We start from the raw sequence: 70,262 nt of genomic DNA, 5'->3' as shown, positions 1-70,262 counted from the left end.
TTTTTTCCCCAGTGTGCCCTGAAAACCACCTGAACAATGTCTTTATGTTCCATACACTGTCAGAGGGGCTGTGCTAATTGAAAGAAATAAAGCAGGTGGGTCATTGTGAGCAGAACTTTTAAAACATCCCCCTCATAGTGAAGCAATCAGGATTTGAGATATACAGTTCCAAATGCCCCTGTCCGGTGTCGCATAATAATATCCACATGGTGACTGGAGCCATCCAAGCACTTGTGGTAATAAAACATTTCTGTTTCTCTGAAAAGCGTTAAGAGTACAGCACAACTGCAATATAGACATTAGCCTTTTATGGGGTTTGCCAAATCAACCCCATTTCATTAGACCAATCAGTATTTTAATGCTACAAACTAACTTGGAGAACACAGATGTAAGATAGACATAGCCAAGAAGCTAGGTCAGGAACATTCAAGAATGCCCACATCCAGGATGCAGAAATAAAACCTCAAAACATCAAAAGCAGTTGCTAGACTCTCACTCAGCTCGGTTTGCAAGGCTTAATGCGGGCACGGTGCTGAAGGTATGAGGGCAGATCGCACCATGCTTAGTAACAGCTGGGGTGCATGACTTCAGCCATCAGGAAGTTAGTACCAGGAGGGAAAGCAGAATTCTAGGAGGTAGTGTTGACTCAAAAGCAAAAAGAAAAAAACCCCATGTGTCCCCCATGAAGCAACCTTATTGACATTTCCATGGATTCTAGGAAATGGTTCTGCCTTGAGCTCCACCACCGTTGGTATGGGCACTGTGGCCAGCGGTTGCTGCTCACTTTATGAGGGAGGGCAGGCACAACCCAGGAGACGCAGCACTTACAGAGGGAACTCCAGAGCTTCCAAAGGACCATCTTTCTTGAGCAAGGATCACTCCAGGGCTCCCCTCAGGGACATGGAGCTCATTTGGTTTTCCAGGGCAAAGATCCGTGCTAATTTCCTCCAACCATTTATTTAGCCTTTGGGGTTCAACAATGTGCTCTAGAGGTGTTTAGCTGTCCCCTAACTGTAATGCTCTGGTTGATCAGTTGTTTTCTCATGTCAAATTCAAGCTGGAGTAAACAAGTGGTGGGTTCTGAGAGGTTTAATGCTCTGGTCTACCGCAGAATAACCCTAAACATCTCTCTCTTTTTTTCTCTACCTTCAGCACCTAGAACAGAGCTTGGCATTCAATAACTATTTGTTGAATGAATTCATTTTGTTGAAAACCTATGAGAGAGCTTTAAGAGATACCCAATGAGGTTTCCTTCCTGGCTGACCACCTTGAATCTGCCGCCACAACACCCACAGGGGAGAACTACTTGTACCTACTGCAGATTAGTGCAGGAAAACTGCGCTGGAGTGGTGGTTCCAGCTGCTTGAAGTCTGTTTTCAGCATGTGTTCTCAGCTAAAGCTCATAGCATCCACCCTTGGGCTTGCAGACTTGGGAACCATCACTGGTCTGTGGGACCCTTCCTAAGGAAGATGCTTATATGTCCATGAGGTAATTAGATTGAAACTGCATGGTGGGGGGGGGGGGTTGGGAAACTTCTCAAATTAGTCACTATAACAGATCTGCCAAAGGTGGTTTCATGATTAATGACTGCCTGAGGTTACCATCCTCAAACTATTAAACCCTTGGAAAATACCCAGGGTTGGATCATTAATACTCACGTGCAGATCCTCATTTCCCCTGAATGACTGCAATCTGCAGTTTGGTTGAGCTGCGTCCGGGTTTGTTCATTTTTAAGGATAACAATGGAGAAGCTGGGGAGGGGGTATAGACCCCATTGGTAATCGATGCCCAGCTGCCGAAGTACTCTAACCTGTGGCTAGCTGGCTGGCTCGTTCGTTCCTTCCTTCCTTGGCACCCACCAGGTACCCCCGCCTCTCGCTTCGCTCAAATCCTTTCAAACAAGGTTCCCTCCTGCCACCTGCCGGCCCACTAGGGTCTGCGCCACAGACTTGGTGCCGCGCGCAGCTCGCCGGGAGGCGCCCCCGCCTCCTTACTGCACATGCCCGGCAGAAGTCCTGGCGCGCAACTTTGCAGAACCTCTCCACCCGTCTCTTCTAGCCTCAGTCTCCTCTCTCCTCTCTCAAGCGAGAGGACCAGCGGAGGCACCTCTCCCGAGTCTTAGACTGCAGAGTCTAAGACTTCGAGAGAGGAGCCCGGGAGGAGATAGACTTTCCCTTCCCTTTCGCCATCCCTTCTTTTTGCTCAGAGGCAAGCAGAGGCGCGGAGCTTTAGAAAGTTGAGTGGTCAGAAAGGTAGGTGCTTCCCTTTTTGGCCTTACACTGAGGTGGGGCTGGGACCGCCGGACCCAGCTTCTTGCCTCGTAAGGTGCACCTTTTTCGGCTCTAGCAGCCAATGCGCACCGGAGCCGTTCTCTGCAGAGCCAGAGGGCGGGTCGGCTTCTCGGTGTGCGCCTAAGAGAATGGATCGCAGGTCCCGGGCTCAGCAGTGGCGCCGAGCTCGCCACAACTACAACGATCTGTGCCCACCCATTGGCCGCCGGGCAGCTACCGCGCTCCTCTGGCTCTCCTGCTCCATCGCGCTCCTCCGCGCTCTTGCCACCTCCAACGCCCGCGCCCAGCAGCGCGCGGCTGCCCAGCAGCGCCGGAGCTTTCTTAACGCCCATCACCGCTCCGCCGCCCAGGTGTTCCCCGAGCCCTCCGACTCTGACAGTGAGCACGAGGAGACAGACCAAGAGCTGTCCCTCCCCGAGTGCCTAGAGTACGAGGAAGAGTTTGACTACGAATCCGAGACCGAGTCTGAAATAGAGTCCGACTTTGACACCGAGACCGAGACCGCCCCTACCACTGAGCCTGAGACCGAGCCCGAGGACGAGCGCGGCCCGGTGGTGCCCCGGCAGACCACCTTTGGCCAATCTCTCACCGAGCGTCTCCACGCTCTGAGGCTGCGGAGCCCCGACGCCTCCCCAAGTCGTGCGCAGTCCAGCACTCAAGAGCCCCGCAGACCCAGAGAGGGGGAGGAGCCTGAGGACAGGGATCCGAGGGACCCCGAAGAGTCCGAGGAGCCAAAAAAGGAGAAGAAGCTGCAGCGCCGCTGCAAGCCCAGGAAGCCCACCCGCCGCGACCCATCCCCGGAGTCCCCTTCCAAAAGGGGACCCATCCCCATCCGGCGCCACTAATGGAGGACTCGGTCCAGATTCTCCTGGTTTTCTTTGATTCAGGTTGGTTGCTCACCGCGAAACTAGGGAGCCTGGGGTCGGTGTGGGAGCCGCGGGAGGATGGGAGGGAATAGGAAAGGCAGGTTAGGAGGAAGGTGGGAAGAGAGCGGGTTCAGCTAGCCAGCTGGGGAGGGAGGCCAGGGCAAGCTGGGAAGGGCTCCCCAAATCTCTACAGGGCGCCGGAGGGCATCCGGATGGCCAAAGGCTTGTTGGACGGCGGGGCGCTTCTCGCACCCCGCTGGAGACAGCCGGAGGTCTCCGAGATGGTGTCCAGGACGCACGGCTGAATCCCGGGCGCGCCCGAGATTTCTAACTGTACACCCAAAAGGCACGGGTAAGTCACTTGTTTTCTACGCTTTTTTCCCTCCTAGAGAGCCGAGTCGCAAACCATTTGGCTTTAGCGGGTGCCCAAAATGTGGTTAGGAGGTGCACGCGCCAACTTTCACAAAGCCAGAGGAACCAGGCTGTAGCGACAGTTGCAAAGCGCGAAAAGTAATCAGACCAGGTTTGGGCAAAATTGCGCGCGGCGCTTAAGACACTCGGAGCCCGGCTCCCAAGTCCCGGTGTTGCCAATTTGGAGCCTTGGGATCCTCTGTGCCAGTGCCCCTGGCGGCTTTGTGCCAGTCCTGGCGGCCACGACCCCGTCTCCGGGCGCTCGCGGTGCCGGAGACCGCGGCAAAGAGCGTGCGCACCTGCCCGCGCGCCCTAGAACCGACCTCTCAGAGCGGCAGGCGGTTCCTCAAGATTACCGGTACATGGAAGGGCAGACAGAGGAGGTATGGAAGCCTTGAAAGGTGCCTCTACGGCTACCAGGGTTGGTGGCGAGGGCTTGGTCACGTCGGGTATCGCCAACCTTTTGGCGCAGCTGTTCTAGCGGCGAAGTTGGTTGTAGTTTGGCTGGAGAGATCCGGGCTGTTTGCGCAAGGTCCTGGGGGTGGAAGAGAGGGCTGAGAGACCCGCGAGGTGTTCACTTAAGGAAAGGTAAAGCGGAACAAGGAACAGTGCTGTAGAGGGGGTCGCGTCGATCACCGGGACACTCTACAAAGCCTCCCGAAAGAGCGCGGCGCTCGCCAAGCTGGGGAAAGGTTTTGGATACCATGCAAGTCTTTGGGCGATCGGTCGAGAGTGGGTAGGAGCCGGTGGCTTCGACAATCTCTGGGCGGGGAGAGGGGGTGCTCATCGGCCATTTTCATCTCGGGTGAAGCCAAGTTTGGAATCTAACCTGGAGGTGAAACTGCTCTGGTATCGGAGCACAAAACTGGCCGCGGTCCGGTAACACACGGTCGGTGGAAGTGTGCCATTCTCGCCAGTCCTGGGGGAAAGACCGATAAGTGAAATGTATTTACAAAACCTTCCCGATTTGTAAATTGATCTTTGTGCGCGCGGCTCGTTTTTTTTGTTTGTTTTTCTTTTCTTCTTCTTCCCTCGCTGGTTTGAACTATTCTGATGAGAATGTTTTGGGGAAAAGGTGAAACGTTTTGAGTCGCGTTCTTAGAATCCTAAGAAAAGGATGCGGCCAGAGGAACACACTTTAAATGGTCTTCCGTCCAGGTCTTTCCCCAGGGAAGGCAGCACACCGGGACTTAGTTGGACTTAGTTGTGCACGGCTGCGGCGGGCTCGGGCTAATGACTGCTGGCTGCCTGAATGCGGTAGTGGTTTTCACTAGTAAATACCCTGCGGGCAATTTGTTAGCAAGGGGTTTCCCCAGGCAGCGTGAAGTGCCAGAAGTCTGGAGGCTGCCGGGCTTGTAGGAGGGTCAGGCGTGCCCTGCCTTGCTGGTGACTTGAAATTGTGAAATTGCCTAAGTGAAGTGATACTCCCCAAATTTGAAATTCCTGCTTAAACAGTGATGCTGTGTTCCTTTCTCTGGCACGAAGTGACCTGTTTTTCCTTTGGTAACGTCTTAGCTGCCTGAGTTTACCAAGTTAAAGGTGTCTAGTGACTAGGCAAAAGCAACCAGCGTTCCAGTTGGCTTTTGAAGCATGCTCTCCAGTGTGGGGGGTAGTTTTACAGATTGGGTCATCGGGGGGAACGGTTTTTCTGCACCGCGAAAGTTTTCTCTGGAGCAAGTTAGCATGTTGCCTTGTTACAGAATGAATAAACAAGTTTCCAAAACTGTCCTCAGTGCCTAGCCCGTACCTCTCACCCTAGTCTTGGTCTCTTTTTCAAACAGAAGCCTGCATATGAGGAGGTTGGCTTCTTAACTGTAAGCAATATACAAGTTCTTTATTGGGGGGGGTCCCCATCTAGGAACACACAAATAGTTTGCCATCTTTCAAACACTCTGCCACAAACCACCCGATTGTGAGAACCTGTTACCCACCCCCATACCCCCTTCACTCCTCCCCCTTCCCCCAACTTCCTCCTTCCAGCCTGGCTGCAGAGTGGAAAAGCCATTAGGGATTACACAAAACTGAGGAATATGCCAAACCTCTAGGAAAGCGCCCAGGACCACCTGAGGACAGGATTTTGCTACATAGACAGTCCAAACCCTTTCTACTGAGGAACTTGTGTTCAGCTGACTGCCTTCTTTTCCAGAGACATTTCTGGCAAGTTCTCCAAGCATTCCGAGCTCACTAGTCTCCCAAGGGGTCCTTTGTCTCACCTAGCTAAACTGGAGTTAGCATTTGAATGGGCTCACTTGCCCTTTCAACTTAGGTGGGGACGGGTGAGGAAATTTTCCAAAAAAGCAAGACTTTAGAGTTGACTACATAAGTGACTTACCAGCCACTCATATTTCAAATGGAGGCAGAGAGAGAGGAAAAGGAGGAGAATAAAGTTAGTTAAATGTGATGCTATGCTCTAATATTTAGGATCTTTCCCGTCACTACATCAATCATTTGCTTAACAGAAATTTGCTTTTTCTTGGACAAAGATAAAGATACTCTTAGAACTGAACTTTCTGAGCAATGTTCAAATACTGTATGGTATCAACAATCTGTTGTGGGTTTACTTCTCAAGTTTGGCAAACTTTATGTTTATCAGAATTCAAGAGTTGGGAATTTTCAAGTTTGAAATTGTCTAAGGTAATGTTTCTTTAATGAACTAGAAGTTCCACCCCCCTGAATTGCTTGCAGCCCTTTACTCTTTAGCCCTCAAATTTTAGCAGCTGTGATAAGAGATTTAATGAAGAAGCTAAAACTTAAGTGTTGGTAAGAATGAGGTCTTTTAAAAAAAGAACCTGCGTGGATTTTACTGAATGTGTTTGTATTATCACTGCTCTTCACGCAGAGGGAAGGTATCGAGAGGAAACTGAGCAGAAACCATGCCCCCCATGGTGGGACAAGTATGTCTCTTAACAGAAAGGGAGCTTCCAGAGGCAGGTGATGTCATAGCCCAGCAAAGGGAATGAATCTCAAATTACATCTGTAATCCCCAGGCTCCGGATTGAGGGATGGAATTCCTAATCCTACTCTGCAGGGTTTTGACACTGACTCTTTTCTAAATCTTGATGCCCAGAGATGGGCAGTGCAAGATCTAAGGCAGCGGTTCTCAACCTGTGGGTCACGACCCCGGCGGGGCTCGAACGACCAAAACACAGGGGTCCCCTAAAGCCAAAAATATGTATTTCCGATGGCTTTAGGCGACCCCTGTGTTTTGGTCGTTCGATCCCCGCCGGGGTCGCGACCCACAGGTTGAGAACCACTGATCTAAGGTCTAAGGCCCTCCTAGTCCCAGTCTGTTCAGTGGCCTTAGATCAGACCCAGCACCCCTCTGCCTCAGCCTCTTCACGTGAAAAACGAAGTTGCTGAATGAGATGTTCCCAGCATCTCTTTCAGCTCCACATGCCTGCAGGTCAATTCATTTAAGCCCAGGGTTGCCCTGTTTGACTCTTTCAATAATTTTAACACTAATGGAGCCAAAATTCTTTTCATAGTTTGATCAAATCAAAAGCATCAGTTGTGAAGAAATCTGTTTTGTCTTGATCTAATCTGAGTTTGTCAAATCTGTTTTTGAATTGGTGGCAAACTGACTTAAGGAGGCAAGTTAGAGAATTGCAGTGTCCTGTGACTGGCCTATGAGAAAAATGGACAGATATTTAGTGTTGGTCTCATGTATGCTTGTCTCCCCTACCTGCTCTCCCTACTTAGTGTCTGGGAACAAGCTTTTCAGGGTAGGGGCGGGCAGCACACACCAGCAGACAGACAGCAACGCTGATCAGCTGACAACCAGTAGTAACTGACCACAAGTGTTGGATATGTTCTTCCATAACACCTCTAAGTGTCCTGATTAGGGCAAGGCCTGAACACACTGCTCAGAAGCTGCAGCTAGTTGGGATAAACCAATTTTCTCAACCTTTTTTTTTTTCATTATCACTCCTTCCCAGGAGCTTTTTCAGACAATTTTTTCTTAATCAAGCCTCTCCCATGAAATCTGAATACACATATACATTCCATACATATGCCCCCAAAACCAATTCTGCAAATGCATGGGATAAGCAAAGCAAATGTTTTAAAAGCAAAACTGGTTTATGTCAAATTAAGTGACTTAACATCTCATTCTTGTTTTATATTAACCTTTTTTCTTTTTTGCCACATATTACAGGGCTATATAGGTGAATTTTATTGGTTTGTTTTCCATTTTAAAATCTGTTTTGTTTTTGTTTTTCCCCCAAAACTCCTGGTTCTAGTGTCTAGTTAATTCATAAAGGCAGAGGAGTTTATCAAACAGCCTAGTGACCTAAGAGTCTGCAGGGCAGGGCCACTGTCACCTGTAGCTAGCACTCGGCCCTACAGGCAAGGCACGGTAGGACTCAAGGCCCCTGCACCAGCCCACCAGCTCTCTATCCCAGGGTAGGCTCAGGAAGGCTGCTTTCCTGGCTGTGTGTGTGGACATGGCCAGTTTTTACTCCACAGGCTTATTTTAGGGTCAGCATGTTACAAGTAACAGGTGGGCATGGCTATCAGGAAGGCCAGAGTAAAGAAGGCCAGACTGCATGGACAGAGGGTAGGTGGCAGCTGTAATGTGGGGGTAGACCTGAGAATTGCAAAAGTAAAAGGCTTTAGCTTTGGGGGGATTACAGGAAAAAACTGGAGGATGCAGAGAGACAAGGACACCGGGGAATAAACAGGAGATTTGGAGATGGCAGGCACAGAGCCCATCAGTGTTAGGGGCTATACAGAGTAGTCTGAAGAAATAAGAGAGTGTGGGAGAAAAGGGTTAGGGGACACTCCACGGCAGTCTTCAGCCAGGGCAACGTCAGCATGTGTGAGAGCGTTCTAACAGCCAAGGGTGGCCGTGGAGGACCACTGAGGAGAGATCTCAGATGTGCTCCCCTTGACCTTGCTTTCCCCAAGTCTCTTACAGACCTGGTCTAGAAATTTCAATTCTATAGGTGCAGTAGAGTTTCCATATATATGTAGCTCAAATGCTTCAACCAAACAGAAAGATTTAAACTCTAGGAAATCTTGCTTTATAGTTCAAACCCTAAATCTTGGATTTCAGTTCAGGGAGAGGCCCCGACTCTCAAACCTGAGGGGTCTGAGGGGTGTAGGGCTAAGGACTGCTAGCCAGGTGAAGAAGACAAGATTCTCACAAAAGCTGGTTTGTGAGTGCCCTGGCTTATGTCGCTGTCTCAGTTAGACTGCATTAGGAAAATTCACTCTGAGTAATTGGGGTTCTCTGCGAAGGTGAAATATACCATTCCCCTTAAGTGCAAATTACATTGCCCAGAGCCCTCAGGGTGCCTGGAATTTCCACCAGGAATTACTGAAATTTTAAACAGATCTTCCACTAAAGCCAAATTTATCTTCCGCGATTCCCCCTCTCCTCCCCAGCCCCCACTTCACAGCTCTCCTTCCTGTGGCACTGTTCTTCTCTTCTGGAATGGCTCCTTCTCCCTCAAAAATCTCTGCTGCATCACCAGCGAGTCTGGAGAAGGAGTCCACAGACTGGAGAGTGTCCGGACCCACTATACGAGCAGTGGTAGGATGACAGCCTCTAGCCTGGCTGCAGCAGAACTGTGGAGCCCTTCCAAGAGGAGAGGAGCACAGCCAGCGTGCCACAAAGGCTTCTGAATTCGTGGTGGGGACCCCGGCCCCTGGGCTCCAGCATGGGGCTTTTGAATCTGAGCAGATCAACTATTCTCACTCTAATCACAGCGCTGCATCCCACTCTATTATCAGCGCTGCATCTGCTCCTAACTCTCATCCATTTGAGGCATTTTTCCCCTCAGCTGGCATTTGCCTGAAACAGCCTGGTCACGCAGACCCTCCTGCAGACAGCAGTAGACTGCTGCTGCCTCCACCGGCCAAGGCTGGCAGAGGAGATGCCGGAGGTAGGAGGGATGCAGCGCATCGTAACGGAACAGTAATTAATTGAACAGCTTCAAGTCATATTGCTACTCAGTCAACACTCAGAAAGCATTTGTCACTGGAGGCTGAGGAATGTCAGAGTTATCTGAATTTTCTTTCCTGTGTTCTATCCTTTTGCCATTTCCTCACAACCAGAGAAAAGATTCTCCTTTTCCTTATTTGAAAGAAACCCACTGACAAATGATGACATGACTGGGCTACAGACGCTCTTCTGCAATGACACCCCCAACCCGCCACACCCACCAATGCCACAGCCAAAAAGGATGATTTTTCCTGGTTTCTGCTCCCTTCCCCCCCTTGCCCACCTCCACACCCTCTCAAAGGACCCTTGTCTATGTTGCTTTGTCTTTCCTGGATACAGGGATGAATTATGAAAGAAGGTTGACAGGCAGCTGCTTAAAATTTGCATGTGCCTACTGCATTTCACAGCAAGAATCCTCAAATGTGTGTTAAAAATTGTTTGCTGATTGTATGTGCTGGCGTGGAGCTGTCAATATATTGGTAAGACTGAGTTTGGGAAGTCCAGGGTGCCATGTGGGGACCACATCCCTGTAGGTGACAATGGTGCTGTTCAGAGTCAGCAGTGAAGGAATACTTTCTTTGAATTTAAAGTCAGTTATTTACAAAAAGCCAGCTTGCTACCTGTGGCACCTGAGTAATTTGGTCTGAACAGGCTTCCTCTCCCGAGAAATGCAGTTTAACTGAGACATACTGGCGTTTCTCATCTGTTCTTGGTTCATCGGGTGTAGAAAACTGCTTCATTTTCAGCAGCTGGAACTCAGAGAACCCTCACCTGGATTCTGACAGCCAGTCCTGTCCTCTACCAACACAGTGTCTCACTGTAGCCCTTCACAGTCACACACTTCCTGTAGGTGCAGGGTTCAAACCCTAGCACGCAGCTTTGGTCCTTCACCCCAGTTCAGCCTGCTTTCAAGAACCCTGACTAATCAGTCTTGCCATCCAGCTCCTAAGCTGCATGAACCCATTGACTGACTTTTCTTCCTCGTTCCTTCTCATTCCTATGAAATATTTACCTCTTTCCCTAATAAAAAACCCAAATTAGAAATCTATGCTTCGGATCATTTACTATTGTAAAATTACAATGGCAGATCCTAAAAACTATGCCCCTGGTGGGATTAGGCCTGGACTAGGCTACCCATTACTACTCATCACTGGTCACCTCCATTCAAAACAAGGTCACATTTCTGTTTTAAGTCAACAAAATCACCAGCCTTGAGATGGCTCACCAGATAGTCCCACCGGTCTACCCACCAGCTGATCACCCCAGCTCTTACCATACCAGGTTCCTCAGGTCCCTGTGGCCAGGCCACACTTAGGGGTTCTCTGGAGTCCCACTGCTGATCTATATTGGAGTTTCAGCTTTGAACCCCACTCACTCAAGTGATTTGGGATTTTTAGATTCTGGTGGCCAGACACTACAGAAAAATAAAAAGTGGACGAAAAGAGACACATCAGTGTTAAATACTGGAATTTTTTTCTTCCTAGACCTAATTTACGTTTAGAGTAAGATGGTTTCCACTCAAGGTTAAGGGTCCTTTCTTGGCATATAGCAATAGTTTCAATTGGGGGGCAGTTTTGCCCTCCAGAGGACATTTGGCAAAGTCTAGAGACATTTTTCATTCCTACAACTGAGGGGATGCTACTGGCATCTAGTGGGTAGAGGCCAGGGATGCTGCTAAGCATCCTACAGTGCATAGTCACCACAACAAAGTACCTGGCCCCAAATGTCAACAGTGCCGAGACTAAGAAAACTCCATCTAGATGAAATAAACCAACCCGTTCTTATTCTCCCCGTGGGGTGCGCCACCAGGCCTTCCCAGCAGCACCTTCTCTCCTGTGGTGGCTGCCTTCCCCTCCACAAGTTTTAAGATTCTGTCATCAAATATATTTCTCCCCTTAAGGGAGAGATCCAGCAACTTCATATCCTAATAAGGATGACTGTCACTTTGAATTTGGGATCCTCACCCGCCTTCTAAACTTCAGACCCATCCTCCTAAATAGGCTGTAAAAACCTCCACCAAACTGCCCATCCTTCCTTCGCCTCTGCCCTGTCTAAAACCAAGTTTGCTCTGCCACCATGCCAGCTACTCCCCGGATCTTCCTTTTCCTACTCATGTCCATCACCCAGGTGTCAAACATTGGCAGTGCCGCCTTTTGTGCCATTCTAGCACATAAGTTGCTAGAGGGTTCTTTGGGATTGCTTGAGTCCTTTTTTTCTTTCTTCACCAGTATGGGTCTCCCTCCCTTAAAGGTCATGTGGTCATGACCCACAGCCCCTTGTATTTTCTTCTTCCAGACCATTCTCCACACTGCTTCAACCTTTCCTGAAACTAGCCTCAAATCCTCACTTCCATGACAAAAAAACCCATCAACACTGCCAACACCTCCATTTCCAATCAAAATAGCCTCAAAAGTGCTTGTCATGATACTTCATGGTATCCTTGGAGAGACTCCATCTAATTTTTCCTGCTTTCTATCCCACTGCTCCTCCGAGAGCCCACACGGTGGCCTGCTTTCTCTCCCCAACCCTGTATCATGTTTCCTACCACTCTTGTTCATGGTCCGCCAACACCTCCCATCCACCACCTTTGTTGACCGTCCGCCAACACCTCCCATCCCCCACCTTCTATTCATAGTCAAGCCCTCTGTCCCTCTATGGAAGCCCATTAGAAGCGCCATTATCTCCATCAAGACATTCAAGGTCTCCCCAACTGAAGGTATTTTCTTTCATTTCTGTGCTGCTATCCCTTAGAATGGAGGACTGCTCATCTGCCCAACCCTTATCCCCTCAAAGCATGCGTTCTCCTGCTAAAGAACCAAGATCGCAGAAAGAGCGTGGAACAAAGGAATTCCACAGCGCCACAGGGGTGTCGAACAAAGAGACCCCATGCCCGTTCCTTCATGAATAGTGCTTTATAAAAGAGCGATGACGGGCGAAAGCAACCGTCCCTTTGGGGCCCCCATCGCAGCCTCCCTGGGGCTCCAACCGCAACATCTACTAACCTTACACCTTGGCAGAGCTCAGCATCCCCGGGGCCTCAACTCCATATCCATCTAGGGCTGCTCATCTGCACCAGGGCAGTCAGCCCTCTCTTTCCTCAGGGTCCTGGACCTCTACCTCCAGGCTCTGGAAATCTTCGTCCTCTCCCCTCCGGCGGTCCCCCGTGTTGGGTGTGTTTGCCCACCGCCATCAGTGAAACCAAGGGCTGGCCCCTGAGAGCCCCCCGACCTCCCCTTCCAGCCTCGTGAGTTTTGTTGTTAGAAAGAGTGACCCCAAGGTGCCAGATGGCCTCGTGGTGGCCCAGGCCTGACCGCCATACGCCGCTTCCAACCACCCCAACAGCACAACCTCTTCGGGCGTTCCAATGCCGCGCCCCTTGTTGGACCTCCCACTCATATCCGGTTTCCGGTCCGTTGCCCCCTGCTTATTCGCCAGGCGGCCTTGATTGGCGTGACCCCAGCCCAATGGCTAACCTAGCTCTGGGGTTTGGATGGGTGTGAGTTGACTGTTGGAACCCATTGGGCACTTTGAGTAGATGCTCAAATGGTTGAGACATTGCGCATGGGTGTAGTTGGCCAAAGTTTGAACCAAAGTTAAGTGTTGTCATTTGGAACTGTGTAGATCCACACAACTGAGATGATACACCTTTGGGGGTCCCCAAATGTTACTCAGGATCGGACTTTGTCAGTTTGCCTCCGCGCAGCGCGGCAACACCCACCGATGGCAGATGCGGGGGCAGTGTTGCACTGTGGCTGTGGTCTTCTCGTTCTAAAAAAGAAGTGTTAGATTTAATGAGATTTGATGATATGTGGTTCTCCCTCCTGGGACTCGCCGATACAGCGATCCAGGCGGCGTGCCTCGCTTGCCGCAGCCCACCCTGTATTACACTCATCCCGCCATCTTTCCCTACCCGCGGGCCAGGTGACCACCTGTCCACTGCCTTGCACCTAAAGGCGGCTTGCAAGCCCGTGTTACCCACTAGCAAGATAGATCTGATGCCCATGTCCCAGGTTTTACGTGATCCTCAAGCAGCAAATTTTTCCTGGGAATCAAATCCCCCTTCAGACCTCAGAGCCAGAGTAGTAGTAAACACACATGTGCGGGTCCCACCCAAGCAGTGTGGGCATTTACCCCCGCCGTCTCTGAGCCCACCACGCACCACGGAAACGGGAGCGGAGACAGGAGCCCAGCCGGCAACCGCTGGGTTTGTGAGCAGGGTTAGTGCCGCCTTGGCAGGCTCTAGCAGTTGCAAAGTAAGCGGCAACCTGGAGTTAACCATAGCGAGAGGAGAGGGGCTGGAAGGGAGCTGGGGAGAGACTGGAATGGGGCTGGAGAGGGGCCAGAAGAAGGACCTGACTGACGGACCCTGCAGCCGGTGCCCAAGGCAGAAAGCAGCGCATCGCGGCAGCTGTTGCCGGCACCGCTCAGCTCGGCACGGCACGGCACGGCACGGCACGATGTGTCTTTGGGTTCAGTGAGCATAGGGTTGATTACACTCTGAAATCACCCTAAATTGGTCATAAATCCCAGCTGGGACCCCCTTTAACCCTCCTGTAGACTAGTAGGGTCCCCAGAACTCTGAGGCCTGTACTCTGTGGGGTCCCCATGCGCATCCGCCCCCCGCCCCGATCCATGTGCCGCGGCTACCACTGAAAGGGTCTCCATGGTACGTGCCCGAGACCCTTTTACTCCTTGAATTATTTGTCCACACAAACGGGGAAAGAACCCAGCCTTCGCCACCCTCAGCTACTGCAGAGACCCCCCACTTCCTCTCGAGAGCGTGGTGGGGACGGGGGACAGTGAAGTCCTTTATAGGAGCCAGCCGCGGCAACCCGACAAACAAAATCTGCAAAAGCAGTAGAAAGTACCCCAAGGCGTTTTAGAAACTTTGAGCACAAATTCGACACCCCCTCCTCCCCTCGCCTCCTGTTCTCTCTCTCGGTGGGCTCACGACCACCTGTCGCATCCTCGTGCGCGCCCTCGCCCCCTTCCCGTGCGCCCAAACCCTCGCGCTGCGGACTTAGGACTCGGGATTGAAGGCTCTCCAGGGCTGGGGGCTGCGACTCTTGGATTTAGGGGTATTTTGAGGTGATGAAACCTCTATGTAGCCCCCGCACCCCCACAGGAGTGTCCGTTGTGTCTGGGAGGGAGGGATTCAGTTACTGCGCTCAAGCAGCCGGGGCCCACGTCTTGCGTCACGTGTCCCGCAACGCAGGAGAGCTCTCTCTCTCTCTGGCCAGGGGAGAGGAGAGGAGCAAGACTTCAAATCAGTCAGAGAGAGGAGTGGAAGGAGCCAAAACATCCCTGCGCTCATCGCCCCCATACCCAAAGTCCGGGGCTCCCGGCGACAGAAGCCAGCTTCCGCAGCCACCTGGGCACCCGGCCGGCGTCCCCTGGTGGCAAAGAGAGAGCACTACGAGCGATTTTCGGACCGAATCGACACGCTCCTCACATCCAAGCGGGCGGGCTGGCCTGGAAGACAAGAGAGAGACAGAGACAGAGAGACAGAGGAGGGGACAAGGGCAGGCCAAGGGGGGCGTCAAGGTCACGCCTGAGGGGATAAAATGTGGCCAAGAAGGAGCTAAGACTCCACTAGCAACAATAGAGTTGCTTCCACCACAGTCTAGGGTTTGAGGCCCTGAACCCCCTGACCTCACAAGGGTTGGCAAGTGAGGTTGGAGAACTTTCTAGGTGATACTTTGATTTTTCTTAAATATTTTTTTTTCACCCTAGTTTGGTTGGGTGCTCCGTCTTACGGGGCCCCAAGTTTATTTTAAGAGTCCGCCACCGTGTTATGGGCGTGCGCAACTGCCTCGACGGCAATAATATGTCAGGACAACGCGATATCCCCCTTGAACTCGGGGAGCAGCCCGAGCAACCATCTTTGGAGGCCTCAGGGGCAGCTGCCCCCAGTGCTGGGCCTAGCGCAGCCGAAGAGATGGAGACCCAACCGCCTCCCAGCGAGTCCATCCCCCACGAGATTGAAGGTGAGGTCTGTGGGCCCCCAGAGGTCTCCAGGCCCAACTTCCAGGACCTCAGCGAGGCCCTTGAGGAAGGCAGAGCCCATGGAGACTACAACCCACCTCCTGAGGAAGCCATGCCCTTCGAGGTCGAGCAACCCAACTTGGGAGCCTTCTGGCCTGCCCTGCAGCAGCCTGGAGACACCAGTGGAGCCCATGCAGGCCTCCAGACCTTCAGCCCGGCGCTCGTGGAGCCCAGAGTCCTCGACGAGGCCAGACCAGGCCTGGGAAGCTACAGCCCTCCACCTGAAGAAGCCATGCCCTATGAGTTTGAGCAGCCTGCCCAGGCAGATGGCAGCCAACCTCCCCTGCAGGTCTCAGACCTCGCTCCAGGAGGCCCGGGTATGGGGGTCTTTAGTGCTCCCCCCGAGGAGCCCCAAGCCCTCAGTCCTGGAGACGCAGGCGTTAGAGGAGGCTGCAGCCCTCCCCCTGAGGAGGCTATGCCATTTGAGTTTGATGGAGCAGCCTTCGGGGACGACAGCCCACCCCCCGGACTCCCCCGAGCTGACCTACAGATCGACGGTGGGGGCAGCCAGCTCGCGGCAGTCACGGCGCCGAGTGCGGTCCTCCTCGCTCCCGCCGAGGACGAGCCCCCCCTCTGGGTCCCCGGCGCCATCAGCAGCTCATCCCGAGAGGCTGTCAGACCTCCTCCACACTTCGTGGGAGACGGCCCCCCGATGGAGATCTCCGGACCCCCGATCAAGATTGGCAGCACCCCCGTTGGGGTCGACGACGCTCCCGTCAACATGGACAGCCCCCCAATCGCGCTTGACGGCCCGCCCCTCGAGGTCTCCGGAGCCCCAGTTAAGAGAGAGCGAGCAGAGGGAGAGAGACCCCCAGTCGAGGGCGAAGCAACTGAGATGGAAGGAAGCTCGGCCACCGCAGCTGCGGAGGGAGGAAAAGTCCCCTCTCCCGGAGACGGAGCTCCTGCCGCCGGGGCCGCGCTCGCCTCCGGGACCGGCCCTGCCGCCGGGGCCGCCGGGGCCGCTCCCGCCGCCCCTGATGCTGCAGACGCCGGAGGAGCCTCTGCCGGGGCAGCTTCTGCCGGGGGAGACGCTCCCGCCGCAGCCGCTCCAGCCGCCGGGGCAGCCGCTGCCGCCCCTGGTGCTCCCGCCGCCGGGGCAGCCCGTGCTGTCCCAGCCGCGCCTGCTGCCCGCGGAGCCCCTGCCTCCGGAGCGCGCCCCAAGCCCCGTTTCCTTAGACCCCCCAGCCCCGAGATCCAGGCTGCCGATCCGCCTACTCCACAGCCTACTCGCGCGTATGCCTGGCGGATCCGGTCCGAGCGCGGCCGCGACGACGACGCAGGGTCGGTCAGCAGCAGCGATGAGTCCGATGACGGGACCTTCGGATGCTACCGCTGCCTGCAGCCCCGGCGAAGCCGCCGCCGCCGAAAGCCGCAGCGTAACTTGCTCCGCAACTTCCTCATGCAAGCTTTCGGAGGATGCTTCGGGCGAGCCGAGAGCCCCGAGCCCCGAGCCCCGCGCAGCCCCAAGGTCAAGAAGATTCCTCTGGCCGAGAAGCGCAGACAGATGCGCAAGGAAGCCCTGGAGCAGCGCGCTCAGAAGCGCGCAGAGAAGAAACGCAGCAAGCTCATCGACAAGCAACTCCAGGATGAGAAGATGGGGTACATGTGTACGCACCGCCTGCTGCTTCTAGGTAATGTGGGGGACTCTGCCCGTGGGGAGCAGGGCCGCCCGGGGACCCCGGAGGAGGTGGCAGGGCTGCCCGGTGGGGCTCGGGGCCCGGCGGCGGGAGGAGGGTGTCTGGGCAAGGCCGGCAGAGCCGGCTAGGAAGTTCCAGTGAGGGGCCCTAACTTCGCCCCAGTAGTGGGAGGTGGTCTTGGGTGGTCCCGGGTGGTCGAAGTATATACCCTCCAGGGAGAAAAGTGGTGCCGTACAACACTGAGGGTCGTTTCCAGCTGGACAAACCAGCGCCAGCGGCCGTAAGACGACCCCGAATCCTGGGGTGGGGGAACGGCCAGGAAGGCGAGGGCCGCAGGTGAGCCCGGAACTGCTGGGGAAGGGCCTCGGGGTTCCTCCAGCTGAGCTGGTGAGGCCGTGGTGGCTGGCTGGGGTCGTTGGGGATGGCGCGCCCCGCCTCGCCTGGCACGGCTGCTTGGAGTCAGACGGCTTGTCGTTGGTGTGTGTTGGTGTCCATATTGTGTCCGCCTGTGCATGAATGCTCAAGCGTTCCCCAATTCCCATCCCTGGCACCCCCAAATTACCCGCCGACTGTGTACTTGTACTGGGAAACGGGCTGTCTTGTGTTGTGCGCCATAGCGCGGGCAAAAACTTTGTGTTCGTACACTCTGGTGGTACCTGTGAGCTGGTGCTCTGCAGCGGCGGCGAGGAAAATGCGAAGAGAAGGTGGTGGGACATTTGGTAATACGTTGGGACCCTGGCCGGGGGGTGAGGGGGCCACCTCCTGCTGGCCTCCATAACCTTTTTTTCTGTATGTCTTTCTCTCTTTTTTCCCTTTGCGCTAAGCGTTTCCTCACTTCTCATTCGTTCGCCAAACCCTCCCACCTTTACGGTTGAAAAACCAGACACTCAGGTATCTGGGGCGTCAGGGGCTGCACACATAAGTTCGGTATTCTGCACACACTCGGCTCACCTGACGGGGGGCGGGGGCGGTAGCGGGATGCGGGAGGGAAAAACACACAAACCTGCTGTAAGCAAGTCTGGATCCAAACCACACGGGACTGGTTCCAAGGGGGTGGGCGTGGCTGTGTTTTAAAAATATGAAATAATTTTTTTTCCTAGGGACAAGCCAGAGGTAAGCCAATCACTTACACTTACACACTAGCGCAGCAGGAAGGGCTTGGTTTATAAAGGGGTTGTGCGTTGGGAGTGGACTGCCAGCTTGTGTTTGAAATGCAATTAAAATAAAACTTGAAAAAAAAATGCTCCGAGTGTATTTTAAGTGTGTGGACAAAATGTGGTAAAACTGACTGTGACTTGTGAAATGTGTAAATATCTGCATATGAATCTTTTCAAGCAGCTTTAGGTGGGGGCAAAGAGGCTCAAAGGTAAGATCCTCTCCAAATGGGCTGACGGTCAAAAAAAAAATTGAAAATATCTTGTGTCAATAACCATGTGAGAAAGGTACTTTGAGGCTCCTCTGCCTGCCCCCGCCTTTCTCCAGAGGCCCCGCCCTCCCACAACAAGACCTCCCCTATCTTCAAGTCCTTCCTTGGCCCCGCCCAAGCTCCACCCCCTTTGCCTCTTCAAGACTCCTTTGGTTCAAATCTGGGGTGTTGACTCCTTGTGCCACATTTAATCAAAGCAGTAATTAGCAATAGTCTGAATGCGTGGCTTAAGTAGAAATTTCAAAAGTAAAACTCCAAATCTTCATTTATTTGTTTTTTTTTTCTCTAAAACCTTTCAAGGGATTTGAAGATCACAATTTCTAAGGCTTTGCTAAATGTTAATTATTTTATAATGTGTGATGGTTTTAATTAATGATATTCTGGACATGTAAGCTTTTGTGATGTGTGTCTCTCACAAATCACAGTTTAAAATGTGATGGTCATTTATGCCCACCCAAGGAGATCAATGACATCATCATTTTCCCTAAAACATATAGAAAGATAAAGTTTAAATTTTAGATATCCCAGCTGTACTGAAGCCACAGAGCTTCAAATGACAACACACTGTTTTTCTATAAACAACTGATTTTGGCATAACAGCCCTATTTCAATATTCCAAGCATAGCTCTGGGAAGCAAACCTGTGAAGGAAATGCAACTGAGTGAAGACAGGAGGGCCCAGGGACAGTGTGCCCTTGGCCCCTAGTGGGTACTAATGGGTAGTGTCTCTTGCCTGCTGGGCTTCAGTTGCCTCATTTGTGCAATGAAGCCCTCCCAGCTGGTCTCCATCAAAGTCTCCTCTACTCAATGTCTTGAGCCCTCTATTCTGGGCGGGGCACAGTCCATTCAAATCAGTACTAGAGGCTTTTACCATAGATGATGCAAATGTCAACCCAGCAGCAAACTGCCTTTGTCTGGGGTCTGAGTCTTACAAATATTAGAAGTTTCCCTTGTTTTTTTTATGAGGGGAAGGGGAAAATTAACCTTAATGCAAGAAATTTACCATTGTCCTGGCTCTGCTCCCAGGGTGGTGGTCCAGGACACCAAACCTCAGGTCATGTGTAGCACGAACTTGAATTCATATGGCCAGACTTATAGTTTCTGACCAAGTTTCATTTTCCCCAGGTGCCAAGAGAGGTACCTACCCCATCTGGATCTGAGTTATTCACTGGGGGGGGGGGGGTAAGGATGAGGACTATTATTTAGGACAAGACTCTTTACTAACATTCTAGTCCTAACATATAAAACAAGACATCCCTCTTCCCATCACTGAAAATGCAGACTAAATGACCATCCTTTGATGTGGCTCTGAATTTGTGATATGCAGATTCATCTGTTGCTTTTTCAATGTGTGTGTGTGTGTGTAGGTGTGTTTGTGTATATATGTTCTCTGTTTTTATTGCCCGCACAGCTTAACATTACAGGGATTAAAAAAAATAGTTGACATACAGTATTATATTAGTTTCAGGTATATAACATTATGATTAGACCTGAATATACCTTATAAATCGTGAATATACACAATAAGTCTAGTAACCATCTATGGTTACTATGATATTATTGACTATGTCCCTGTACTCTATTCAGGGAATCTTAAAAGGGAAAGGTAGGTAGGTAGGTAAGTAGAATCAATAACATGAGAAAAATTCTAGAATATCAAAAGAGTTGAAGACTTTTCCTTATTCCACTATCCAGTAATTGTTTCCATGTTTCTCTTGCCCACTGGATAATTTTTTTGTGGCTTAAACATTTTTGGAAACCTAATTTGGGTGTGATTCCCTCATGTTTTAAGAATTGAAGGGGCTGCTAGATTAGAATTTCTTAGTTACTGCTGCATTTATTAAAAATGTGCAGAAAAATGCTATGTGTAAGAATGGCCATTCTGTCATGACACTTAATTTATACAGTGAATTTCAATTAATATTATGATAATTTATTTATGTCACCAGGTGCAACAGTGATGCATTGCAGCCATCTTGCAGAGCACCGATTTTTTCCCCCCTAGTACACCCATTTTCCATACCCACTGGGCTTCTCAGTCCAGTGGGAAGGGGGTGGCTTGTCGGGCCACAATGTTGTGGGGGGTTTTGTTTTGTTTTGTTTTAATCCCAACTCTTATTATTATGAGCTTTATTCTTATCCAGTTTTGTTTAGACCACAACATTTTTAGAATTAAGAGAGACTTGTATCATTTTCCCTTTTTCTGTCTCCCAGTAGTAGTAATTCGTGCTTCTCAAAGGTCAAAATTCTTTCCTGTCTTTTAAAATCCAATTTCCCTTTAATTTCTCTCAAAAACTATTTTTTTTCCCTATAGAGGTAGGTTAAATTTTATAATTTACTCACATTATATATTCCATGAAAAACCGTGTGAAGCCATTTTGTAAATTCCCTCCTGACACAAAAGAGGGGAGTACACGAACTGCTCTCGAGTTATTAGTCACCAGTAAATAGTAATGATTCCACATAATGAGAACACATTCTTATTGTATTTTTAAAAGCCTTTCATGGAGTCACATTTGTCCTTTGAAACAGCCCTGGGCAATAAAAACATGATAGGACCCCATTTCATAGGCAAATAAACCAAAAGCTCAGAGATTAAATGTCAGGGGCTTTTGCTCAAAGACTGCAAGGTAAGTGCAGGAATCCATGCTTATCCAACACTGTGGTAATGAGCTGTAACGTATTATTTAAATGTAAAGCATGATTATTGTAAGTGTACTGTGTGCTCTTAAAATCCCTTGTCAGATGACAGGTGTCCAGCAGTCTTCTGCTTTCTGAATTATAGCCAAACCCTGACAGATTCCTGGTTATAAATGTCCATTGAGTGTACGTGAAACATGAACTCCCCCCATTTCTGAGATACCTGTCATTGCTATGGTGATATTTAGTTTCCACCATTTGCTTTAACTCATCAGCCAACACTGCAGTTTTAGCTTGTTTGTTGGGCTTTTTTCCTTCTTTCTTTTAAATGCAGGTTTTCATTTGAGTCTTTTTTAAAATCTCCCCCCTTCCACCCTGTGGTTTTCTTTAGGATCTAAAGCTTTCCTACTGACTTGAGTTTCCACTAAAAATAATAATAACTTTAAAATGCAGTTGTTTTTATGCACCGCTTCCCTACATTTTTAGTGTTCTGATGTAATAGACTATTTAGAAGCCTGCCTCAGATCTAATGACCCTATTAAAATAACTGTTGCCCAGTATCCTTCATAGTGATTTTTTTAAAGTATTTCTTCCTTTTAGTCAGGAAGCATAGTGAGAGTCAGTGCATAATCTTAGAAATCACTTTTTGGTTTTCCTGTGGGAAGGCTAGTATTAAGCAAAGAAATAAATTTCTTTTTAGGAAGATAATCCAATTGACTATATTTGAAATTTCCCAAACTGGCCATGCCTCTTCTTTTTAGAGTTGATTTCCTCACCCCCCCCCCCCAAAAAAAGCATACTTCTCACCTCCCAGCAAAATGGTGGCTCTTAAAATGCATAAGGTAACTTTTAGTAGGCATATGAACAGACAATGAAAATTGGTCTCTACGCTTCTCGGTTTCTTTCACCTGTGGCAAAGTGGGGTTTTTCCAAACCCATCTTTGGAATGTGAAATTAACATGCCAATTGACTATTTTAAAATCAAATTTCTTGGGAGGAGGAGCAATTTTCAAAGCAGAGGGTAGGGCTAGTTGATACCAGAGGGTTCCCAGCATCAATGAGAACAGGCAGTCCAGGAGGGAACTACAAGCATTGGTCAGTCTAAGTAACCTTCTCCAGCTCTGGGGGCCCCTACAGCAATAGAGACTCTGAGACTCTGGCCCTGCTAACACCCACCTTAACAAATTTTATTGAATTAAACTGAAAGGGTCTTTGTCCCATCAGAATCCTATTCCAGCCTGTGGCCAACCTGGACATAAGATCCTGGTCTTTTCAGGAAGTGAAAGAGAAATGGGCCTGAGTCTGCCTTTTGGGAGTCCCACAGAAGCCCCCACCTGCAAGTCCTAAGTGACTTTTAGAAAAGTGTCAAAGACGAGTGAGAAACCCCAGCGATGACTGGCCAGCCAGCCTATGAACAGGGGAAGGTGTTTCCAGAAGAGTCAGGAGGACATATCATTTTCCTTAAGTCTGCTAAAAGGAAGGCCAGATACTAGAAGTGAAGCTACCCTCTAGAAATTGAGAGGAGCCCCCAAAAGGCTGGCTCCAGCCTGGCACCTGGCATGTGTATGTGCCCAGTAAGTGAGCAATAACCATTATTTTTAGAAATTTACTTTTCCTTTCTGACCTTTTTGCTCCCAGTGAAGTTTTTGTTTGTGTTTTTTGTTGTCTGTATTCCCCATAAGAACTTACAAGTTCTAAGAGTCAAGGGCACCCATTCTTCCTGTCTCTCTGTTTCAGAGTACACTCTTTGCTTTGTACACTCTTGGTAAACAAAGGTCAACCCAAGCAGTAGACAGGTGACCGCAGCTTGCCACATTGATGATTGTGTGAAGTCACTCTGGTGAGTGTCATGGCCGAGAGAGGGTGAGAGAACTTTTCTGATTTGTCCTGAAAAAGTGTCATCTGTCCCTATTAGACCTTCTATGGTAAATCAACTCAATATACTGGGGTTGAGCCCAGGGACCTGAGCACAGATTGTTCTATGGTCATTACACGTGCAAAAAACAAAGGTTGTCTTTAGTTTCCTTCCTGACATCCAGATGGTGAAGCAGGCCAGCCCCTGGGAATGGAAGATGAAACCTCCAAGAACAAGGTAGGGAACAACTCGAAAAAGCAATGTTGGGCTTTTAAAATATGGTTGATCATCACGTGCTCGGAGGAGACAGGGCGCTCCGGTCTCAGACAGATAGGTTGCGCGGGAGATATGTAGGTACCATTCCAGTTAGAATGATCGGAGCAGTTTTACACAGGCGGCGACTGGGGGCTGTAACAAGGAAAGGATGTTAGGTAACTGATCTGTGATGGAGCAGTGACAATTAAGGGAGGGTGGCTCTGTTGTACTCACTTAGAGCGCAAATCCAAAATTGCATCGCAGAGTAATTTGTTAAACCCTCAAGAGAGTTTCGTGAGCCTTTTGACTAGTGGAGTTCTGCCTACAGAACTTGGAACATTAGCTCTTTCTAAATGTTTCTTAATGATTCAATCTGGGGCGAGGAGAGAGGTAAAAAGGTACCCATTGTTATCTGATCCCGAATTTACGATGAGTCAGTCAACGTTTCCGACGTTGTCACACACATTTCATGTGTGGGACAGAGTCAGTACCTTAAACTTCCTTTAATGAGTTGATAATGAGAAGGAAATGTCTTGTACCCACTTTCTAAGGAGTGCCACAGTCACGCTTCCACGGGCTCAGCGCCACACTCAGTGTGGGTTCTTAGAAGGAAATACAAACCTGGGCCGCGAGAGCCTCAGTGGGTGCGCCCAGGTCTTGCTTCTCCCCGCAGTCAAAAGACCACATCACCTCTCTCCTCTGTCCTATTGAACAATTCTACCTTTCATCAAACTGATTGCTGATGTGCAAATGACCCTGAAGATTTTTTTTTTTACAGGGCACCTGCATTCAGGTAAGTTTGAATCTGTAGGATTTCTGAGGAGAATAAGGCTTAGGAAGATGCACAAATACTAAAGTCAGGCATTGTGATGTGGTCTAGGACCAGGAAAGGCTGCTAGCCAGGGCTCTGCCAAAGGAAACAGGAACGAGGGGGCTATAACTTAGCTGCTGTTCATCTCAATGCTCCCAACCTCTGGAACCACAGGCCTGGGCCTGAGTTTCCTTAGCTATAAAAGTAGTTGATGGGTCCAACTGAGGAAAAAAGAAAAGAAAAGAAAAGAAAAGAAAGAAAGAAAGAAAGAAAGAAAGAAAGAAAGAAAGAAAGAAAGGAGGAAAACACCAACCTGTCAATAATAGACAGAATTACTTAGGAAGCATATACGTACTTCAATTACGTGGCTGCTTGAACACATCCTTTTAAATAGATGCCATTTTCTTATCTATAGTTACAGGTGGCAACTCAGTGTCCAAAGGACTTAAGCAGAAGCCCTGTGGGGGTCCACACTAATAAAACATAAGGCTTTGTCATTGCACCCTGAGTTTTTTGGCTTTCATGGGCTTTTGAAATCTCAGAAAGTGTCCATCTTAATCCCTCGTTGCAGCTCTCAGTAGAGGTCATTAGGCTCACAAGATGCTTAATTAGCTGGTCCATAAAATCAGACACGTCATCCGGGGTCCTCCAGCCCACTGCCCTCCTCAGATGTGACGTTTTAGTGGCTGGCTCTGGAAGGGCCTGGTGGTGGTGAAGGTGAGCTGCTATTCCAGGTGGCCACTAGATGGTGAGGCAGCCTAAGGCACGGGAGATGTCGCATCCCTGGGAGGAATGGAAGGGGAAGGGGAGAGCCCGTGAGGAAGGAAGTGTCTCGTTTCACATTCACCCCCAGGACAGGACGAGACCCAGGTGTGATAGCCCCCAAAGCTGCAGTCAGACCCAGCCTCTTATTTTTAAGCTGTGATTTCTCCCTGTTGGTTATGTGCTGGGATTTGGGGAGCATTGTGGGGGACAGTCCTCCACAGTGGCTCCACTGACATTTTGTCATGGGGGGGTCATCTTGTGCACTGGAGGACGTTTAGCAGCATCCCCGACCTCCACCCACTTAGTGTCAGTAACACACACAAAACCCACGCCCCCCCCCCCCCATACATACACAAGGTGACCACCAAAACTGTCTCTAGTCATTGCCAAATGTCCCCCTGGGGGGGACGACGACAAAATCATCTCCACTTGAGAACCACTGCCCTAACATTCTCAAGTTCTGAGGAAGGTAGAGGTCAGATATGTCATACCTGGAACACCTTCCAAAGGAAGGTTATCTCCAGAGGGAAAGGTTGTTGACCTCAGTTGTAGTAACCAGTCTCAACTGTTCATTCCAATGTTAGGGATCCTGAATCCTCGGTAGAAGCCATTTCCAGAAATCTCAGAAAACAACCCAGATGACCCAAATGACCCAGGTGACCCAAAATGGGACAGAAAAGGAAATTATTCTAGAAGGCAAATAATGAATTGGTCTAAGCCTCTGATTAACTAAGACAGCTAATCAGTGGGCTGGGATAAGTTAGGTCTGAAATAGATTTTAACCCTTAAGTGATCACATTTACCATTCAGTGCTTCTTCAGAGGGCTGTGTATATAGCAGGCTGGGGATTCTCACTCTGTGCACTAAATTAATTCATTCTACATCGTAGAGAGGGACGCCAAGATAGCCAGGACTGGCACTCAGGGGGCAGGTAGCTGCTGAGGTGGCAGGTGCCTCACTCTGCAGGAGTCCCACACAGCATTAATGGAAACTTATAGTGGCTGTGTGGGCCCCAACGGCTGGGTCGCTTTAGTCCCAGGCCCATAGGGAGTCAGCCCATTGAGTGGAAGTCACCCATAACTTTTAGCAATAGGTATTTCCAAGCAGGAAGTTACCTGGCAGGGGTGGGTAGGGTGGGGTAGTGGAAGGGATGCCTGTGGATGACTGTACTGAGAAAGGCAAAGTAAAATCTTTTAGGGATAAAAACATAGGTATGCCAGTAGCAGTAATGACCCCAGGATATTTCCTGATCAAGAATCTTGCACTTGGTCTTTCATAGGATGGTTGACGCCCCCTCTCCCCCATTGTAGGGAGGATACTATACCAATAACCTTGGAATACTCATAACAGGACTAAATCATGATTTTACTTGTAAACAGTGACCTAATCCCCCAACATGCACCTTACTAGCCTCTCTCCCAAGTAACCATTATGGAAGAAGACTTGATCGCTTCTTTATTATATTTTGAGCCTAAAATATTATATTTTTGCTCCCATCTGGTTTTTTAATAGAGCCTTTAGATATTACAAATTCATCAGGGATTTAATTTTTTTAATAGTTTTTTTTTTTTTATTTCTTGGAGAATTGGAAACTTGTGGTCTTTAAGTTCATTGTGAAGTAGAGGGGTGGGGAACGACGATCCAGACATCTCTATCAAATCTAAACAATTTTATTTTTACTGTTAGGATTACTGTAGGTAAGGGATAGAGTTTTTGATAAGTTATGTATTGGACATGCAAAGTTTAAAATCTTTTTTTTTTTAATGTTCCAAGTTCAGCTAAGCAAGTTCCCTTTAAGTAATTAATACCTTCTTATTGCAGAATCCTCGACATTACCCAAGGCATGTTTTCTGAATGTTGATTTCAACACTCTGCCTGGGACCAAGTGCAACATCCTTCCAAGGAAATGCTTAGAAGGCTCCAGGCCGATCCCAAAAACAAGTGCCAAACATGAGGAAAATTTTTAAAGTTGGATTGTCAGAAAACTAATAGCTACTTATTATCATTCAACATTTCTGTGACTTAATTTCTTCCTTTTTGCAGCTAAAAGGGAAGCATATTAGATCATTTTTGTTTTGCACACCAATGGCCTGGACAGGTTTTAAGATGGACACTTGAAAGAGGGTGCCCTTTCCAAATGGGAGCCTTTGGAAGTTTTCCTGAAGGATCCAGTCATTCTGGACCCATCTTAGGGAGTCATTTATCTCAGGGCCGCTTGCCGTGGGATGAGCTTATGGTGATTATTGCTTGCTATCTTCCTACATTGCCTTAATGACGGATGGAGTGGGGAGCCCCAACTTTTCTGGAGGGTCCTAGGAGGGTGGACAGAGAGCACTGGCTTAGAGGGTTCTCATTTCTGGGACCATGGTTGCGTCTAGACAACTATTCAAGGACTCCATGAATTTGCCAAGTGACATCCAGAAAAGGCCAATTGATTCTTAAACTTTTTGACAATGCTTCATTTTGTGACTATTCTGCCATGGTCAATGGAGGGACTTCCATCTGTAGGTTTAGTATTCAGCTTTATGCATAAAGAGGGAATGACCCCAGGTGAGCAGGTAGACAGGCTTGAGAAAGGAGATTCTAGATGGAGACAGACTCACAGTCAGTCAGCAGGGACATACCCAACACCCTTGCAGACGTCTTATTCTAACACTTAAGTTGACAAGGGGCAGAGACCTCTCTCTCTCTCTCTCTCTCTCTCTCTCCCCCCCCCACTTCTCTCTCCTTTCTTTCTGGCCCTAAAACCTTGATTTTCCAGGGGGTAGGGTCTGACTTCAGGGATTACGACAGGCTCAAAGCTGGGGGGCCTACCTTCCCTTCTGCCCGGAAGAAGGGCTCAGGAGGAAGGCTATCAATCCGGCGGCCTCCCTGGAGAAGAGGGGCTGGGCCCAGGCTCCCCAGAAACCACACAACTCAGGAACGGGGGCAGAAGCAAGCCTCCTAGCAAATCCCTCGTTTCTTCTTTGATTTCCCTTTTCTTCTCTCTCTCTCTTGAGGTTTCTTTTAAATTAAGATTCGTATTTGTATATGGGGCAGGTTCTGAGCAGGGAATAACTTTTTATTCTTAGGGAAAGTGGTGAGAACCCCAAATATTTAGGGCTGGGAAGTAGAACAGTAAAACAAAGCGAGGCTGCCCAGAATTGGCTGGCAGATGGCGCTCGGCTTTCACAGTTGAGAGCCTGGCTGTTAACTGGTGAGCAGGCGCCTGCGGCACAGCTCCGCCCCCTCCCCGACCCCCTCCCAGGGACGCAGCCCCTGCTCCTTCAGCCCCGGGGAGAGTTTCAAAGGGTTTCTAGTTGAGCAATTGACCTCTGGGGACAAATCCTGTCACTGTAACTAGTTTCTCTGTAGACCTCAGCCAGTGCAGGACAACACATGGTCAGTGACCTCCAAATTCCAGCCCACGCACCCCAGCTCTGCTGGGAACCAGTTCAGAGACCTTGGGCCAGTGGCTTTATCTTCCATTTTTCTCATCTGAAAAATCAGAGAGATGTCCTTCTCACTTTAAAAACTTTTTTAATTTGCTAATGAAAAAGTTTAACTAGAACAGGTATGCTCCCCCCCCCCCCCACATATATATACACACACACAGTTGTCTAAAAGCACCCTTTCAAAAACAACAGATTGTGCAGGAAATTTTAGGCTGACCTTTCTTTTGTCCTTTGGTAAATAATAAATAACTTGTGGGTACTCATCCCTGGGGAAATCTTTGCAGGAAGCAGACGTGAGGGGTGCGTTTTTCCCCCACCCTAATAGAGAGCTAGGAAAGAGATTTAGAGGTGGGCAGAGAAATCCAGGGAGCCTGCCTGGAGGAGTTAGCATTTGAGACAGTATGGGAAGACACAGGGAGGTGAGGGAGTAGAACTGCAGGTGGTTATTGGTGCTGTTTTACAGAGAAGGCATCCGAAGAGGATGGATCCTTGTGGTTTTTTCATTCCCTGAGAGTATCATTGGCTGTTTCAGGGTCTCTGACATTTAAGGCTAGTTTCATTTTTCCCCCTTCTCAACATCTCTCCACTCCTCAGTGCTGCAGGTCCGCCATGCATGAGGGGGCCGTCTTCTTAGTGAGGTGTCTTCCCTGGCTAAGAATGGGACCCCCAGCCTTCCTCTCAGGCCCAGCATTGCACTTGGGGCAAGTCACTTTTGTCTTCTTTGACCACATTTTCAATGGCAGGGAACTTGGGTCTGATGGCCAGGTCCTTGGTTCCAGAAAGAACAGGCACTCTTGCCATTTCTTTCCATCCCTGTCCCCTCCCTTCCCTTCAGCAGCTGTAAAATAATGACATCATCTCTTCGAGAAGGGCCTTCAAAGTCCAGCAGTGACAGCTTCTTCTTCTTCTAATCTTGACCTCCATACACCATTCTTAGATGTGTTCTCTCCCCTCTTTGATAGTTGAAAAGTCAAAGAAACCAAGTAAAACATTAACTTCAGGCGAAAGCTTCCCCCAACCCTGCTGCTAAAATTCTTTAAGTTGACAAACTTTTTCAACATTCTTCCCTTAAGCCCATAATATTCTAAGGCTTCTTTAAAACCTCTCTTGTTCTCCCTCTCCACCCTTCCCAATCTGTAGCCCTGAACCTGAGCCAAGGCCAGTGAACACAGTTCACCCCAGCAACTGTCCCCCCCAATGTTGGGGTGCTAGGGAAGGAGGGCAGGTGGATCACCCCTGTTTCTCACACCTTTTCTGTCCAGGAGAGCTCCTCCCCCACCAGAGGTCAGCAGAGAGCTGAATGGCTCACAGGAAGTGGGACCACTTAGAATTCTCTAGATGAAATAGAAAAAGACCGAAAGGAAAAAGCCCCGGTTTTTTGGGGGGCTGTGGGGGGGCTGTATCTTACATCTTAGGGTGGGCTTTCATCCTGTCTTGGGCCTTTGGAGGGTTAGCTCTAACATCAATCCTGCCATTGTGTGGTTTGGGGGAGACAGAGGGCTTTGATCTGTTCGTTGGGTGGGTTTCTTTGCCGGTAGCCATGCCACCCAGCACACACACACCTTTTCTTTATAAGGGACCACATCCCCTTGTAACTCAGGGTGTTCCACTTGGGACCAAATAGCCCACTTTTGCTTGTAACCAGACTGAGAATCTGTTTTGCCCCTGGCCCCTTTCCCATTTTCTTACTAGAGTTGTATGTATTGTTTAAAGGACAGATAATATCACAGAAAATCCCCTTACCCCACCCTTACTCCGCCATGACTTGACTTCTCCTTACCCCTCTTCTTTACCTAGATGAGTGGCTGTTTCTAAGGAAGATATTAACCAGGGTATGCAAACATTTTTGTATTTAGCCCCCCCACACACACACACACTGTTTCCCAGGTTTGCCCATATTCTCCATCGTATCTGTCACAGTTCTTTCACTTGCCCAGTCCTTTCAAAGATGGAGCAAGAATCTGAATCCCTTTCTTTTGTTCTTCCTTCTGAAATCCTAGCATCCTTGTGAACTAACAGTAGGAAGTTAAAAACCAACTCCCCTTAGCCAGGTCTTCATTGTCAAAAGAGAGAGAAGAAAGAAAGAAAGAAAGAAAGAAAGAAAGAAAGAAAGAAAGAAAGAAAGAAAGGGAGGGAGGGAGGGAGTGAGTGAGGGAGGGAGGGAGGGAGGGAGGGAGAAAGAGAGAGAGAGAAAGAAAGAAAGAGAAAGAAAGAAAGAAAGAAAGAAAGAAAGAAAGAAAGAAAGAAAGAAAGAAAGAAAGAGAGAAAGAAAGAAAGAAAAGAAAGAGAGAGAGAGAGAGAGAGAAAGAAAAGAAAGAGAGAGAGAAAGAGAGAGAAAGAAAGACCAAAAGTGCATTTATCTCCTAAGAGATAAGTAAATACGGAGACTAAATGTTTTGAAAGAAAGGAGGGAAGGAAGAAGAAAGGAAAGAAAAGAAAGTCTTTGCTAAATTTTGCTCTAAACACCAGATGGGGTTCCTGCCCTCTAGGAACTTCTAGTTTAGAAGGAGGATTGGGTTACAGTAAGTCATGGAAGTTGCACCAGGCAGAGGCTGGAGGGCTGCCAGTGCCCGGCCCAGTGCCCAGTGGCCGGCACAGCTGAGGAGCCAGGCCGGGCTTGACTTGGAGAAGGAGTGCCAGCGGTGGCCCAGCAGTGCAGGCCAGGGTTGTCATCCCTTCCCCAGCCCACTGCCCCGTGGAGTCGCCTGTGGGCTCCCGCAGTCCCCTCAGTAGGACAGGAACCAAGAGGCTGGCATGTTTGCCAGGGAAGAGGCCGCTGCCTCCCTTCGCCCTTGTTTGCGGAGCTCTGACCCTTGCCCTCTCTCCCACAGCTTCCCCGAATGTTCCTCTCCTACTCCTGAAATGATCATTCCATTTTTGTTTTTTGTTTAAATTACTAATAAGCCCCCTTTTCTTGCACAACCGGATTTCCCAAGTGTTTTCACATGCCTTGCCCCACTTAGTCGTTCGGTTGGTTTTCAGAACTCTGGCACACAGTAGACCACTTTGTCCTTAAAAAAAATTAAAAAAACACACCCAATCTTCATGAGTTTTTTGATTCAATAATTACTTGAAACAGAACAGCAAATCCTAAAGTTACCAGCAAACACCCGGTCCGTTATGCGCGTCTCCAGTGTAGAGGAAATGCTTGGAAGTATACAGGTTGATGGCCTCCAGAATTTGGCCCCAGCCAGACCCAGTATATAGGCATTGTTTTCTTTTTTTCCTTCCTTCCTCCCTTCCTTCCTTTCTTCCTTCCCCCCACTTTGGAAAAACAAGTTTTATTCTCCTGGGTATGATCATTAGAGAGGGGAGACAATTCTTTTCAGTGAGGAAGGGAGGGGAAAAGGGGAGGTAGATTCTGGGACAACATGGATTGCTCCGTGCTGGGAGGGGGTGGTGCTGAGAGTGCACATTGCATCCCGATGCAAATCTCAGGCTGGAAAAAACGGGAATAACACACCAGGCCGACCTTTAGTTTCCTGGCGTTGATGGGGAAAATGTTCCATCAGCTGCCTGTGTCCTGTGTTGATTCATTAGCTCCAGTGAAAAATTAAATCAAAGTCTGCTATTTGTTTTGATAGGACCCCCTTCTCCCAAGTTTTTGCCTTCTTTTAAAAAAGAGCAAAACAAAACAAAACAAAGGCAAAAGCAGTTTGCTAGGTTGGTTGCCCACGCTTCTATTTGTTCTCAAGGTTTAGTTTCTCTCCTCCAGGAAGAGTTCACTTTCCCAAGCGCCCAGCGTTAGAAATGTGTTACTAATTGATTTGAACTAAAATTTGTATTGCTTTGAGACTTAGCAAAATGGCTGATTAGGGGCCAGTGGAGTGTGAGGGGGGGACAATTGCTGTTCTAATAGTCAAGTAAAAGGACTCGCCACAAAAATGTTTATGAAGTGGGCCTTCTGTGATATTTAGGCATTGTTGGGGGTAAAGGGTTGGTGGTGGTTCTTCAGAAAAGAAGAAAGAAAGGTTGTTGGGAAGTGTTTAATGGGAATTTAGCATAAAATGACACGCCTAATTGAGGAAAACCATGCTTCCAAAATGAAAACAGTTGTCACAAATTAATTTTTCAAATGTTTGACTATTGGCAGATCTGAGGTTTACCTCATATGTAGATTGTGTCCAACTTGGCAAAGAACATGGACTACTTGCCCAGTTCTCGGTGCATAGGCACCCATTTTTCCTTACAGATAAGTTATTTCCTAATCTGGGGGTTAAACTAGACATCAAAATAGCCCTATTTCCTTTTTGCCTTTCTAGTAGCCTTTCTTAGCTTGCAGTAGCTGCTCCTGTGTCTACCAAGCCTCCCAGAAGCATGAAATCCTTGCCGGGTCGGTGAGTTTGCCTTCATTGGGGCATTTTCATTTATTCATTCATTCGTCCATTCAATATATGTGTATTGAGAGCCTAATACATGCCCTTCCCCTCGGGGAAGGCAAAGGTATAAGACATTGCTGCTGCCTTTGATGGTCTTACAATCCAAACAAACCCACATGGTTCACAACACTGCTGAGGAACTAGGGAGTAGATGAAGCAGCTAAGATGGGCAAGATTGTCAACAACTGACTTCAGCAACCTTCTGACACTTCCCCCAGCCTAGTCAGCAAACCAGATCAGGGCTTAACCTAAAAGTATTGTCAGTCAGGATAACTCAACTGCAAAAGACCCACGTGAGTCGCAAGCAACAACCACATGGCGATATCAGACAGGCACAGCCATTCAGATTTCTGTGTCAGGGTGAGGTGAACATTCAGTGATGGGCCATCTGCAGCCCCAAGTGGTGCTGGTGCTGGTGAGGCCCCCCCAGGAGGTGGAGTCCAGGGGGTGACCCAGTGGGGCGGCAGGGAACCTCCAGCTTGTTCTCTTTCTCTTCTCTGTCTGGAGCCAGACATGCCTTTCCAAGATCTTGTAGGACTGAAAACCCTCCCACTCAATCTTCCAGTCTTCTGGAGCTCTCTGGGTTTGTGTGGAGACGGTGGGAAGAGAGAGAGAGTTTATAGTTTGAAGCAAGCTGTGGAGGTATACTGTGGAGGGCTTTTCATCTTAACTTCTGTCCTCCATCTTAACTCTTGGGCTGCCCTCCATTTTAGCTCTGTCCTCCATCTTGGATCCTGGGCTGCCCTCCATTTTAGCTCTGTCCTCCATCTTGGATCCTGGGCTGCCCTCCATTTTAGCTCTGTCCTCCATCTTGGATCCTGGGCTGCCCTCCATTTTAGCTCTGTCCTCCATCTTGGATCCTGGGCTGCCCTCCATCTTAGACTCTGGAGCTGTGGGCTGCTTCTTCTTCTGGTCCCTCGTGCAACTAGATACTCTGTACTGAAGAAGCACAATTCATTCCCCTTTGGAAAGAAAAACATTTTTAATTCCTGAGTTTAATCTCCAACTCCCCTTTCACAAATCCTTTCAAGTTATCTGTTCATTACCTTTGGACTGGCCTGTCTTATCGCGGGGCCTCCTGGAAGGCTCCGCACGCGCTCCGTGACCTTCACTTATTTCTCTGAAAGCGTGCGTGTACAGAGAGGTAGGGAGACGTTTTTCACTTTTAGATACAAGATGAGGGAGGGGCTGGGCCGAAGATGTGTGTGCCTCTGGGCCAGGGGCCGGTTTTGTTCCATGAGAGAAAGTCAGCTCGGCAGGGTTAGGAAGTGGCACTTGTTTGTGGCCATTTAATACACTTACCATCAGGAAAGCCACATGCAAACCCACTGTCAGGACGTGCGCTGTGGCTGGCGGGCCCACTCAGGGAAGTCAGTGGCCCTGGTGGCAGCGCGGGGAATGTCCCGGCGCGGGGCAGCCACTTGCCCACGCCCGGCCTTGGGTCAGGACACCTGAGAACAATGGCTCCCGTCAGGTGGAGGCAGCTGCTCGGAGCTCCCAGAGGCAGGCGCCCCCACACCTGGGACTGGCTTCCGAGGGGTGTTCACAGGAAGCCGGGACGCAGCTGAGAAGTGGGGATTTGGCCCGAGCTGCCTCACCTCCCTGCAGGTGGCTGTGTTCAGTTCAGTTAATCCCATTAGCTAGCAAAGGCTTAAGGGCTGCCCTTTAGGGGCATTTACATTTTAATAAAGAGCTCTGTGAAGTCCTTCAAAGTAGAATTCGAACAGGACAGGGGAGGGGGGCGTGGATCCGTGGGCTTCCCGGGCCCCTCCCGTGTCCCCAGCTGCGCCCCGGCTTCCGGAGCGCAGCTCCGCGGTGCCCGCCTGCCCACGCACCCCCGGCCCTCCCAGGTACCGCACCGGCCTCGCCGGGCTCCTCTTGGCAGGTGAGGGGGCGGGGGGCATCTGAGAGGCTCATTAGTCCAGATGGATGAGGCCTTCCGGTGCCTGACTCATCCCAGCTCAGGTCGATAAGGACAAGCCCCATGTGTTTCTGCAGCGTCCACGGCTGTGACAAACAGAATAGTCAGGAAATAAAAGGCTTGAGTGCTATAGGGTTGCTTTGCTTTCTTTTCTTTTCTTTTTCCTTTTTTTTTTTTTTTTTTTAAAGTGGGGGTGGTCGGAAAAGGGAGCAGGAGGCAGGCAGCTGGGCCGACAGATAATCAAGCAGCAAAAACAACCTTGCTTCTGGTGTGTTACATAAACAGCGCCCCAACTCTCCTGCTCCCGCCTCGGGGACACCTGGGCTGATTTCACACCTTCCTTTCTCCGAGGGGCTCTGACAGCTCAGCGTCAGTGCAGGGGGAGGCCTGGGTCGGGTCGGAGTTGCCAGCTTTTAGCAGACCCTTCTAGAAACTCGGAAGCCTGCCCATTAAGATCCCCGGTATACTTCAGAAGGGGCCTTTCTCAAGAGGCATGATCTGTAGGAAAAGGAAATTAAGCTAATTTTGAAAGCTCCTGACATGCGAGTTTCCTTTAAGTGTGCATAGTTGAAGGCTGAGATGAATACTAGGAATTATTCACAGACTATATAGATGTCAGAAGCCCGAGGGCTGGGCTCCAAACTCCTCAGGGCCGTGGCTGCTTTTTTTCTTTTAAAAATGTTTTCTTAAACATTATCATGCTCTCCACCTGAGATGCCCTTTCCAGAAAGTTCTGTGGTGCCCCCACAGGATCAGTGCCGTTTTCATGGCCAGGACGTGAGAAAGGGACACTGCGGCGTCCGTGACAGGCGGGCGGAGGGCACCTCGTGCCGCCTGTGACTGGGAGCTTTATTGCAAACACAAACATGCAGGTCGTCACGCTTTCCCTCCGAGCCTGAAAGGCGCTCGGGTTTTATCTTCCCAGATCCAGAACCTGTTTACTTCCTTCTAAACAGTTTCCTCCTGCCCCTGAGATCAGTCAGCAGGGAGGATCAGCCTCCAAACCCTGCTAAATGGTGCCCCCTGACAATGACTCGCAATTAGGAGACCTGCGTGCGGCCCGGAGCAGAGGGGGCCAGGCAGCCACTCCAGCCGGGAACATGGCTTCACGGCTGGGGCAGCGTTTCCTCCCCACCCTCTGCTCAGGACTCGCCTTCTAGATAACATTTCCATCACCAAGGGGCCTGCTTTCAGGCCAAGGAAGGACCACTTTAGCAATGAGAGACGAGGAGAGGGAGACGTTCATTCCAACCTCTGCAGGAATCAGCGGCCATCTTCCCTGACAGCACAGTTAATTAGGATGAAAGAACAAGATGTTTTTGAGTTTTTACAGAACAGGCTTGTGACAGGGGGAAGGGAAGGGACCTCTGATAGTGATGTTAGCTGCTGAGCTCCAGAGCACAAAGCAGGCTGCCACCGCCAAGTGATGGACACACTGGGAGAGAACGCACCAGGTCCCTTCCTACTCCTGGGTCCCCTCACCAGTTCTGTGGGTCACACCTAGCTCTTTGTCGCCAGAGGTGAATAGCAGGTGGTAAGGGCCCATAGAGCAGAGCTGAGCTGGGTGTTGGCCTCCCTTCCCTTCTGTGGGGTGAGCTGTGACTTGAACCCAGAGGGGGAGGGGGGCGGTGGTTTAGCTTGAGTTCTGCTCTATAGGTTTTGAAAGCAGTGGAGGGGTTTCAAGTGGTCACACACATTATTGTTGAAGATGATGGATTTTTTTTTTAAAGTCAGGTGTCTGGTTCAAATGGACATTCAAGGGCCTTGCAGCTGCAGAGGAAGCCCCGCAGGCCTGGGGACTCATGTTTGATGAGCACAGGCTGTTTCAGGGGTGAAAGGGCACGGAGAACCAGGTGTCCGTAGGCTATGTGCAGCTGGGCAAGGATCAGGCAGAGGGCCCGTTTCTGCCTGGCACCCTCCTGGGCTTGTCCATGGTCCCTGCTCTGACCCTTGGCGTTGAGCCCATCAGCGGTCCCCCACTGGGTTGCTGCAGCCCCTAGTGGACCTGGCATTGGGCTTGGCAGCGGTTAGAGAGAAGGAGTGAATCCTAGACTGTTTCAGCTGAAAGAGCCTTGGCTCCAGGGAATGGGACCAGAGGAGAGGAGCAAAGTGCATCCAGGTTAGCAGCGGGGTCCCTAGGGATGGAGGAAGAAAATAGACATAGAAGATGTCACTTTCCTGCTACCTTTCACCCCGTCTTCTGGGTCAGGACCTGTCATGCCAGGCACCAAGGTGTGGGCTGCCCAAGAGCCTCCAACACAGAAGTACACAGACCAGGAGAGACGATTTGGACCTGGTCTCGGCTACTTTTGTGTGACTACAATACACAGTGTCTCTGTGAGAGGTGGTTTCGCCTCCAGGAGCACCCCACAGCCTGGGCTTAAACACTGATGGGCAACCCCCCAACTCCCGGAAGGCCCCCTAGGCAGCAACTTCTCCAAAATAATTCATGATTTTCTGGGGTTCTTTATTTCTCTGACTAAATTGTCCTGCTGCTAGAGACACTTCTGATTTTGATAGTTATTAATGGGCAGCACATAATGAAACAGCAGGGACTTGGGGCTTGGTGCTAGGTGAATTGGGGACATTTACTAGTATAGCCACTTTATTTCTTGCACTTAGCAAGAGGATTAACAAGCAAAAGGCAACATCGGTAGACCCTTAATGGCGGGGGGCTTGCCGATGCAGCCATATTGCAGGAACCTGCAGGAACACAGAGACGCCTCTTTTCCCTGGGCAGCTGCTGGCTCCCCATCCGAACCGTGCCAAGATGCAAATCCTCGCTTCATCCGATCCATGGGGATGCTGCCTGCTGTAGGGATGAAGGAACCCTGGCCCAGCTGCTTCCAGGCAACCGGTAGAGGGGAAAACACTAGCGAAATATGTTCAAGTTCATTTTCCCCGATTTCCACTTGGAAAACAGTATGGGGAGCTGGCAGTTCGGGCTGCAGGCAAAGGAATTTGAAGGCAGCATTTTCCCTTCTGGCCCTTGGGGACTGAGAGATTTTATTCGAGGGTGATGCTAGTTTGGAGGGGGAAACAGGAAGACACAGAAGCTTGCAGAGTCTGTGGTCAAAGCCAGCCCACTTTAGGACATTGTGCCTTTTCAGAGTCAGAATAAGGAGCACGTGTGAGGATTCTGTCCCCCCCACCCTTAGAAATAAATAGGCACTTTGGAACAGCAAAATATCCTGTTCTTTGAGAAACATAGTAAGGAGGTGATCGGTTAATGTCAGGCGGTAGAGATCATAATCCTGTCTGAAGAATTAGTCTCATTTTTCATGTCAGAATTAATATTGGTGGAGAGTAGATGGCTTCTTAATTTAGACCATTTACATTTTATAGAGAGCTGGAAAAGAGGACTCCGAGCCACTTTCTTGTAGCAGCAGACAAATAAAGTAGGAACAGCAATATAACCTTAAAAAAACAGCAACCACGCTTTCTGCCGTGGCTTCGACTGGCAAATTTTGTATCGTTCAGCACAACCTGAAATCTTGGGTTTTCATTGCTAGGAAAATGTAATGCTTCCTCTTATTGTAGGGCTTTTTATCACTGCAAAATTTCCTATTCTGGTGACCTCTTTGACTTCAGTTTTTGTCTTCTTGACACTGAAGCGTCTCATCGATTTGGTCAAAAGTTCAATTGTGAAAAATCGTCTGGCTGTTTTGTCTACTGATGGCCAGTCTGCCTGACTATGTGAGAGACTCGGCTTATCTGAACACATACCCCAGAATCACCCCAACACCAGCCTAAATGCCATAAACTTATTGCAGGGGTAGGGTGAGGGAGAAGACCAAGATGCCAGCTATGCTCAGACGAGAAGGCAGAGTGGGGACAAGCTGTCGGGGTCTTGCTTTTTTCTGCAGTGGCCACTGAAGGCTGCAGCAGAGAGAGGTGGGATGCAGCAGCAAGCTAGCCCCAAAGGCAGGCACAGAAAGGAGAAATCTCTGATGGGGCTCTTGTCAGCATCGTTGTCAGGGTCAAGACGTGTCTGGTTTCTATAGCCATCTTAGAATTCAGAGGGAGCTGAAGCCACCTGCCCTCATTTTGTCTGAGGTTACAACGTGCTCAATCCAGCCATTGAAAAAGAAGTGTTTTAGAGAAAGGAAAAAATGCCATGATTCGGTTTCTTGAAAAAGTCTACACCGCCCACTCACCCATTCTTTTATCTCAGAGTCATCAATCTTTTTTCTCTTTCTCATGTGAGGAGCAAATTGGGCTACAGTTCTTCCTGGTCTTTTAACACAGTAAACCCACAGGTGGGGGCACCGGGCTGGGAGGAGAGGCAGAGGAAACACCCCACCACCACCACCACCACCACCACACCTGGGTCTTGTGCTGTTCATTTCTGTTTGCAAACGTCTCAGCCCAGAGCAGAGCCCTGATGTTGCCCCCAATTGCTGCTTCTAATCCATCTTATTTTCCCTTTGGGTGAGGCAGGGCAGAGCCCAGAAGTACTCAGTCCTCCAAAGTCAACCAGCCTTGATCCTTTATTTTTATGTTACAGTCACAAAACCTTGAAAATGTGTTTTCAGCAGTTTACCATATACTGAGAATTTCAGGGGGGAAAAGGGGACAAAAATGGACAACTTAGATTTATTAGTAGCCCCATTAAGCAGATCTCAGAATTCTAATATGGGGCTTTGCTAGACAAATCAGTGTCACCTATCAACAAGGAAGAGAGTGACAGCTGGGTGATTTCACAGAATTATCAGGTTTGGGGAGGAAGGTTAAGCAAGGTTTCAGTTACTGTAAATTAGATTTTTGTTCGTTTCCCTGGGTTTTGTGCGCTGCTCGTAGCCTTTTCATTTGTAGAAATGCTGTTTTGCTTTAGCATTTTAGAAATTATGCACGCATCTTCCTCCCCAAACCCCTTCTATCTTCGGCAGTTGTTTTAGAAATTAAATTTTCGTTGTTGAGTTCTGCTTTGTAGTCTTCAATCTCCTCCTCCTCCTCCTCTCTCTCATTTCTTCTACAAAGCTCTCTTCTCTGCCTTCTGTACCCCAGTAAATCTAACAGATACATGGTTATGCCATGTATAAGAAAGGTTGAAGAAAACATTTATTTAACACATTTTAAGATGTACAAGGTAAATGAAAATATAAAGGTACTTTCTATCGAAGATTAAAATACTGTGTCCTTGGGGATCACACAAGTCAACCATTTGGGGGCTTTTTTCATATTTTGTATTCATCTAAGTCATGGTAGCTCATTGAAAGGATGTATTTAGAATCAATATTGATTTCATTAATAGAAAACCATTTAAGAAACTCACTTTTAAGGCTGAGGATGACTTTAAATTACCCTGCTCTGGAGTGCCCCCCTGAGGCATGGGTTAATAACATCATGGAAAGATTTTAGGGTCAGTTAGGTTTCCCTAGATTTTGGGATGCTTTCTAAGTATGGGTACTTGGAGTGCTCATTTAACTTGCAGACTAGGTGTCTTTGGGTCCCAACTAAGTTTTACATCAACTTCCTTTGAAAGCTCCTTGCACAGCTAAGCTTTCTGAAGTAGCTCCAGGGAGCCCGTTTATTTAACAATTCTGGAACTCAGAGGTAGAGGTGATCTTTTCAGAATAAGGAAGCAAAAATCTAACAGTGCTTTAAGTTGGTTGATGTCTTCAACCATCGTCTTACTGGAACCAGTCTTTAAAGTGGGGGATTTGGTATAGCTTCTGGGGCTGATTCTCTATCAGCCGTCTGTCACCATCTTACCAGGAGATAGGAACACAGGGCCTTTGTAGTCAGTGGAGTGGACCAAGGAAAGCTTTGTCTAGGACCCATCCTGGCTCCACCGAACACAGCCCAGCCTCCTTCTGTCCCTTAGCAGACCAGGACACCCTGTGGGCCCTGTGCCGCTTGCCCGGGCCGGCCTTTGACCTTTCAGACTTGCTCTCCGACCAGCACACGGACAGTCATAACAGAACTGCCCAGCTCTGCTCTAGGGCCCCATCTGCCTGCCTTCACTGTTGCCAAGTCCCTGGTCCAACCTAGGGACTCAGTGCGACCTTTGCCCTGTGGCCCCATCCACCAGGTGTTCCTGTCTTGTTTTTGTGAAGGGCTAGTTTCCTCGAGTTTTTAGTTCTTGGTGTTAGGTCACTGCAACCCTGGGATAAAAATAGGTATAATTAGTATATTACAGATTAGACTTTGCATTTCTAGCTTTGTGCTACTTCCTCTAATAACACCAGTTTTGGTGACACATTTCCTAGAATCCCGGACTTGCTTCGATTGCTAAAATCCTTCAAAAGCCCATGATAGGATAGACCTGTTCGCTTCAAAACCTAGAAGAAGGGGTCTGGTCCCGACCAGCTGTCTCAGCTCCCACTTTCTCTCTCCCTGCCTTCCCAGGTCTGTCCTGACTTGTCTTGTTCTCTGTTCATACAGCAGAGAGTCCATTCTCCCCAAGGTGGCCGTCTTTCTTGACAGCTGAGAACACATGGTCTTCTTTCTGTGTCTGTGGCAAGAGGCCCTTTCCTGGCTGGCTCCAGAGTCCCCATCAATTAATCGGGTGGGGAAATTTGAGTTAGGCATCGCCATTTTAGCTAAGCTGGGCATACATCGGGCACACCTGTCACTTAAGCAGTTGTCCAAAATTCAGCCCTTAGGGTCACAGCTGTAGCATTATTTCAGCATGATCAAGCAACTCAGTATTTCATGTTCCTCAGAAAAAGAAGTCATTCCACGCTGCTAGTGTTCACCTGTTAACCCTTGGTGGCTTTCATAGAAGGCGGGAGGGGGCTGTCTCCGTCCTTGGCTGGTTTAGGGGCACACTCTTCCGTCTGTTGAAAGACCAGTTCTTACTTACCAGAGCAGCATGTCTCCATTCTGCTGCAGCCACAGTCTTCGGGTTTGAGAAGGCAGACTTTCTTTTCATTTCATTAGTATTTTTTACTGATTGCTGCTGATAGGTGGCTTCCATTTCTTCCTTGTTTCATGCTGTGAATTAGCCTGCCATCATTGGCAAGTCTTTGTTGTTGGGTTTTTTTTTTGTTTGTTTCTTGGCAAATCTTAGTGTACAATTAAGGGGGGGTGGTAGCTCACCCTTAAGCAAATTTTTTCATTTTATATAAATAGCCCCAAAAGCAACATACCTTTTAAATTTGTCCTCCCAAAAGCTAAGACTTCTGCCACCTGAGTCTGGATAAGTGAACTGGCCATCTGCAATGAATTTGAAAGCTGAGTTGTCTGCCTTCTGAAAGAAATGGGCTATATTTAGTATTTAAAGCCAACCTGCTTTGTGTTCTTTGTAAAGTCAGTGACATTCTTTCAATTTTTTCGGTGTAATTAGCACAAAAGGAGCCGTAATCTGAGAAGGTAGCAGAGACTAAAGCAACCGAGGGACAGGAATGTTCAAGAAAGTGGGCAGAGCCAGCTTTCCCAGCCCGGGGGCACGCAGAGACCCTGAACCGGCTGTGGGAAGGGCTGAAGTTCCTAGCTCAGGAAATCATCTCCTTTCCATCTGACCCCCAGAATGGATGCCAATGCTCGATGCCTTAGCTGAGTAATTTTCTTCTCCTCCCAACGTCCAGAGGTTGACCAAGACCTTAGAAAGCCCAGTGCCACCCAGGCCCTGCGGGTGCTGTCGAGTGGGCTCCTGATGGGCCAGGGAACATGCTGTGAGCCCTGCCAAACCCTCAGAAAACTGCTGAGCGAGGGAGTGGGGGGCGCAGCCTCTGGGATCCCCAACAAATTCTTCATTTTGACCAAACCAAGGACAAATGGAAGTCTACCTGGGAGGACACCTGGGGCTCCAGTGTAGGCATGTGGGGAGCAGGAGGCCACCTCCCTCATCGAGGACCCTTCCTTTTGTGCCCCATGATTCTTTTCCCTCAAAATAAAACTCAAAGGAATAGGCAGGGCTAAACTTCAATGATACATTCTTCCATTTAAACTTAAATGTATGTGGGTAAACTCCAAGGTGAAAAGATACCTACATTTCTAGATGAATTAAACATGTGACTAATTGTCACATTCATTGCTTAATTTGGGGTTTACCAGTAGCAGATGGAGAGGGGGTTTCGGTTCCGAAGGCAAATGACACCCACAGCCCAGTCACCATCGCCGTTGTCTCGAACTGAGGCTAGTAACCGAGTGCCAGGCTGTTTGAAAACGATTGGCCACTTTGGTTGGTGCGTAAATGAAATAAAAACCCAAGAAATAAAATCTGTATTTAGCTGTTGTTTCATTAGTATATATGTATACACAAAGCAGCACTTAAGGAAAGGAAATTTATTACCTGATTAAACCACAGCCTTTATTTTAACTCTCTAAACTCTTATGTGATGGGGGCTAAATATGAAGAATTGAATACAATGAAAAAACTAAAGACGTTCAGAGCAACCCAAGGGCTTCTGTTATCTCAGGAGATCGGGTAGAGCTGCAGCTGTCTCTTGATCGCGCCAACTTGCTGTCTGGTTTTTTCCTGTTGTTGCTTGTTTAGTAAGATGTTGGATCAAAATGTGATATAAATAAGGCACCTTGTAAATAAAAGCAGAAGTTAGCTGGCCTGGACCTATTTTTAACTAACCCTCCCTGCATATTCCCCATCCTCAAGGCCAAGCTGTATGTTCTAGCAATAGGCTCTCCTTCCCTTCATCCTCATGAAAATAGTCCCCCACCCCAAGGGAAGTTACAGATATTTTAAGGAAAATTGGCTTTCTTGGCCATAGAATGGTGACGCTTTCTCTTCCTTTTTTTTTTTTTAACCCAGTTAAGATCTCTATCAGTGGGTCCATTGGTCTATGGTCATGTCATTATGCCCCTAATCCAAATTGTGCACCTAGAATCTTCAATCAACGCTAACACATTGGCACCGTACCATTTAAGTTTAAGTTTTAAAGGGAATACAGCAATGTGCTAAAGCTCTTTTTTTGTTGTTTCTCCCTTTTAAGGTAGAAAGTGGCTTGTTCAAAGTTACTCCCACCCAGTCTGGGGGCTGGCTCCTGGGGTGTTGTGAGAAAGACACTAATTGCCTTGGGAACTGGGCCTCAGGAAGCTCCTCTTATAGATGGGGCCCGCCTTTCAGGGCCAAGAAAGGGGCGCAGTCTCAGTGGCTTTCCTACTGTGAGCCATGGTTTTAAGTAGATGCTTCTACAGCATCTCAAAGCCACTGGCTCAAGAAATCAGGTCCAAACGCATCGGGCAATGTGCCCCTACATTGTTCAGATTGGAATACATTCTGAATTTTAGAAAAAAATTATTTTAAAATTAGTCGATGTACATTAAATAGGCAAATTTCATGTGGCAGTGTAGTTCATTCCCTGATTTCAAGTGTCCTGTAACAGTGTTGCTGACTTAAATATTGTGTTTCGTTTAGAATAAAAGTTTAGGGGTACTTGTGGTTGAAGTTACTAGCTAATAAATATGACAAGAAAAAAAAAAAAAGAGCCTTAGATAAGCACTACTAAAGTTTGAAGAAATTTATGGTCCTAAGGTATAGAACCTTCTTTACTTGGAATTAACTGGGCCTAGGAAAAAGCTTCTTGTAACATTCTCCTTCCTCATCTATACAGCACAGCTCTCAGGTCACATTCATTTACAAACCACACTTGCAGTCCATTCTAGTTAAATAAAAGTGCAGAAAGCGCTTTAAAGACAAAAGAGCAGAATAGAAGCACTAAATACTGTTAAAACCTTAGAGCTAAGCCTGACCAAGTGGTGGCACAGTAATTAGAGCGTCGAACTCATATGCAGAGGATCTAGGTTTGAAACCCTGGGGTCACTGGCTTGAGTGTAGGATCATAGACAGGACTCTTGGTCACTGGCTTAAGGCCAAAGGTCGCTAGCTTGAGGCCCAAAGTCGCTGGCTTGAGCCCAGGGTTGCTGGCTTGAGCGAAGGGTTATTTACTCTTCTGTAGCCCCCTGGTCAAGGCACATATGAGAAAGCAGTCAATGAATAAGGTGACACAAGGAAGAATTGGTGCTTCTCATCTGTCTCCCTTCCTGTCTGTCCCTATCTGTCCCTCTATCTCTTTCACACAAAAAACACTTAGAGCTGAGGTTTCTGCTTCAGTGGAAACCTATGTATTGTTTCCTATGCTATTAAAATAGTATTATAATTATATTTTCTCTGTGCTCTTACAAAGATCACAACTAATGGAAGACCAAGAACACTCTTGTCCAAAAACTGAATTATATCATTAAGTGTAATAATATTTCCAAGATTCTAAGCTGTGGCAAATCTATTGCTTCTAAAAGCAGACAAGGCATTCTCACTCAGACAGGAAGATACAAAAGAGCCAAGGAACACATCCACCCTTGAGTATGAAGTTTGCAGGACCTCAAACTCAAACCCCAACATGTGAATTCATCCATTGTTGTCAAATATGCAGTGTTGGAAAGGATTATTGCTAGGTTGTCTCTCTGTGCAGCATGTGACACCATCTGTTTGACCAGGCTGTATCATTCAGTGACCTAGTGTTTTAGGTTAGGGTGTGTTATTATCCCAACTTGCTGGCTTTGGCATGAAGCAAGTCACCTGAGCCGGGGACCTGTGCCTTCCCTGGGTATTTCATACCCAGGACATTCTGGCCCTTTGCCACTCTCTGGAGCCTGAAGTTTTGACCACTTTCATCTCCCCCTGAGCCAAATGAGAGGCCCCTTCCACTGCAATAGTCTCTAGCCTTGACTGTTCCAAGAATTATGCTAATACATTGTTCTACTCTTAAAACATAAACCAGGTACTTAAAATGGTAATGACCTAGTAAAATAAATTACTAATTCATATGAAAAGGTCACACATGGTGGCCTTCAAATTAGAAAGACTTTTAAAAAAAAATTAAAACTTTTAATGCCCGGCTAGGTCAAATGCAATACCAAAAACTGGAGACGGTGCCAGCTCACCACGCCAATTAAGTAAAATCTCATCTTTCCCTTTGTGTGGGGTGAAAACAGAAAGCCGAACAGACCACAAATGGGCTTGTGTTCCTGAGCTCTTAATATCATTTGTTTACCTGTAAACCCTTGATCCCACCTGCTGTCATTTATTTACAAAGTAAATGCTTTATTTGTCCATCAGTGGTTGGTCATAATAAAATATAGGTGAAACCTACATTTTTAAAAAACTTCCTTTTTCAAGGATGGCCTGCTAGGTTAGAAGTTAAAATGACTAAAACCCGACCTTGCTTTATACATTGTGCTTTGCCAGGGATATGTATCGGTATGTGACATGGGACAGATTCAGTCCTTTCAAAGTTTAGGTATGATATGTCTCTAAACTGGGAGCTGGTAACCAGGCTCAGAGATTTCCAAATAAGGAGACTGTTACATTCCTTGTCTTAATGTGTAGCTACTGGCAGAAATATCAAGGTTGTATTGGTTACTATTTACCTTGTTCCTCTTAAATACAATGTATTTGTGCTTTGACACATTAGAAGCAGGAAGGAAGATGCTTTTGAACAAATGGAGCATAACAAAAAAATTCTGATCTCTTCCGGACTTCTTATAAGTCTTAACCAACTTTTTTTTTTTTCTAAGACAACTAATGAAATTCAATCAAGAAGTTTTCATTTAATATATATGGCTATAAAATTTAGGCCCTGTCTTCGAGTAGTTTGTAAGCTACTTGGTGGATGATTGTGAGTCATGATCTCAAAGTCACGTAATCATTGATTGCAAGGACCTACTGTGACTTGGCTTCCCAGCACATGGAGATCTCTCAGTTCAATATTTTTAATCTGCTGTTGTTTACATTCAGAGCATCACCTAATCACCTAGAACAGTTGTGCCTTTGAGCTTTTTTTCAAAAGAAGGTGTATTTTTGTGTGGAAGAGAGGCCAAAATCCAAAGTGTAACAAAGTCTCCGTTTAGTTCAGTTTGGATGTAGGGGGAGGGCAAGCACAGCTTTGAAGCAGAGTTTAAAAAGTCTGAGGCTGCCTGGGGCTACGGCCTGCAACTTTTGCTTACTGTTCTGAATCCCAAGTGTTCTTTGGTGACTTTGAATTGTTCTCCGTTGTCCATTCAGATCCAGAAAAAAAGAGGCCTGTAGACTGAGTAGGGGTGTACCTGAAGGAACCAAAACAAACAAATAAGCAAACTAGTTGATATCTTCATGTCACACCTTTTTATTTGCATATTTATTTACTTACTTAGAGAAACTTTGTCCTTCCACTTGTTTATGTATTCCTTGGGTTGTTTCTTGTGTGTGCCCTGAGGAGGGATCGAACCTGCTATTTCTTACTTTCGGTTGAGCAAACGGAATAGTCGTGTTGAATGGTTAATAGTGTCTTTCTACTTTCAAAGAAAACTTAAAACTATTCACATTTTGTTCCAAGGCCTGTGTATCAAATAATCACCCAGGCCCCTATATATGTTAGGTGTGCTTCCATTCTTTCTTTTTTCCCCCCAAATTCGAAGTTTTACTAAGTGTTTAGAAGTTTACTAAGTGTCAAAAAAGTTTAAATGTGGGAGAGAGTTTACCATTACTTTGTTGACCTGAGTTTATTGGCAGGTAAGCCTACCGGGCAGCAAAGGCAGTTGCCATGTCTTAGCCTGTTCACCTACCAGACTACTTCAGCACCCCTGGGCATAAGGTGGGCCAACATTTATTGAATGAATGAATTATACCCCGCAGACCCCGGAGTGGCAGCCTTCGACTCAACCACGGTCTAGGAAAAGTGAGAACTTGGTGTCTGTCCTCTTAACCCAGTGCTCTCTGCCACACGCTAGTATGGGGGCGAAGTGGGGTCGGGACACTTGAGAGTTTTCAAACAATGTGCAAACAAATTCGTGTTCAGTAAACTACTTTTCCTTCTGCTCCAGAACCCACACGCGGCGTCCAGGCCCGGCCTCGGAGAACCGGGACACGCCGGTCCACCACCTCTCCCGCCTGGGAAGACAACAGTGCCCGGACTCCACGGACTCGGCAGCCTCTGCCAGCGCCACTCGGCTCCCGTGTCGCCGGCGCGCTGCCTGCCACCTGCTTCTTCTAAGAATGCTAGTTTTGCGTCCACGTAGCACCTCTCCTCAGACCTGAAACCCTTTCTAGGCGTCGCGTAGTCAGGGGCGCCGACACCTAGCTCGGCGGGCGCCCGCCGCCGGAGGGTGGGGTGCCGGCGGTCCCGCGTGCGCTGACCGGGAAGCTGGAGGTAAGGAGGCGCGCAGCAGGGATAAGCGCCGCCGTCGCACACTTTGCACGCCGCCCAGGGCTACACCACTCACCGAAAATTGGGAGGCAGGTCTGGGAGGCGGGGTCCGGCGCCCACCAACTTGGGCGCCCCCGTGCCCCCCACCACTGCGCCCCCCGTGACCCCTGCCCACTTCCGCGACGTCCCCACAACGGCATACACCCTAGGGGTGCGTGGCGGCCCGTTTGGGTGCGTCCTCGGCCGGCCGATTTTTCGGCTTCCCCTTCGCTTTATAGGGGCCGCCGCTGTGGGTCCGTCCTCTGAAGAGGTTGGGGCGTCATCGGGCTGGTTAGGAGCGCCGGTCTTAAGCGGGGACACTCAGTCGCGTCGGCACCGCGGAGCGGGCTGCGTCAGGTGGCTGGCCCTGTGTGGCGCTCGCTGGCTCGCCGGCTCTCTGGCTCGGGCTGCGGCGCCGCGGCTGGAGCGAACCCCTGTCCCGGCGCGGGGCAGCGGCGGGCGGTCGGCAGGCACTGCCTTGCGTGTGAGTGCGCCTCACTCACATGTAAGTCCGGGCGCCCCGTGGCTTCCCGCGAAGTGCGAGTAGCCCGGCGCGGGCAAGAACCGCCGGAGCCGGGACAGGGCAGGGGTGCCTCGGCACTGCCGCCCTGCCCCGAGCCTCCTGGGCACCCCCCAATTCTCTCTTTTCTCTTTTCTTTCCATTGGCACCCACAAGAACCAAGCCAAGGAGCGCCTGAGGGTAACAGCAAACTCGTGCCATCGCGCCTCTGCACTTTTCTTTTTTGAGTTGTTTGACATTTCTTGGTGGTTTTTGGTTTCTCGCTGTTGTTGGGTGCTTTTTGGTGTGTTCTCGCCCCTTTTTCGTTTGCTCATCCTTTTTGGCGCTAACCCTTAGGCAGCTAGCCCGAAGCCCGGCAGCCGCGCTCCGCGGCCCCCGGGGCAAGCGCATCGAGCATCGCAGAGGAGTCCCCCCGACACGGGGCGCACGGGGTTCGGCCAGGCCGAGGCCGGGGGCAAACAGCGCGCCCGGGCAAGGCGGGAGTCGGGCACCCCAAGGTGGCTAAGCCACCATGCTGAAGATGGCCAAGAAGATCAAAGCCAGGGCGCTGGACAGCGAGAAGAAGACGGCAGCGGCTGCGGCCGAGGTGGCTGCCGAAGCTGCGGCGGCGGCTGCAGCGCTGGCAGAGCCCAAAGAGCCACCCGCGCTGCGGAAGTTCGGGAACCCCAAGAAGCTCTTCAAGAACCCCAAGAACCTGCCGCGCGAGGTGCCCCTGGAGAAGTTTCTGTCCGAGAAGGAGCGGAGAAAACTCGAGAAGAAGCTGCTGGAACAGAGGCGAAAAGAGGAGAAGAAGCGGGAGAAGGAGAAGAAGAAGTTGGAGAAGATACAGAAGAAGAAGAAGATGATGAAGAAGAAGGGGTCAGAAGCTCAGGAGCAGCCCCGCGACCCGGAGGTCGCCGCCGCTGCCGCTGCCGCCGCCGCCGCCGCCGAGGGCGCCGCGGAGGGCGCCGCCGCGGGCGGCGCGGGCGCCGGCGTCGGGGGCACGAGTAGGGCTTGGGCCCGGTGGGAGTCGGACTCTGGGGACGAGGACGACGCCTACTACTCAGTGCCCCGCGTGGGGGGCGTCGTGTGGCGGCCAGGGCCGCAGAAGGCCGGCGCGCTGAGCGCCCACCTGCCCTTCGTGGTGTTCCTGGTGTTCTCCGTGCGCAGCCCCTCGTGGGTGCTCAACTTCCTGCTGCAGAAGCGCACGGAGCAGGGCCGCGGCTGCGGCTTCGTGTTCGGAGCGACCTGCTGCTTCCGAATGTTCCTGGGCTGCGCCTTCTTCTCCTACTGGGGCGGCCGCACCAAGCGCCGAGGCCGCGGGCGCTCCGGGGCCACGGGGGCCTTCGGCTCGGGCCATGGCGCCCGGCGCCGGGGGCGCGACGAGAGGCTCATCTGAGTCCTCTCCCCCCACCCCCCACCCCGTCACCACCACCAGACACCACCATCGCTGTGTAGTGTGGAGTTTTATTAAGTCTTTGTGTGTGTTTGTGGACACATTTTCCTTTTCAGTTGCTCTGTCCTTTGGTTCGTGCTCGCCTCGCTTTTTCCACACTCCCTTCTCACTGGCTCTCTCTGTGACTCTCTTTTCGAAAATTTTCCGAAGTCCGGGCTCGGGCCCGCGCTCCCTCCCCTTCCGCCCACCCCGGCCCCTCGGCGGCGCCCGCGGGAGGAGGGGGGCGGCGGCCTCGGGGGCCGCAGGGCGACGCGGCCCGGGGGGTGGAGCGTTGGCGTCGTGCGAGGGGTCGTCACTGGCTCGGAGCCGCCCCTTCTCCCCCCCCCCTGCGGCTGGCCCGGTTGGGGCCCGAGCTAGGGGGGCGAGGGGGCGGCTCCCTGGCCTGTCCCCTTGTCCCCGTCCCGGGCCGGGCTCAGGCGGAGGGACCCCCCTTCCCGGGCACCCGGGGGGCGCCTCCCTCCGCCAGCTCCCGCCCTCCCCGGCGCTGCGGCCGCTGCTGCCGCGGCTGCTCCTCATCCCTCCTCCTTCCACCCCCCTCGCCGCCGCCGCCTCCTCCTCCCCCCGCTTCCCCCCGCCCGCCGGGGCCCTTTTGGGTAGGGGCGGCGGGCCCGGGCCGAGGCAATAAGAGCGGCGGCGGCGGCAGCGGCGGCAGCAGCTCCCGCAGCTCCTGCTCTGGTCCGCTTCGGCCCGGAGCGGCCATCAGCCCCTTAGGCTTCGGCTCGAGGGGCGGGGAGCAGCGCGCTCTCCTCGGTCCGACCGACACCACCCTCCCCGCGCGGCCCGCAGTCCGCCCCGCTCGCTCCTCCCCGAGGAGCTGAGCCCGCGCCCCGGCCCGCCCGCCCGGCGCTGCCCCGGCCCTCTCGGCCCGCGTAAGGCCGCCCGTGCCCGCGCCCGGCCCGCCGCCGCCGCCGCAGCCCGGCCGCGCCCCGTGCCCCGCCGCCGCCGCCATGGGCTGTCTCGGAAACAGTAAGACTGAGGACCAGCGCAACGAGGAGAAGGCGCAGCGCGAGGCCAACAAAAAGATCGAGAAGCAGCTGCAGAAGGACAAGCAGGTCTACCGGGCCACACACCGCCTGCTGCTGCTGGGTAAGGGCGGGGCGGGGGGCGCCGGCCCCGGCCCGGCCCGGGGGCCCTTCGGGGCGCCCCGCAGGCCGCGCGCGCCGAGCCCGTCCCCCGCCCCGGGCGCGCGCTCCCGAGTCCGCCGCCCGCTCGCGGGCTCTGTCTCTGGGGGGCGAGGCCGGAAGGGGGACCCTGGCGCGCAGATTTGGCCGGGTGGGGTCTCAAAATGGGGTGGGGGGCCGTGGCAACGCGAGCACGGGTCCCCCTTTCCTGGTCAGCTCTCTGTCTCTTTCTCTCTCGCCTTCCCCCCCCTCCCTTACTCTTTTTACTCTGTTTTTCTGCGAGGCCTACACAATGCCAGGGGCTAGGGTGTTTGTTTGGGAGGGTTGGGGGAGCCCCACTGGGCTCGGGAGACTGCGACAAAAAAGAGGGTTTCGGGGACAGGAAATGGGGTGGCGGGCAGAGGGAGGGGGACCCGCCTCCGTGGGGTGTGTGATTTGTTGGGAAAGGGAGAAAGAAAGCAGGGCCAGAAGGGGAGGGGGTGATGAGGGGTGGGGGCGCCGCGGTGGCGGTGGGGGCCTCGCCAAGGGGAGGCTTTGGCTGGGGAAGTGGCCGTGGAGGGGGGGGGCGGGTGACATCAGCCCCTCGGAAGGGATCGGAGCGGTAAAGGTGGTGCAGTGAGGGGGAGGGGGCGCGGGCGAGTCGTGGCGCCGGAGTGGGGGGTGGGGGAGGAGGGAGCGCGGCGGCCGCTGGGCGCGACTTGTGCGATTCGGGCAGGACACACTGTGTGTGCGCGGAGGAGACGTGTCCCGGGCCAGGCCGGGCGGTGGAAGGAAGGGAAGGAGAATCAAATAAAATAAGACCAAAAAAAAAAAAAAAAATGGAGTTAATACGCTAAGTGCCCAGTGAAGCCAAATGACACGTCATTTTTACAGTATGACCTTTTTTTCCCCTTCCAGACATGCAGGCTTTTTGAAAAGCAAAGAAGAGAATTAATTGTAGCAGCGGTCCTCACCCCTCCCCGCAGGAGCGCCCCCCCCAAACCATTAACACACACACATTTTCCTGTTAGCCGGCTACATTGAGAGTGCTTTGTGAAAAAAGAAAAAAAAAAAAAGGCATTCACAAATCAGAGCTGGAAAATGACATTTGTCTGTAAATGGCTTCTTGGTCTGGAAATGGCGTTTTTTCTCCTTTTCAAGGTGGGAGGGGGTATTGACAGCGCTTTAAGGAGAAGACTTTTTCCAGGTGGAAGGAGATGAAAAGACGTTAATTAGTTGTTTGCCAAGTGATATTTGGTTGTTTGGTTCTAGGTTTTCTCTTTTGATTGCGGTTTTTACTCTGGCCAAAGGGGGGGGGGGTGACTATAAAGAGGTGACCTTTCCTCCTTTTTCTTAAAGGTGCTGTTTTGGGGTAAAAAGTTAAAATAAAAGCATTAAAAATGATTGAAATAACCAGAAGACTTACACAAGCATTAATTAGTATGGAAGTTTTCCACTTCCTTAGTAATTTTGGCTGAGTTAATTGGTGAATTTGCTAGGTTAAGACCTAGATCATGGTCACATTTCAACAAAACAGCTTAATTATAAGGAATAAAACAAAAGCAGGTTGTTGTGTGTGTGGTGGTGTTTGGCTTTTTTTGGGGGGTGGGGGTGGGTGGGTCATGTCTTTGTTCTCCTGGGTCCAGATTTATGCAAAACAAAATCACTAATTAAGTTAAAATGAGCCTTTGGTTTTTATGCATTTGCAATTTCAACAATTAAATGATGCATATATTGAGGTCTTATCTTAAACTTCTAAAGGTAGAAATTATACAATGTGATTAATATGCGTAAAATTTGATTTCAAAGCAGGAACCTGGAAAATCTAGAATCTTTTCCTAGGAATATGATCTTGTTAGTTGAACACTAATTTAAAACAAGTGTGATGCTAATGGTACTTTAAATTTCTAACACCTTTGTGCAACAATCACAAAGTGTCCACTTCATTTGACACTGTTACTTTGCACACACCTTGCATCATTCTGGGCTAACCTTCCTCAGGTGTTCTAGTCTATATGGCTACATTTTATCACAATTTATTGATAGCCTCTGGCACAGGTGTCTGCAGCCCAGGCCAGTGCACGCAGTTTGCATTTTTAAATAGAGATTCTCACCAAATAATGCCCCCCCCCAACAAAGAGGAAACAATGATGTCCAAAGTCCTCTTTTTAATCCATTTTAATTTAATGACAAAAATTGAATTACAGTACCACGTACTTTCATACATGTGGAAACTGAGGCACAAATTGGTGAATGTAAAAATGTTACGCATCCTAAATTGAATTATAGTACCACGTACTTTCATACATATGGAAACTGAGGCACAAGTTGGTGAATGTAAAAAAGGTGTTACGCATCCTAACACCTCTGAAATAATATTGCAGATTCCGATTAATATGTGTTCATGGAATCTCCTAACAGTGCCTTTAATTTTTTAACTTATTTAGAGTGTTTGCTTTGAAATCAATGTTTCTGTGGAAACACATTTTAACTTTTTACAGGTATTGATTACAGCCTTGTAAAAAAGCAAGAGAAGGAGGAATGCTTTGCTGATCTCTGGGAAGTAAAACAAAAATAAAGAAAAGTAAAAGTGAAAAAGGATAAAAATCCAAACAAATTTGCAGGGAAGGAGGGCAAAAAAAAAAAAAAAAATCACATAAGAATTATTTGTGAGGGAGAGTACATTTGCAAAAAAGAAAATTAAAAAAACAGCAGTCCTCCTTCTAGCTTGGAAATGTGTGGGTTTTTATTCAATGTTGTTACAAATATAAGGTGATTTAAAATGGAGGCATGTGTCCCTTTACTTTAATTGGGAGGGGCTTGAAATCTTTGAAAGTGCAGTAGTTTCCAGGACTACTCTTCCTTATGATCAAAGTCTGGTCCTTTTTTTTAAAATTCTTATTACAGTTGATGAATGTTAATATAGTTGTTCTCCAACACTATATTTGATATTAAAATGTATTTTTCTAGAAGATGACAAAATTGGCAATCTTCCATCCCCTCACCACCACCCCCCTCCAATAACATAGTTGTTGAATCCAGAGAGATTTTGTATCTTTGAAAAGATACAGTTTGAGGGGAAAGGATGGTGGATAATTGGATAAAACGCCATGTTGCAGTTTGAGGGGCTGATTTTTCAGTAGCCCAAGGGGAGAGAAACTTGGCCAGAAAAGCAGCTGCATTGTGACAATGTTTGGGAGGCAAGCGCTGCGTCAGAACGTGACCTGGAGACTGCAGTATCTGGGCATTGTTTGTGGATCCTGGGTATTTTAACCATGAAACATCTGACAAACAATGAATTATGTGGCTCTGCACACTCACGTGTGCAATTTACCAGTGAATTCTCAGGTTTCAAAGATTGTTTCACAGTTTGAACTTCAATCCCCCCCCATGACAAAATTGCGTCATTTTTTCTTACTCCCTTTGCTTCTCCACCTCACAAATTTTAAAACAACCAAAAAGACACCCCCCCCCCCCAAACAACAAAACCTGAGAACAGCAAAACCTTTAATTCTTGTTTGTTATTCTAATGGTGAAATACTGCAGGGACACAGAGTTGGACATTGATTTCATTTTTTATGCGTCGAAATGTCAAGAAATATTGCAAGTGTGCTATTTTGTTTGTTTCCTTTGCGTGTTTCTTCTGTGGAAAAAACAGCAGTCCTCTCACAGCCCAAGTGTGTAAAATGCCTCCTTCATAACCTGAGACTTACTTTCATTTTCTAGGTGCGGGAGAGTCTGGTAAAAGCACCATTGTGAAGCAAATGAGGATCCTGCATGTTAATGGGTTTAATGGAGAGTAAGTGTCAAAGCTGTGCCAGGTCCCAGGACAGGAGCGCACTTGATACTAACCTTTAGGAAGTTAGGTAGCTTGGGGGACTGGGCAGCCAATTTTCACTTAATTTTTTGTCTGCATATTAGAAAACCCTAGGAAGAGCTCTATCAGAGACTCTTCCCCCCCTTGTAATATTTGGTGCAGCAACAAATAATAGTAAAGCACTTATTTAAAAAAAATTCTCCCCTTCCCTGGGAAAATAGTGCCTTTTTGGCCCCGTGACAGGACCGCTGCATACTTTGGTGCAGTAGGTCTCCAACATGGCTGACACCGGCGTGGCCCACCCCCTTAGGCCACAATTATCACTGCAGAGAGCCCCCCCCCCCCCAGCAGATTTCAGCGCAATGCACCAAGGCAGAACATTGTAAACTATTAGGGAAACATTGTTTCAATATTCTCTCCCAAAATAAAGTTGCAAGAGGCAGCCCTTGTTAATAATTCCTCACCCCCCCCCCAATTTGGAATTAATATTATTGACAAATCATTGTTTCCTTTTTAAAAAATCAATAGTCTTGCCTGAAGAAACGGAAAGGGAACATTTAAATGATGGAATGGTGGGAGTTAGGTACTCCTGCCGGATTAAGGGGCACTTTTGCCTTTCAAATGTCCTTCCAGGCATCTTGGTATAGGACAATGTGGCAATACCGCACTGAGACTAAAGATGAAAAGAGCACGTGCACATATTAGGGATGGAAAAAATAAACGGGGGGGTCACACTTGCCAAAAAATGGGAAGGGGAGCGTTCAGTCTAATCGGAGAATTATCTATTCTCCTCAGACCCCAGCTCAGTTGACCAGCCTCTGCATTCTTGGGGTGAGAGTAGTTGACTCCCCAGGTGACGAGCCCCTGAGGGCACTGGTTTGCCATTATGAGCTGGTTAGCAATTCCATTCCCCTTCCTAAACCTGGATTCTAGTGAAAAATTTATCCCTCAGTTGCATTCTGTTAAATTAGAGAAGGGGAGACGGAATCAAGGGGCGTAGTTTAATTCAGTTGTACAACACACAAAACCCGAGAACCTCAGAAACCAGTAAAAAAACCTTTACTGTCCCTGAACATCAGGGAAAGCAATGAATTTTATCACCTTTCAGAGGTTAAAGAACTGCACGATGCAGCTCTTTACCAAAAATTCTAGAATTTCTTAGAACAAATTATCCGGGGTGGGGGTGGGGGGGGGGTGTAAGAAAAGAATGACATCATACAAGTGGACATTTTAGTTTAGGGTGCTTTTTAGACTTTAACTGAATTCAGAAGGAGGGGGTATTTTACCAATTTTATGGCTGACTCCCGATGAGTTGTCAATACGCACATATATGCCGTTAATTAAACAAGTCACGTTCATGCATCAGGAGCCACTTCTGAAATTTTTTAATTCCTTACACACCCCTTCAGTCAAGTCCTGCCACCAGAGGTGGTCATTGGTCAAAAAACAACAACCTGAAGCAGACTTCTAGTTACATCAATTTGTCATTTATAGAAAAATCTCGCATGATTTCCCCGGTGCAACTTAATGGGGAGCGGGGTCTCACACGGCTAGTTAAGCAAAATTAATATACCCGTGTACCCTCTAGATAAATATTTTGGTTGGAACTGGACATGGCAAACGTTTTTAAAAGGATGCAGCAGACCCTGTTTACTTTAGTTCAAGTCGGATATCCTTGGGATAATTTAAAGTTACTACTCTACTGATTGCCCAAAATTTTGAAAATTTTTTAGGGAAAGGATTCCTCTCCCTAAGTGAGCCAGTCTGTAATGCAGACCAGGCATTTAAAACAGAACTTCTCCTTTCTGTTTTTAAAAAATAAAAGAGGAAGCAATGTTCCCAGTTTGCCTTCTTTGTAGAGGAAGCCATAGGTAATCTCCAAGGATGTTAAATTTAGCCTGTGAAAGTGACATACAGGGGAATTCTTAGTATGAGTCTAGAAACCTTATTTTTATCTTGTCCACGGAGCCTCCTTTTTTCTTTTTCCTCGCTGTGGTATTGCAACAACAACAAAAAAAAAATGGTTTCCTTCTTGGCTAGGTATTCCCTATGAAATTGGTACGGCGTCCACAAAGGGTGGCGGGTCTTTGCCTCCTCCCGTAAATGTGTGCTTCATTAGTGCTGGCTGAGCTGGTAAACTTGCCTTACCTACCTGCAGACTGCGTGCCGGCAACCTGTGTAGAGTAACTTGTAATTCTAATCTGACTTTCAGAAACGGCAGTCAAATTCAGATTTTCCTAACACCTAGCTAACTCTCTTCCTTACACTGAGTTCCACGGGGAGAAAAAAAGTGCCATTAACACTGGCTGAGCTAATATAATCTAATCGATGACAAAACCACAGACGGTTTAGCCATGCTGCCCTTCCCGCCTTCGGGGGGGGGGGGGGTGCCCACATTCATGAAGATTAGGTTTTTGAGAAGTGGATTTCTTTGGTTTGGTTATATGTTTGAACTCCACATATGGTTTTAATTGATGGCAATTTAAGAAGAACAATTATTTATAAATACAAACATTTTACAGGTAGTTTTTCAGACTGCAGGGAGGGAGGTCTTAATATTGCACCTCGTGTCACGGGCAGAAGTCACCCGTGTCCGTGCCTTTGTTCAGATACAACACTGAGGATTGAAATCTGGGAGCGCATGGAGGAGCCGCCTTAGTTGCTGCTATATTCTCAGAAGAGTTGTGAGAAGTCACTGCTTTGGCTCTCTGATGCATGTACATTTAATGAAAGCACAAGAAAATAATTATCAGTCCCTCCTGTCCCCGACCCGAGTCTCCAGAGGGCTCTGCTAATACTGCAGCCAAGGTGTGGAATTCTCCCCTCCAAGGCCCGCAGCCCCAGGAGACATTTCAAGTTAGCCAGAAAGGCGACCTAAGAATTAGCGGGATGGCGCCCCTTTGCTGAAGAATGTAGCGAGGCTGGGTGGGGATTTTGTGAAATTGCCGTGCCTTGCAGATTAGGTGAGCTTTCAATCTCTCTTTAAAAGGGGCGGCGAAGAGGACCCGCAGGCTGCCAGGAGCAACAGCGAAGGGTAGGCACATTCAAAAACAGAAAAACTTTTCAACAAACAAACATGAAGCTCACACTGGGAAACTGAGGGCAGAGCCCCGGGAAGGAAACAAAAATCATTTAAGGGCCATCATCCATCTTGGTATACGTTTGCAAACGACACAGTTTAACTTTTTTTTTTTTTTTTTTGCCATCCTTAAAGTATAATTAGATCCAGCTGGGGGAAAGTTATAGATTTCAGCGTTAGACGATCAGTTTAGGATTTCGAGTTTTTCCTTATGGTTTCAGTTCCATCCCCCCAGCCCACCTCCCAGCTCTTTATTTGAATCTGCTACTTGTTTTTAAAACTATCTACTAAATTCCATCCACCCACTGGTGGTCTGGTTTTAAATTTTCAGACCTCTGAAACAAATTTTCTCTATTAAAATATGTGGTGCTGCGCCGCCCTTAATTTTGAGGAAAAAATGCTCAGCACCGGGGGGGGGGGGGTGTAGGTCACTGTTACAAATGATCTTGAAAAGCCTCTGGTCTTTTTAAAAGTTATCAAATTAACTTTAATCCGGGGCTCTAGCTAGCTAGTGGACAGGAAATGAGTGATGGCATCCATCTTTTTTTCCCATTCATTATCAAGCTGTTTTTTTTTTCTTCCTGCATCCCCACTACCCATCACATGCCAACATGCACACGCATGCATGCCAGGTAACCCGCTCGAAGCCGTGCCTGCACATTCTGCATGCTGTCATCTGGCAGCTATTTCTCATGAGACCATGCAGGGCCATCCACCGAGCCTAGGGCATCTCAAAGAAATAGCTTCTGTGGCCGGGGAGGGGAGGGGCAAAGGAGATTGGGTCCGGACAGAGTAACTGACATGTTTGTTCATCTGTTTTTTTTAGAGTGTATTACCCCTAGATGATGGCTTCCCGTTTCTCTCCTCTTCCCGGCTATTCCCCACCACACTTTGCATGCTGGAATTGCCCCGTCTTAGGAACTTCTAATAAGAATACTATTCTGTTGGGGGGGGAGGGGGAGGGGGAGGGGAGGGGCCCTACCACCTAACCTTTAAAGATAACTGAAAAAAAAAAAAAACAAAAACAGCAAAAAAAGACAAAAAAAAACACAAAAACAACAAAAAAATGAAATAAGATCCTTAATTGTCCCAAATGTAGTGTAACATCCAAGTTAGGCATCTATGTAACGTGACTGTCAGTTTACTGTACCAAAAGTTGGCATTGAGAAATGATGACCAGTCCTTACTGAGCAACCTACTGTGTACTAGATGCTGTGCTAGCCCCTGACCCCTACTAATACCTGCCTGCACTTCTCTCTCTGACTGTTCTGCAGTAAATATAAGTATTAACATGTGATAAATAAAACTACTCTGCATGTCTCAGCAGTCCCTGTCTGTCTTCTGTCTCTCTTCTTTTGCCTTCCCCCACCCCATAAAAGCAGGAAGATAGCACTGAGTAAAACTTACCACTTAGCCGGGGTCTAGCCAGGGTCGGGGTGGGGGTGAGGGCTCTTAGCATTTGAACCAAGCTCCTCTACTTTCTACATAAAGGGGAGGAGGGAGGAGGGAGGAGGGAGGAGGGAGGAGCTGCAAAGTCCTGAAAGTACTTCCAGCCCCTACTTTTTAGCCCATCAGACTTTTAGCAGTTGGTAATTATTTTGGCCTTAGAGACACCTGAGGAACTTTTCTCTGAGTTTCACACTCTGTTCAGTTTGTTAAGCGATAGTAAGAGTTATGAGAAGCCTGCCAGCCCCCAGTACAATATCTCCATCTACACAGTAATTGCTTCAATGGCAGAATTTTATGTTGGAGTATTACACACCCGAATTAGACTTCGGATTCCTATTTTAGTGGTTTTATACTTGATATACTCCCACACCTACTCACATACGTAGATGAATACTGAACACGTTCTCAAAATATCCATATTTAAGACGGGAACTTTTCCAATTATCATACTACTACTTAGACCCAAAAATCAAGCTGAATGAAAAAACCTGGAAATCATTTTCTATGCCTGTATGTATATTTGAGTACTTAGTACCCAGACACGGCGAATTTTAATAATTGTGGGACCCTAAAACCAAAGAAAGGTTTGTGGCTCTCATCGTCGTGGGTGTGGGGCCTGTTTTTAACGAGTAGGAGTGGATTTGTCCTGTAGGGTCTTAGGTCCTGAGTTGAATCCCTAAGTAAACATTGGGGGGCAGTCAAACAGGTGTCCTTTTAAAATGCTGACGCCTGCCTAACTGATGAGAGACTTCTAGCCCTAGCCTTCCTGGTTTCAGGAAGCAGCTTCAGGTTTGCCCAAACAAAGCAGGAGAGTCTCCCAGAGGGGTCAGGACTCCCGAGGTCCCTTCAGTGCAGGGTGGAGGCCCTGAGGGTCTGGGGTTCAGTGGCAGACCTCAGCTCAAGACCCAGTTCCCTCTTGGTTTGCAGCCCACCCCTAGTTACATCTCCTCAGGCTCCCCAGAGCGTAGTACTCGTGTGTAAATACAGGAGGGGCTGGATTCCTGGCTCCGGCTGTCCTGCCTCCCCCCACCCCACCCCCCACCTCTGCTGAGAGCAGCTCACCTGATAAAAGAGCAGTGTGTCTGCAAGGCCAGTTCAACAGGAAGAGGGCCGATCCTGGAAAGGGGGTGAAAACTCACTTAGAAGATGAGCCCCCTCCCCCCCAATACACAAATGTTTACCTTGAAAGAAGAAAATGCTCAAGGAACATAATTTGAAATAGGAAAGACCAGGTTTTTGTGAGGCAGGGCTGTTGGTAGATGAGCACGTGGCCCCCTCAGCTCCATGGCCCGGGGTTAGGGTTAGGGTTAGGGTTAGGGTTAGGGTTAGGGTTAGGGTTAGGGGTTACTAATGCTCAGGCCAGCTCTGGCTGCTGTTAACCATTTTTACATTCCCTCCGTATTAACGTTCTGTCCTCTTCTCCTGAGTGGTCACTCCTTCCATCCTGTGATTAGGCAGAGCAACCAGATGAATGCTTTAAAATTTGGGAATCTCTATATAGACTCTTAAGAATGACAGCAAGAGAAAGATAAGCCCCACCTCTGAGACTCACTTTCCCTCTCAGCCTCAGTTTCCTCCTCAGTCACATCTCAGGACCTAATACCCAGTCAGTGTGTTATTTCATCCCCCACCCCCAGAATCTTAGAGGCATGGTTGGATATGGCAAGATTTATGCCCCAAGCTAGGGGTCCTTAGCCCCTAAAACAAACTTAGGAATCTCCCCCGGTCCAGCCTCACATGAAGGACAGTTTTGCAAACATGTGGCATTTCGATTGACATAATGAGGCGCAGACATTCTGTGGTGGGTTGACCCAGAATCCCAAGGTGTGGCCTTTAACCACCCAGGCCCTTCAGTAGGTCCAAGTTAAAAATTTTAAGCAACAAAACCCCTAACCTCTACTTAGAGGGGGATACTGTTCCAAACCCCCCCCCCCCAGAAGCAAAAATCCCAGATCATAAAGACTTCTGGGAGCAGAATCTTAACCCCTGTCCACCTTGAAGGGTCAGTGTGTGTTAACATCAACTAGAAACGTCACATCAGTTACTGCATTGCTGTTGGCTGCAGTGACATACACAGTGACTAAATAAAACAAGCAGGGCTGCACAGCCCTGAGATTTAATTAACACACCACCTTATGCATAAGCCCCAAGTGGAACCATGAAACTTTCTCCCCAGCCCCACAGTGACCTCAACAACCCCCCCCAACAGAGATGCTGATAACATGAAGTGTGTGGTGGGGGTGCGGGGAGGCTCTAAGCAGATGGTTCCACATCTTGAGGGAGTGAATGAGCAGGGTCCAACTTCTGGTACAGTAGCCTTGGTCATTATCTAGATGCCATTTCATTAATTGGCCCCAATTGGGCGTGTCTTCCAGACATAAATGGGAGGTGGTCACCTGAAACCACCTCTATTCAGGAACCTCCAATCTGCACAGATCTGAACCCACCCCTCCTTTAAGAACAGAATACTATGCTTAGTTGGAATATCTTGACTAAAGTGACCATGTTAGTCAACATGATGCAATATGGTTTTTTTTTTTCTTCTCAATCCCACTGTAGTGAGAAGGCCACCAAAGTGCAGGACATCAAAAACAACCTGAAGGAGGCCATTGAAGTACGTGCTTGGGTTTTTTCTCATTCTGTTAGTCCCCTCTCAGACAGTGCTGCCCCTGACCACTTGCTCAATCACTTGCAGACCATCGTGGCCGCCATGAGCAACCTGGTGCCCCCCGTGGAGCTGGCCAACCCTGAGAACCAATTCCGTGTGGACTACATCCTGAGTGTGATGAACGTGCCGGACTTTGATTTCCCTCCCGTAAGCTCTGCCCTGCAATGCGTTGCCTTAGCCCTCCCTGGGCGCTAGACAGAGCCCGTGTCGCACAGTGCACACCTGTGTCCAGCAGAACACATCCCAGTGATGTCAGTTTTTAGGGAAAAGTTAAATCCATAAGGATCCTTAATGTTTAAAAACAAACAAAAGCCAACTAATCATCATTAGGGCATTGCCCAAGATGGATGAGCAACATTCTACCACCCCTTGGCTCACCCATCCCCACAAGTGGAGGTCAGTTTAATTCTAAAAATCTCACTTGAGTAGACTAAATTTTTATGAGAGAAAACGTCATGAGTGGTGGCACCCTTAATTATCCCCTCATGTGCAGCTTGTGACAAACAACATATGTTAAATACGGCACAGACTTCAGTGGCCGTGAACTGAATGTACCCTACCACCCTGGGGCTGAAGTGCCAGCTCTGAGTTTTATACGAGGACGACACCCTTATTTTGAACAGTTGGCCCTGGGGTCCTAGTGGCTGCTGCGGGTGCGGGCTCTGCCTCTAAACGTGCGTTCTGTGCCCGCCTGCAGGAGTTCTACGAGCACGCCAAGGCTCTGTGGGAGGACGAAGGAGTCCGCGCCTGCTACGAGCGCTCCAATGAGTACCAGCTGATCGACTGTGCCCAGTAGTAAGTGACCTCGCCACAGCACCACACCACATGTGCACACGTGCGGGAGACACAGCCGCAGCAAGTCACTTGCAAAGGAGTCCTTCTCATAGTGCCTGGTTATCCCCACCTGCAGTTAGAAAGTTCTTCTGAGTCATTTGTTTTCCTACGCCCTTAATTGCACTTTTAAATGCTGTGACATTATTTTATATAAATAATGCCTGTTAGCCAAAATGATAATTACTAGCACTAAGGTGATATTCCCAATTAATTAGCTTGAGGGAATTAATTGAATTGACCCCCCTCCAACTCTTTAGGGAGATAGGGCAGCTCTCACACTTTGGATAGTGTATTTTATTTTATTGCCATAATTAAAAACACGACAGAAAGCTGCCTCCCCCCCCTCCTTGGTAACTGATAATTGCTTTGCTGTTGCATAGGGTTTAATAGACACGCAAGTTTGTATATTTTTACAAGGGACAGAAAAACAGTCCCTGCGACCCCCACCCCCACCCCTTCTTCAACAAAAAGTTCCTGATTTTCTCAAAAGTTTGAACGAAAAAAGCTGGAAGTGCTAATTATAGTAACGCAAAACAAATGGAAATCCTGGAATTGTTTGCCGTTGAGTTCTGGATCCATGTCAGAAGGACAGGTACGAGAGTTGGAGGCTCTGGAGCGCCCGGCGAGGGGGCGCACCAACTTCACGGGGGGTTCCTTTTGTTTTAATCGTCCCCTGAGGTTTTTTTTCTCTTTTTTAATGCAACATTAAATAACTCCTGCAACTTTATTTGAAAGTGGCAACATCTCCACAGTTTGTGGAAAGTTTTAAGAAACTTGGGGAAAAGAGAACATAGTTTATAAAATGTCTTCCCTGGCCGGAGGATTCCGACTGCCCGGTGTTGGCACTGACCAGTCTGTTTCTGGCTTCACTGCCTTTATGTTCAAGTTGAGATACTGGTACCCTGCCCATTTCTTAAGCTGCCTATTTTTATTTGTTGAGCTGGGGTTTGGTTGGCCCTACTCCAGCTGTCTCTCTCACAAGATTTGGTGCTGATGAGCTATTTATAGAACTGTGGTTCTGTTGCCATGGCAACATGCTGGCGGCCAGGGCGGCTGGGGAGCTATTTCTGGACTGGTGCTGTAATGTAAGACTGATTGGGCAAGTTAGTATATCCTTCCAGCCAGACTAACTCTAAACTGGTAAAAAGGAAAGGGGGGGAAGCTTACAGAACTTTAAATAAACTTCTCCCCCCCTTTGGGATTTTCTTTTCTTATTAGCCCACTTTAAAGCAGCTCTAACCCCCTACTCCCCCCCCCAAAAGCTAGGTTTAATAATTTTCTATATTAATTAAATTAATCCAATCTTTCAAGTTATTTTTTCTAGTGGTGTCTCTAGTCGAGCAACACAAAAGCACAAAGTTAAGCTGTGGGGAGGGAGGTGGGAAAGTTCTGTGAAAAGCTTCCGGGTCATAAATGAGAGTCACTGAGACCCCGGACTCTGGGCCTGCTCCCCTGACAGTACCCATAACCTGGGCGGCCCTGAGGTTTTTAAAAGTACAAATTGCCTATCTGGACAGTTCTGTTTCATCGGCCAGAAGATAATGTTATGTTGGTTTCCTGTTCCTTATGCTCAGGGCAGAAAGGATCCCCATGTGTCAACCTCTATTGTTCTTTAATGAGATTCTTAAAAGGCAGGAGGAAGAAATACCCTTTCTGAGTAATGCAAGAACATCTCATTTTTATTAGTCCCTTGGGGAGGCCATTGGGCACAACTGAACACCCCCTTGTATCTTTCCTTCCCTCCCAGCTTTCTGGACAAGATTGATGTCATCAAGCAGGCCGACTACGTCCCCAGCGACCAGGTACGCAGTTCTCACAGGCAGAGACCCCTTGACAAGCTCGTCGGTTCTGCTCTAGATTGGCGATTTTTATTTCAGTTGGTTTTGGTGAGGTCTGTTGACTCTGATTTTGTTTTAGGACCTGCTTCGCTGCCGTGTCCTGACTTCTGGAATCTTTGAGACCAAGTTCCAGGTGGACAAAGTCAACTTCCAGTAAGTGAATGGTTCCCTTTATTAAAAAACAGAGATAATGGAGCCTGATGTCCCCTCTGGCAGTTGTAGTGGTGGGTCAGTGTTAGCCCTCAGAGTGACCGGGTGTCCTCTCTCCCACAGCATGTTTGACGTGGGTGGCCAGCGCGACGAACGCCGCAAGTGGATCCAATGCTTCAATGGTATGGAAGCTGTGGGCTCCTTTTCAGTTTAGGGATGTTTTGCTTTTTTCATTGTGAAGGATCATTTTTGCTCTAACACACATTGCCTTTGTTTTCTTGTGCTGAAGATGTGACTGCCATCATCTTCGTGGTGGCCAGCAGCAGCTACAACATGGTCATCCGGGAGGACAACCAGACCAACCGTCTGCAGGAGGCTCTGAACCTCTTCAAGAGCATCTGGAACAACAGGTCGGTAGAGCAACCCCCAGGTTCATCTCAGGCCCCTCACATAAGAAATGCTCTTTTCCTGGACTTGAACCCCGATTCCCTCTTTGTTAGATGGCTGCGCACCATCTCTGTGATTCTGTTCCTCAACAAGCAAGACCTGCTTGCTGAGAAGGTCCTTGCTGGAAAATCAAAGATTGAGGACTACTTTCCAGAATTTGCTCGCTACACTACTCCTGAGGATGGTATGTATGACCTTATGCAGTTCATTGGCACACATTTCAGCTCATTAGTTCTATATACGCTCGTGTGTATGTTAATTTCTGAATTTAAAAAATCACCCAAGTGAACAACCTCCAAGAACAGCTAGCTCCCCATGCACACACACACTAGAGAGGGCTCTGTTGGGGAAGCAAGAAAACCTTATTTCTACTCATTGGCATGTGGAGAAACCCAAGAGGGTGAGGAGTAGCAAGATGCAAGCAGGCTAGCTCCATCTCTTAATTATATTAAATAACAAAATACTTCTCTTCTTTGCAGCGACTCCCGAGCCCGGTGAGGACCCACGCGTGACCCGGGCCAAGTACTTCATCCGGGATGAGTTTCTGGTGAGTAGACTTATCTTGCTTCCCTCTTTGATTGCTCTTATTTGGGGGCGGGACTTCATTCTACATTTGGGGATTGAACCATCCAGCACTCCAGTTTCATTCCAGGGTAGCCCCGTGAGTTTTAGCCTCTGTGCCCCTTCACTTGCTCTGGTAAAGGGTCCTTGGGGGCAGTTTCTGGAGAGGAGGCCTGACCGAGTGTCTCTGTTTGTACCGCAGAGAATCAGCACCGCCAGTGGAGATGGGCGCCACTACTGCTACCCCCACTTCACCTGCGCCGTGGACACCGAGAACATCCGCCGCGTGTTCAACGACTGCCGCGACATCATCCAGCGCATGCACCTCCGCCAGTATGAGCTGCTGTAAGAAGGGAACCCCCAAATTTAATTAAAGCCTTAAGCACAATTAATTAAAAGTGATTGTACACGCAGTCAGTCACCCACCATAGGGCATGACTGACAAAGCAACCTTTCCTTTCCCCATTGAGTGATTTTGCGAAACCCCCTCTTCCCTTTCAGCTTGCTTAAATATTCCAAATTTAGAAAGCTTAAGGCGGCCTTCAGATAAAGAAAAGAATTAAAAAAAGGCCACAATGGTTCCCTCTCTCTTTCTCTTTCTCTTTAACTAAAAATAACAGCAGCAAACAGAAATAAATATTGTCTCGTGCAGCATTAAAAAAATTCAATAAAAATTAAATGTGAGCAAAGTTTGTGACTCGTTTGGTTTATTTGCGGTTTCGAGCAAACACTGACCCTAGTGTTCATGAATCGGGAAGCCCCGTGTTGAGGTGACAAGGCCCCAGGGTTATAAGTGGGTGTAAAAGTCTTGCCACCTTTTTTTTTTTTTTACCTAATTTTTGGTTTTTTGAAGACAATTTTTCAGACAATACAAAAGGTCCACCCCAGCCTCCTCCCCAGCACATGCTTCATAGAAACCATTATGCCCATTAAGAATTCTGTACTTTGATCTTTGTTGCCCTAGCCAAAGAGTCCACCAGCTTACACCCCAGTGTCTCTCTACCCAGAATCTCCCCAAAATAGGTAGGACCAAGAGCTATCAAATACATAGAAATGGTATTAAAACAACTGGAAAAGGTTAAGCTCGATCCCTACCTCATTTCCATACACAAATGAATGAATCCTGTTTAAGTACAAAATAGCCATTTAGAAATAGCCATTTTTACAATTAAAATCTTAGTTTATAAATTATAAATCTTTAAACATGACCTAAGATCCTAAAGCCATAAGTGGGGAAAGTGGGAGGGGGGTTGGGTAGACTACACAAAAGTTAAAATCACATGAAAATATTAATGGGTGTAGGGCCTGGATAAAGATCTAACAAGGTTTAATTTCTCTACTAAGCAAAGAGCTCTTAAGAATTAATAAGCAAACCCATCACAAAAATGGGCAAAGTACATGAACAAGCAATTTCCTTTAAAAAAGAACAAAAAAATACTGTAAAAATTTTAAAAATACAAATAACATTGGGGGGAATGTGGAACCTCGGTCATAAATGAAATAACACATAAAACTTGGGTCATTGTTGGGACTGGGTGGTCGTCGGCACTCGTGGGCCATGTGAAGCCATGATGCATGGAACTGAGGTCCACTTGGGTTCCCTAGTCTTTCATCCCCAGCGTCATCCTTTTAAGCACGTGGTTTACTAATGGTGTGGCTTCCTGGATGGGTAGGAGGAAGAAACTATTTACCCCCAGCATCAACCATTGTACCTTCCGAAACTGGCCTAATGGGACATTAACCAAATTGATTCTGTAATGCAGCCCAAAATCCACTTCCTGTTTTCCAAATCAACATTAATCCTAGCCAAATTAAACATCAAGCAAAATAAGCCCCAAGGAAAGCATTAAAGGTACCAAATACACCATCTACACCATCTGCATAAAGCTTCCAAAAGCTTCCTATGTAATATTTAGTTACATAAAAATTGTGTGCTTGCTGTGTAGGCTTAGTTACAAAATAACCCTCAAGAGTTCCCCCAAATTAACATATAATCTACATAAGTGCTTACTCTGCAAATACAGCCAGAAGGCCAGCCCACAAATGCCCATAATCCCACAAAGTACTCCAAATAAACACAACTAATTAAAACCTGGGATCAGCTATCAAGAGTAACCACAGGACCAGCCGACCACACAAACACCCATCCAGAGCAAGGCTGTGCTAATAGAAAACAGGTTCAACACCAGTTCCACAGCCCCTCTTTCAAGATGGCCACATGTATGCCATTTTCACTTAGAAATTCTGGAAAATTCTCTAATTAGTCCACTCCACAGAAGATTGCCACAGCACTAGCCTCATGTCCACCAAAACTAGAAAATAAAGTCCCAGGCCACAGAGCAATTATGCCAAGACAATGATACCCCAGCACTACACACCCCCCACCCCTCCTGCTGCTTGTGGTCAAAGCTGGCAGAAAATCTGTGAGAACTTCTAGAAGAGGGAATAAAAACCACCCACTATGTGTCAGTCTGCCCAGTGAGACCGAGACCGGTTCAGCTGTTACTGCCATTTACCAATGGGTAAATGGATGCCTAGAGAGGCCAAAGTAACTTACCTCAAGAGACATGGCTACTAAGTGGGGGAAATTTGGGTAGCTAAAGCCCATTGCTTGACTAATACACTCTATATTGTTGTTTTAGAAGGTGCAGAAAAGAGGAAAAGGTCTGGTATTCCTTCCAGGATGCCAGTTGTCAGAAGTCCATGACCTGTGACCCCAGGGGAAATCCTGCAGGACTCCATGGTGTTCTATATAAAGTGGTGATGATGGGGTGGGTAGGTAGGTGGTAGGGTGTCGGGAGGGACTCTTCTTCCCTCAAATTTGCCTTGGTGGTATTCCTGCCTTCCTGCCAATTCACAGGGTAGCCATGGGGCCACCTCCAATCACTCAGATGTGTCTGAGGGTCTCCTCCCTTCCTTATGGTCCATCCTTTCTCTCTAAAATATTTTCTTTTCAATTTACCCTTTGACCTGGTACCAAACCTAACTTTTATAGGGCTACTTTAAAATCTAGATTCTAGGTCTCAGAAAGCCAAAAATTATGAAAAATTACATCTAAATCTTTGATTACAAGAAGCCATTAGTTTTAAAATTTTTAGCTGAATTTATAGCTCTTTTCAAATGCAAAACAATGTATTTTCCTAAAGGTAACAATTTGTGCCATTCTTTACAAAGGTATACCAGCCAATTACTATAAAAAACTATTTATTGACTTTTAAAGAAATAATAATAATGGTAAATCATTAAGGCCCCCACCGATGAGACCTAATATGTAGACAGACTGCTATTTGGCAGAATTTTTACCCACCTTCAGTTTTATTTAAATGTGAGCAAAGCCTGACCTGTGGTGGCACAGTGGGATAAAATGTCAACCTGGAACACTGAGGTTGCCGGTTCGAAACCTTGGGCTTGCCTGGTCAAGGCACATATGGGAGTTGATGCTTCCTGCTCCTCCCCTTTCTCTTTCTCTCTCTCCCCCCTCTCTAAAAATCAATCAATAAAAATAAATAAATAAATGTGAGCAAAATTATATAAAAGGAAATGCCCCTTCTATGTCAAATGACATTCTTTTATCATTATGTATGGGGTTTTTTAGATATCTTTGGTCATCTTATTATTCAACAAATGTAAAAAGAATAAGGAATCTATGCTAACCATTGGAGTTCTTCTTTCATGGAGTTAATACTCTATCAGGGGAGACGTGCATTTACCAAACAAATAATCAAAAGAATTACAGATGGTAACAAGGTTCCTGATCTCATAAACAAGATGGGGACAATGGGGGATGGGAGATATAGGGGAGAGATTCCACTTTAGATAGTATAGCCAGGCCTGACCTGTGATGGCGCAGTAAATAAAGTGTGGAGGTCACTGGTTCAAAACCATGGGCTTGCCTGGTCAAGGCACATATGAGAGTTAATGCTTTCTGCTCCTACCCCTTTCTCTCCTCTCTTTCTCCTAAAAAAAAAAAGAATAGCTGAGAGGGCTTCTTAGAGGAGGTGGCTTTTCTTATGAGAGTATAAGGATAAGAAGTAGGTAGATGTCCACGTACATGTAGCTAGCACTATTTTTGATTAATATCAATTATTAAAACATAATTAACATTTATGGAGCACTTTACCAACCATGTGTCAAGAACTGTCCTAGGCCATTGATATGGACTGTCTCATTTAATCATTTTGAAACCCTAAGGTATTGTGAATAATTCATGCAAATTATTCTTTTAACAATGGTTTACACTAAAAGGCCATTGCAATAAGCACTTAATTTGAGTAACTGCTACCCAAGTTCCTATTTTGGAGTTGGGTTATTTGGTGTCTCTACCATAATTTTCCCGTGTTTAAACAGTCATATACTATGAACAAGTAAACTTTTTCTGGTTTGGCTTATCTTATTCCCTATATCAATTAGGAATATGTTCAGCTGCAACTAACAGAATCTTGACTTGGAGTGGCATGGAAAAACAAGTTTATCTCTCACCAAGAACTCTGGAGGTAGGTGGTTCTTGGTGTGATTCCAGCAGCTCATCAACAGCAGGATCAATGCCTCCACTGGTCTCAT

General features: G+C 48.4%; 2 protein-coding genes across 9 annotated transcripts; both read left to right on the top strand.

Moving 5' to 3' along the window:
• The first annotated feature begins 2,032 nt into the window (after positions 1–2,032).
• Positions 2,033–3,137, top strand: LOC136308749 (neuroendocrine secretory protein 55-like). The gene has a single exon (XM_066236427.1). It carries the CDS (start codon positions 2,421–2,423, stop codon positions 3,135–3,137), a length of 717 nt encoding a protein of 238 aa, XP_066092524.1. The 5' UTR covers positions 2,033–2,420.
• Positions 3,138–15,307: 12,170 nt separating this feature from the next.
• GNAS (GNAS complex locus) lies at positions 15,308–66,391 on the top strand. Of its 8 annotated transcripts, XM_066236419.1 has the most exons (15): positions 15,308–17,189; positions 17,411–17,518; positions 37,613–37,624; positions 54,586–54,658; positions 57,666–57,710; positions 61,764–61,818; positions 61,900–62,019; positions 62,570–62,667; positions 64,454–64,508; positions 64,624–64,697; positions 64,818–64,876; positions 64,984–65,104; positions 65,195–65,325; positions 65,621–65,688; positions 65,905–66,391. In XM_066236419.1, exons 1-15 carry the CDS (start codon positions 15,308–15,310, stop codon positions 66,049–66,051), a joined length of 3,048 nt encoding a protein of 1,015 aa, XP_066092516.1. In that variant the 3' UTR covers positions 66,052–66,391. The 8 variants fall into 8 exon arrangements, with proteins under 8 accessions (XP_066092516.1, XP_066092517.1, XP_066092518.1 ...); XM_066236420.1 differs by lacking the exons at positions 17,411–17,518; positions 37,613–37,624; XM_066236426.1 differs by lacking the exons at positions 15,308–17,189; positions 17,411–17,518; positions 37,613–37,624 and adding an exon at positions 48,248–48,309 and having other exon boundaries at positions 61,761–61,818.
• The last annotated feature ends 3,871 nt before the right edge of the window (positions 66,392–70,262 follow it).

The sequence above is a fragment of the Saccopteryx bilineata genome, chromosome 6 (genome assembly GCF_036850765.1).
Source record: "Saccopteryx bilineata isolate mSacBil1 chromosome 6, mSacBil1_pri_phased_curated, whole genome shotgun sequence".
Taxonomy (NCBI): domain Eukaryota; kingdom Metazoa; phylum Chordata; class Mammalia; order Chiroptera; family Emballonuridae; genus Saccopteryx; species Saccopteryx bilineata.
The sequence above is the reverse complement of the archived record's forward strand: the minus strand, read 5'-3'. Positions and strand labels throughout refer to the sequence as shown.

Excerpts from the sequence above, each read along its gene's own strand:
- GNAS (XM_066236419.1), top strand. The coding sequence starts at position 15,308 with ATGGGCGTGCGCAACTGCCTCGACGGCAATAATATGTCAGGACAACGC. Across the intron at positions 62,020-62,569 it reads CGGACTTTGATTTCCCTCCC|GAGTTCTACGAGCACGCCAA; the intron begins GTAAGCTCTGCC and ends GCCCGCCTGCAG. Across the intron at positions 62,668-64,453 it reads CTGATCGACTGTGCCCAGTA|CTTTCTGGACAAGATTGATG; the intron begins GTAAGTGACCTC and ends CTTCCCTCCCAG.
- LOC136308749 (XM_066236427.1), top strand. The coding sequence starts at position 2,421 with ATGGATCGCAGGTCCCGGGCTCAGCAGTGGCGCCGAGCTCGCCACAAC.